At 41.9% G+C, this 61108-nt stretch overlaps 1 protein-coding gene and 1 pseudogene across 1 annotated transcript; one reads left to right on the top strand and one right to left on the bottom strand.

Annotated features, from left to right (window-relative positions):
- Positions 1-8094: 8094 nt before the first annotated feature.
- On the bottom strand, positions 8095-26691 carry LOC111954444 (proton-coupled zinc antiporter SLC30A2-like). The gene is made up of 8 exons (XM_023974195.3): positions 25872-26691; positions 17049-17257; positions 15739-15885; positions 15402-15555; positions 14931-15174; positions 14022-14127; positions 13701-13835; positions 8095-13505 (listed from the first exon to the last, which is right to left on the bottom strand). The coding sequence occupies exons 1-8, from the start codon at positions 25955-25957 to the stop codon at positions 13360-13362; spliced, it is 1227 nt and encodes a 408-aa protein (XP_023829963.1). The 5' UTR covers positions 25958-26691; the 3' UTR covers positions 8095-13359.
- A 2960-nt stretch (positions 26692-29651) lies between these two features.
- On the top strand, positions 29652-58682 carry LOC111954100 (uridine-cytidine kinase-like 1; annotated as a pseudogene).
- Positions 58683-61108: the final 2426 nt, after the last annotated feature.

Raw genomic sequence — 61108 nt, forward strand, 5'->3', positions numbered from 1 at the left:
TAGTGAATGCAGCTAGCTAGTTTAGCCTACTCAAACACCCGGCTCAAACAGAAAGGGATGCTATGTTAGCTAGGTGGCTATGGCTATCCAACACTGGCACTCTTACAAGTTAAGCTTTTTGTTTCATTCATTTATTGCCATGGGAGCCCGCCGGTGTAACTGCTAAACTGCTTGCTTACAGATTACTCAAATGTTACTCTCTACCTGTGCAGCTACTTTGTAATCTTTCATTCATAGGCTAGGTTGTAGCAACCTCATGATGGGTATAGGGAAAATTTGAGTATCACGTAGTAGCCTAAACCTAGCAATGTTATATTGAGCTGGGTGAATGGCAAATGAATAACAGAAGTACTACCTCCACTAACACGACATTGACATGGTGGGACAGAGTTAGAACAGAGGGAGTAAGGGATGGGAAAGGGGGATACCTAGTCAGTTGTACAACTGAATGCCTTCAACTGAAATGTGTCGGGGATTCTATCCAGCAATGCTCTAACCACTAGGCTATCTGCAGTTAATGAAAATACTTTCTATAGGGGGGAACACTCATCGCCTGTCTTAATCTCACTCTCACAGCTGCTTTGGATCTGCTATGGTGAGTATGCATGCTTGTGTCTGTGTGTGTGTGTGGGGGGGGGGGGGGGTACTCCACTCAATTACTTTTAGGGAGCAAAATTTGGAGAGCACAGATGAGATCAGTGAGTGACTGACTGAGGTAGAGTAGCAGTGAGCGGACAGTATTTTTGCCATGCTTATTGTTAACCTTTGACCCTCTCACTTTGTGATGTCTCAGCTGTCTGTCGCTTTTTTGCATATATCTGCACACAACTGCCTAAACTCTGCATTGTAGGGAATTGTATGTGTGTTTTTATGTGTGTCAGGACCAGCCTGCAGTCCCTGAGCAACCGATGCCACACACCAATTGTATACGCAGCGTGGCTTGCTAGGCCGACAGATTTATTAGATTAGTCTCAGACACACCTGAATGAACTGGAGGGTCCAGGGAGCATCTGCAAACGCTCTCCCTGCTCACAATGGTGGTGTTGGTTTCCACGACAACTCAGCAGTGCACCCAGCAGTGGCCCCTAGTGACAGCAGACTCCCGGGTTAGTACTTTGTGTTGCACCCTTCATTCATTCATTTAAAAACCATCCTTCCCCTTTTCCCTCTCCAGCCCTCCTCTCTCTAGTGCTCCTCAATCTGTTACCCTGCCTTCCGCTCCACCGACCCTGTCACTGCCCCGCACACACACACACTCACACACACACACCACTCAAGAGTCTCCCAATGCAGCATAGCCAGGGGCCCATGGCCTTCTAAGCACAACCATTACCCACGACTCACCTGGCCAGGGCCCCCTTACCTCTGGTGTGTCACCTCACTGGGACGGTAAGGGATTAATTCCCTCTTTATTCCTGCTAATTTAAAGCTCCTCTCACTCAACCCTTGAGAGAACTACCCTAGCCACAATCTGTCTCCCCTGCTGTCCAGTGTGGGAAACATGCTAGGGTAAGGTTCACTATTTCACAAAGTTCAGAGGTATAGGCCAGGAAAGATGAGGCGTATTCATGCTGAGAGAGAAGAAAATTCATCTTACTTTTAGTTGATGATACAGTAGTATATAATAGCTTTTTTTATTTTGTGATGTTTTAGCTCGTAATCAGACTCGATTGAACTCTTTCTCTTCCAGAGGACGTTTAAGAATGTCCAGAACCGAGCTCCTTTTGAAACACATGCAGACTGCAGAGACCACATGGGGACTAAGCCTGGACCTGATGCCTTTGGCTTCACTAACCAAGGTGAGTCTAATACTGCCTAATATCACAAAACCGAAAGACTCTTCCATAGTAATGTTCTTCATTGCTGGAGCTGTGTGAATGTGATCTATGTGACTCAGAAGACCATCAGAAGACCCCCCCCCCCCCCGGTCTGCATTAGGCTCAGCTGGGATATAGGGAGGAGAGGAGGAGATACTCTCAGATGGCCAGGCAGCGATAAAGATAGACACAAAGTAATGAGCTGTAAAATGAGGAAAATGTCACCCCGAGCCTCAGTGGAGAGATGGGAGGGATGAGAGGACAATAGAGTGCTATAGTCATGATGCGTGGTGTCTGGGTCGTGACAGAGTGATGGAGATGGGCGGGGCTCTCCCAAGTGACACAGGGCAGGGGGTGGGGACGCTAGTCATCAAGGCACAGTCATATCTTCAACTAGCTCGTACCACTGAGCCTTTTGTCTTAGTTTAAATACAGTAATTGTCATGTGTGCTCCCTCTCCGGCCTCTAGGTCACCAGGCTGCTCGTTATGGCGCACACCTGTCACCCTCGTTACGCTTGCATCAGCGCATAATGACACTCACCTGGACTCCATCACCTCCTTGATTACCTGCTCTATACATGTCACTCCCTTTGGTTCCTTCCCCAGGCGTCATTGCTTCTGTTTCAGTTTCCTGTCTGTACGTTGTTCGTGTTTCTTGTTTTGTATTATGTTTCATTTATTTAATGATTCACTACCTGAACTTGCTTCCCGACTCCCAGCGCACACGATACAATAATGTAGGCCTAGTGCTATAACAGTAATAGCAACCCATAGATTGGTCATGGAGCCAGTCACTCTAGCTTAGTGTTAGATCTTGACCATGTAGGGAAGCAGAGACTGTGGATTAAGTAAATATTCTGATTGTAATCGATCGGCTGGATAAAGAGTTGCACTGGAGCGCAACACTGTCAGGATGTATTAGCCCTCTGGCTGAACTCTGACAGTCATGCCTTCAGAGACCATGCCTTCAGAGACCATGCCTTCAGAGACCATGCCTTCAGAGACCATGCCTTCAGAGACCATGCCTTCAGAGACCATGCCTTCAGAGAGCACAGCTGGCAATTTGGTCGCATTAACGGGATAGACTCAATCTCTACTGTCTCTCAAGCACTACACTGTTCTTCATTGGTACTGTATAGAGCAGTTGGATTCAGCTGCGGGACAATTTGTTTTCTTGAGCTGATGGTCGGGGGCCAAAACAACATAATTACAAATCATTTGTAGACTGCATATTGACTGCAAGAAGCCCAAACATATATCATATTTGACTAAAACATAATAATTTACAACCTTGCTTACATTTGTATACGATCACGTGTCTCTCTTATGTGTGGGAATACTTGGGTACAGATTTCTTAAATTAAAATCACTTGAAGCTGATTTTCTGGTGTTGTTACAGTATTTTATGTCCAACAATGATTAAAAAAACAAATGTTTAACTTAGAGGGCCAAATAAAACCACCGCCAGTTGGGGAAGCCTGGTATAGTTTGAGTTACAGGAAGGGATATCAAGGTAGGATCCAGCCCCCAAGGAATGTGATTGGCTGCTTTGTTTGGAAAGTAACCCCACAATAATTTATAATAGTATATGCCATTTAGAAGATTATTTTATCCAAAGCGACTTAGTCATGCGTGCATGCATTTTACGTATGGGTGGTCCCGGGAATTGAACCCATTACCCTGACGTTATAAGCACCATGCTCTTCCAACTGAGCTACAGAGGACCACAATTGTTTTATTTTAACTTTTTTCGAGAAGGAAAAATAAATGCTATTTTACTAGAACTTGTAAATATGTTTTTTTTATTTGTATTTGTGTCACGGCTTTCTAATTCCTCCTCCTCGGACGAGGAGAGGCGAGAAGGATCGGACCAATACGCGGAGTGGTTAGTGTCCATAATTTATTAGCATCGAACTGAACACTATAATGAAACAAAATAACAAATAGAAAACCGACAAACAGTCCCGTGTGGCACAACGACTACACGGAAGACACTTTAACAAACTACAAAACAAATAAACGATGTAGACAGACCTGACTTGAGAACTTACAAACTACGAAGAACGCACGGACAGGAACAGACTACATACACGAACGACAAACGAAACACGAAAACACAAGTGAAACCCAGGCTGCCTAAGTATGATTCTCAATCAGGGACAACGATTGACAGCTGTCTCTGATTGAGAAACATACCCGGCCGGACACAAACATCCCAACATAGAAAATACCACATAGACAAACCCACCCAACTCACGCCCTGACCAACTAAATAAATACAAGAAAAAGGAAAACAGGTCAGGAACGTGACAATATGATACATTGTAAACTGAGGACTCACTTGAAGGTTCTTATAGAACCCATACACTGCGTCATTGCAATGCTATAGCACTTTAGTTTTTTTCTGGTCATTAATTCTCCTGATCTTCTGCCTTTCTTGCCACTTTTCCTTTTCTATCTCACACTTTCAGGTGCACCGTTTCTGTATATCAGGTATACACCATGTTTTATATTTGTCTCTGAGCCAATGAGTTTATACTTTGTCTGAGGGTTTGGCTGTCAATCTAATTTTATTTCAAAAATATTTTCTGTCCTTTCTAAATCTCTGAGCTCTTTTTCCTCCTATTCCCATTTTCCCTCTAGTGTAGTACCAGGGACCTAGGTCAAGGCCTCCGAGAGTTAGTGATTGTAATGAAAGTCTGTAGTTAAGCCTGTAGTTACCTTTGTAGTGAGTACCTGTAATGAACGCCTAATGTGTGTAATCATGGGCTATCTGCAGTGATCCTTCCCTGTCTGATTTGAATGTAGCCACTATTTGACTTCTACCCCATTTGAGAGTTGTTGATGGTGGGAAAGGGTCCAGGGAGGAATGGACTTTGAGGTAATAAAGCAGCAGTAAAAGACTATCAGCAGCACTGCCTTATATCAACCTGGACTCAGGGGTAGACGATTTCTACATTGGCCTCTTGACCCGATTTCCACTAGATAACACAGCCACAAAGTCAAAACAGCTTTCCCATTTTGACAACAAATGCTGCTCCGGCGGGAGAAATCAATAGGCGAATATCACAGCTGAACACAACACTGGAGAGTGAGTAATACTGTGAAACACTATCATTCCACTATTAATACAGATATATTATGGACATTTTCACAAATTGCAATGCATTTTTTGATATAATCATGTGTAGCACCTTTAAGTAACCTTCTGTCTAATGCAACCATACCTAACATATCCTACTAATTGAGCGTCTCAGGTTTACCTTTACTATGTTACGTCTAGCATATGAGACCAGCCTGCATGTATATGCTGCTGCATATCAGTGGTGAAGCATGATCTTTTCTCAGCAGATTGAATTGAAACTCAATGTTCTACTTTATGTCCATTATTCAGCACGGAAGACAAAAACACTGACACTGATCAACCAAATGGACATTGGTGATCGGGGTGAGAAATAGGGTTGGAAACAGGTTTATTTCAACATTACAAAGAAATACTCTTATAAACAATGACAACACTGCCATGTGGTTTTCAAACAGCAAGGCTCAGTGCAACATCAGTTTCGTAGATGCACTTTCTCGACTTCACTTCCGTCTGCAGTCGGTTGCTTCAGTCTTACCACTCGAACAAGCCCAATGACATGCCTACTCTTAAAATGGCAGTTTCTACACTGTTGGATTACCTCATGGAGCAAACATTTATTTCATTTAGGGCTCTATTCAATCTGTAATCCTGAAGCGTTACAGATTACGCGATAGAAATGTAAGGGTCATTTTCGATTAATCCGAAGTAGCTTTTACCTTGAATGCAGTCTCCGCTAAAGCAGGAACATTGCCTTTAAATTTCAACCACACTGTGAAGCTGAACTTCCGCGATGCGGATTGAATAGAGCCCTTAGTGACAGTTCCACCTGAAACTAGTGATGGGAGTTGAGAAGACAATGGTAACTTCCAAGTTGAGAATTAAGGAAGTATCACCCAAAACATTTTAGTTGAAAAATTGCTGCCGGCGCTTTACACTAGCTAAGGTGTAATGATAGTATGAAAGGATTCACATCAGTGGAGGCTCCTCAGAGGAGGACCATCCTCATTGAATTTAATATAACCCTAAATAGTGAAACATTAAAGTTATCCTTTTTAGATAAAACTATACTAAATATATTCACATCATCAAATAATTGATTAAAACATTGTTTTGCAATGAAGATCTACAGTAGCCACAGAAGCACTCTGTCGGGTAGCACCATGGTGTAGTTAGCTTCTGTCCTCCTCTGGGTACATTGACTTCAATACAAAAGAGGCTCATGGTTACTGGTTACAATACTAAGAGGCTCATGGTTCTCACTGCCTGCCATATATGTACACAGTAATTATAACTTCCATACGTCCTCCAACCTATCAGAGCTCTTTCAGCATGAACTGACATGTTGTCCACCCAATCAAGGATCAGAGAATGAATCTAGTACTGAAAGCATAGGCTACAGCTAGCTAGTACTGTAGGGCATAAAATGTGGTGAGTTATTGACTCAAAGAGAGAGAGAAAGACAATAGTTGAACAAATTAATTCCTTCTGAATTTAAGGAGAAGCATGAGGGATAGAGCTAGCTATATTTGGTTGTATTATTATTTACTTTCACTTAGCTAACAAACACAGCTAGCTAGTTTAGTCTACTGAAACACCCAGCTCAAACAGAGAGGGATGCTATATTAGCTAGCTGGCTATAGCTAGGTAAGCTTTTGGTTTTATTCATTTATTGCCACTGGGGCCTGCTAAACTGCTTTCTGACTGTACACTGTACTGCATGATTGTAGCGGGTTTACTAATGTGTTAGTTATAGTAGTTCTGGTTGACTATGACATGACAATGATGTGTAGCGGTTAGCGGTCATGATATGAAGTTTGGCTTGGAAAAGTTTTTTCGCCTGGTCACGGACAGCTGATGTGTTGTGCACTGAAGTCCACAAACGAAGAGGTGAGAGCAGGAGAGCACGTAGATCGTCGCAAGGAATTATATATACAATAAGCAAAGTGATCATGCTGCTTTTATGTGGCTACTATGAAAGTCAACTGTTTGCGTGTGATCAGGGGTGTATTCATTCCACCGACATGGTTAAAAAACATTTCTTAAACGGAAGCAAACGGCCATAAACATTGTCCAATAGATACTCTAATTTTCAACTGATGGACTAATGATTACACCCTAGAGAGGCTAGATGCAGGCCAGAGTGTTCAAGGCGGTATTGAATGTGTAACTGTCTGTCACCTTGATTAAATCAAATCAAATTGTATTTGTCACATGCGCCGAATACAACCGGTATATAGACCTTAAAGTGAAATGCTTATTTACAAGCCCTTAACCAACAATGAAACATAAGTGATAAGTAAAAAAATAGATACTTTTTTTAATTTTTATAAAAGTAACAAATAATTAAACAGCAGAAGTAAAATAACAATAGCGAGGCTATATTACAGGGGGTACCGGTACAGATTACTCAAAATTCCCTCGACCTGTGCACATACTTTGTAAACTTTCATTCATAGGCTAGGTTTTAGCAACCTCATGATGGATATAGGGAAAATTTGAGAATTATGTAGTAACCTAAACCTATCGATGTTACATTGAGCTGGGTGAATGGAATATGAATGACAGTCATCCAATATGCTATAATAGAACTAAGGCCATGCTCATCATTTTTTTAAATCAACCTCCCTCATCTTAAACGGCACCGAATGCCACTGAGTCACATATCACCATTACTACGGCCATGTTCGAGAGGATCAAAACCACAATGTATCATGAGTAAATTCTGACTTACTGATCTACAAATAATGAGTCGCTATTTATGATGCAAGGTGATTTGTATATCAGTCAGTCGGCAGTCGCCTGCAGTTGCTTTGATGCTCTCGAACACGGCCAAAGTGTAGGTAGGTGAGGAAGTGATAGCCTACTCTGGGCTTGTTCGACATTGCAACCGATAGTGCAGGCGACTGACAATAACGACTCATTACTATTTGCAGATCAGTCAGTCAGTCACAATTTACCCATGATACATCACTGATTCGATGCTCTCAAACAAAGCCGTAGTAATGGTGACATGTGAATATTTCCTGCTGCTGCTCTGTACGGTAAACTACAATAATCTCAGGATGTAATTAGTTGTCCTGATTGTGACTGGAGATTTATGACTGCATTATCTGGAATCACAATAATGAAGAATATTATTGTTCTGTAAATTTTACAGCTCTGAAAATAATGAAATAATTCATAGCCACCAGTTATCTGCACACTTTTATTTAAGTTTTACAAAAATCTCACCAAACATAAATAAAATATCAAACAGCGACCAGTCGTTTTAATATAATTTCACCAAACATTTACACACAGGACTTCAGACTGATTTTATACTATAAATCAAATATATTTACACTTTTACACAAAATCGTACACAGGAAATACTGATATTTGGCATATTTGCAATTTTCATACAATACAAGACAGCATTCTGAAACATTACACTTAGTTGGTGAACAAATAATAACGTTATATTTTTTGAATTTGAGTAGACTTGCCTGGGTGAAAGATGCTTTGTAACCACTTTCTGGTCCAAAAGTAATACATTGGCAGTTGGTTCCTGTTGTTTTGACTGCGTCTTTACAGTTGGAGCTTTCTTTGTTCCATTTCCATATGGTTTACAAATGAAAATAAATATTTACATTTTATTTTATATTTTCCTTTTATCAAAAGTGATCAAAATAGATTTGCGGATAGTTCAGTGACATTTAGAAGCGTAATCCCTACCAAATAGTCATATGGGCAGTCGTATGAAGATATCCTTATTACACAATCTGAATGAAAAAACACTCATGCAATTGTTCAGTGAAGAATGTGTGTCCATTTGTTAATTTTCAGTGCATGTTACAATATTGACACTTAGCTGCAGGCATCGAAGTACAACAAGAATGGTGAGTGCCTTTTATATTTCATAGTGTCAGCGTGTCACAGGTTGGACTTTTTTGTACATTTTCTGAAGAGATGCATCATTACTTATTTGCTGGTTTGTTTTTATGAAGCTGACAGGTGTGCGCGCATGCATGTGGTGGGAGTGTATAGGTATGGAGTAGAAAGCTGACTGACTGACCCTCTTTGGAATGTAGGAAGGTTGTTGAGGCAGTGTGGAGGCACTGGAACTATAAACAAAAACCCTGTGCAAAGCTCCATGGCATGTAGGCCTATGACAGCGTGGGAGTGGGTGAGGACTGTGTATGGGTACACTTTTTGAGAATGTGGATAGTTGAGAGTATAGAGGTGGGATTCGTTCATTTGACCTCTCTCTTGTGTCATCCCAAAACAGTGCAAGAAAATGTCCAGGCTATGATGTCAACGAAACTGCATAACTGGAGGGGTAATTTAACGACACGGTTTCAACACATTCCAATGTAGCCTACCTCCAGTGAGTTTCAAATGAGGAATATAGCACGGTCTGAGTATCAGCCAGTCTATTTGCTATATCTGCTTAGGGCATATCCTGGAGCGTAGATGAACACAGCCCACAATGCTAAAACTAAATCGACCAACTCCTTTTGTAAATTGGTCTGTCTTAAGGATTCCTCCTCTGAGTGAGATGAGTGAGCTTGTAGGATGCTTTCTCACACTGACATAATCAATTTTGTAATTTGAACCAAAACTCTTTTCCATTGTAAACAATATAAATGCTACCATTTGGCAGACACCCTCAACTGAAGCACAGATAAAGGCCTGGGAAAGACAGAAATCTCATTGGTTTCAGGGTTCTTACGTCAATATCAATGTACTACTCCAAAGAACTGAGACAAGCTATTACACTGTGCTGTTGCCCTAATATACCATGCCAATGAGGGATTGCTAAAGCCAAATGGCTAAGTCTAAAAATGCATGACATCAGCACAGACTGGTGAAGTAATGGCATACAGTACTAGAAATATGTGCTGATACATTCATAATATTTTCCTATTTAACATGTCTCCCTCCCTGAGATGCAGTTTCTTGGTATGAAATCCATTTTCTGGAATATCAATAGCTCCTGAATGGATGGTATTTATATTGAAATATTTGGCATGATATGGTGCACATGCACACAGTATGTCCTGTAAGCCTGATGATGGATCAGAAAATGTTTTTTTGGTCTCATGGTGATGGTGCACAGTGTTTACATTCCTAGCTTACATTGACAATTAGTGCCTTCAAAAAGTATTCACACCCCTTGACTTTTTCCAGATTTTGTTGTTACAGCCTGGATTTCAAATGGATGTCACGACTTTCTTTTTCCATTTGTTATGTCTTGATTGTACACACCTGGTTCCCATTATGTTATTATTATTTCCCTATTTAACCCTCTGGTTCTCATTATGTTTTGTGCGTGATTGTTCCTTGTCTAGTGTTATCAGTCTTCTGTGTCATCTTCTTATGGCTGCAGGGGCAGTATCGAGTAGCTTGGATGAAAGGTGCCCAGAGGTGCCCATAGTAAACTGCCTGCTCCTCAGTCCCAGTTGCTAATATATGCATAGTAATATTCATATTGGATAGAAAACACTCTGAAGTTTCTAAAACTGTTTGAATGATGTCTGAGTATAACAGAACTCATATGGCAGGCAAAAACCTGAGAAGAAATCTAAAACAGGAAGTGGGAATTCTGAGGTTGGTGGATTTTCAACCAAGACCCTATTGAATACACAGTGGAATATGGATGAGTTTGCACTTCCTTACGGCTTCCACTAGATGTCAACAGTCTGTAGAACCTTGTCTGATGCCTCTACTGTGAAGTGGGGCCGAAGGAGACAGGAATTAGTACGGTCTATCATGACTTGACTATGCTCTGACCATGCACGTTCACATGAGAGGGAGCTCTGTTCCATCGCACATCTGAAGTCAATGGTATTCTCCGGTTGGAACGTTATTCAAGATTTATGTTAAAAACATCCTAAAGATTGATTCAATACATCGTTTGACATGTTTCTACTGACTGTTACGGAAGTTTTTGACATTTCGTCTGCTTTTAGTGAACGCGCTTCCTGACTTTGGATTTGTTTACCAAACACGCTAACAAAAATAGCTATTTGGACATAAATTATGGACATTACCGAACAAAACAAACATTTCTTGTGGAAGTGGGAGTCCTGGGAGTGCATTCCGACGAAGATCAGCAAAGATAAGGGAAGATTTATAATGCTTTTTATGAGTTTTGTTGACTGCACAATTTGGCGGGTAACTGTATGGCTTCCTTTTGTGACTGAACGCTGTTGTCAGATTATTAAATATTGTGCTTTTGCCGTAAAGCTTTTTGAAATCTGACACAGCGGTTGCATTAAGAACAAGTGTATCTTTAATTCTGTAAAATATGTATCCTTCATCAAAGTTTATGATGAGTATTTATGTTATTTGACGTGGCTCTGCAATTTCTCCGGATGTTTTGGAGGCATTTCTGAACATGGCGCCAATGTAAACTGAGGTTTTTGGATATAAATATGAACTTTATCGAACAAAACATATATTGTGTAACATGAAGTCCTATGAGTGTCATCTGATGAAGATCATCAAAGGTTAGTGATTAATTTTATCTCTATTTCTGCTTTTTGTGACTTCGGTCTTTGGCTGGAAAAATGGCTGAATTTCTGTGACTTGGCGGTGACCTAACATAATCGTTTGTGGTGCTTTCGCTGTAAAGCCTATTTGAAATCGGACACTTTGGTGGGATTAACAACAAGATTACCTTTAAAATTGTATAAAATACATGTATGTTTGAGGAATTTTAATTATGAGATTTGTTGTTTGAATTTGGCGCCCTGCACTTTCACTGGCTGTTGTCATATCATCCCGTTAACGGGATTGCAGCCATAAGAAGATTTATGGTGCGTTTTCCCTGCGTGGAATTTATGGTTGATTATTTTCTGAGTAAAGTACGTTATTTTACTCAGTTCTGTGTCCTGCGCCTGACTCCGTACTCACCTCGGCATACTGATACATGACAATGGATTAAATTAAGATTTTGTTACTGGCCTACACAATACCCCATGTCAAAGTGGAATTATGTTTTTTGAATTTTTTACAAATACATAAATAATTTGGCACAAGTTGCATGGACTCACTATGTGCAATAAGTGTTTAACATTATTTTTTAATGACTCTCTCATCTCTTTCCCACACATACAGATAATTGTAAGGCCCCTCAGTCAATCAGTGAATTTTAAACACAGATTCAACCACAAAGACCAGGTAGGTTTTCCAATGCCAAAAAAAGACAGACATCCCTTTGAGCATGGTGAAGTCATTCATTACACTTTGGATGGTGTATCAATACACCGAGTCACTACAAAGATACAGGCGTCCTTCCTAACTCACTTGCCGGAGAGGAAGGAAACCGCTCAGGGATTTCACCATGAGGCGAATGGTGACTTAAAACAGTTTTAGATAGGAGAAACTGAGGATGGATCAACAACATTGTAGTAACTCCACAATACTAACCTAATTCACAGAGAGAAAARGAAGCCTGTACAAAATAAAAAATATTTCCAAACATGCATTCTGTTCGCAACAAGGCATTAAAGTAATACTGCAAAAAAATGTGGCAAAGCAATTACTAACTTTTTGTCCTGAATACAAGGTGTTACGTTTGGGGCAAATCCAATACAACACATTACTGAGCACCACTCTACATATTTTCAAGCATAGTGGTGGCTATGGGTATGCTTGTAATCGTTAGGGACTGGGGGGGTTTTCAGAATAAAACGGAATGGAGCTAAATACAGGCAAAATCCTAGAACCCTGGTTCAGTCTGCTTTTCACCCGACACTGGGAGATAAATTCACCTTTCAACAGGACAAAACCCTAAAACACAAGGCCAAATCTACAACGGAGTTGCTTACCAAGAACACACTGAATGTTCCTGAGTGGCCAAGTTAGATTTAAGTCAAAACTACGACAAGCCTTAAATGGTTGGGTAGCAATGATAAACAAACATTTTGACAGAGCTTGGAATAAATGGACAAATGTTGCACAATCCAGGTCTGCTGTAATCTTTGTCAAAGGTGCTTCTACAAAGTATTGACTCAGTGGTGTGAATACTTATGTAAATGAGATTTCTGTATTTAATTTAATACATTTGCAACAATTTCTAAAAACATGTTTTCACTTTGTCATTATGGGGTATTGTGTAAATGGGAGAGATATTTATTCCATATTGAATTCAGAATGTGACAACAATGTGGAATAATTCAAGGGGTATGAATACTTTCTGAAGGCACTGTATGCTTTTGTATGTATACAGTACCCACTTCCTTTCAAAATGACAGCTCTCTCCTGTCGCCATGGTAGTTGTGAGTCTGTTAGTCACAGGAGGTTGGTGGCACCTTAATTGGGGAGGACGGGCTCATGGTAATGGCTAGAGCTGAATAAGTGGACTGGTATCAAATACATCAAACATGGTTTCCATGTGTTTGATGCCATGCCATTTGCTCCGTTCCAGACATTATTATGAGCCGTCCTCCCCTCAGCAGCCTCCACTGCTGTTAGTCCATAGGATCCTGGCAGTGTGTGCAGTAGGCCATGTCATCAGAGTAGGGCTCCACCTGGATGGTGGTTCTGTAGAAACCAAACTTGGTTTGGAGGATCTCTGTAGCCTCTTTAAGGACACTCTGGGGATCGGCATTCTCCTCTGGGAAACAACAATGGCCATAACAGATGTCAACAATCGTGCTTTTTGGGCTGTAATGTCTAATAGTTTAGTTGCTTGTGTCAACTGGTTTCTGTTGGCCACTACTGGCAACGTGTGAATCAACATGGTTGATTGTGCACGCACAATCTAAATGAAGTGATGTCATGTGTCAGACTAAGGGAGGCTGGATCTCACCGATGGCTACATGGACGGAGACCAGGGTCTGTCCCGCGGTCAAGGCCCACAGGCGCAGGTTGTGCATAGCCTTCACCATCTTCAGAGACAGCAACACCTCCTTCACTGAGTTGAACTCTATTCCCTTAGGAGCCCCTGTAGAATGAGAAGAGGGTTAGCCCATTAATAGTCCATTCAAAAAAGCTAATGCTTTATTGTGCATTTTTCTATAAATAAATGAATTTACAAACTGAGGAAAATGTATGGATAAACAATTTTATTGTTTGAATTCACCTTGGCTCACTTCAGAGCAGGAGAAACAGAAAAGGCTGTCGAGTTTACCTTCCATGAGTATCCTGAAAACATCCCTGAGTATGGTGATGGTGGTCCCAAGGACAAACACAGAGAAGAGGAAGGTACAAATGGGATCTGCTACTTTGTATTCAGGCTGCAACAGGAGGTCCACAGGAGAGAGAATGACACGAGCAGAAGACAGCGGCATCAGAGGATGATGGGGTGCTGCTCTACTGATGCCATAACACATTAGGCCACTTAGATCACAGGGAGGGTTTCTAACAGAAGAGCAACATCTTGCAGGGTGATGACATATTAACCCCGTCCTACTGAGTGAGTGACATCAATAGCACAACAGTTGTATCTCTCCCAATGGTATATTGTTAGAAGTCAATTTATGACATTTTCAGTGAAAATGAATATGTTGCACTGTAAATAAATATAGTATGGGCCTCCCAAGTGGTGCAGTGCTACCTGTGCCACTACAGACCCTGGTTCGAGTCCAGGCTCTGTCGCTGCCGGCCTCGACAGGGAGACGGCGCACAATTGGCCCAGCATCGTCTGGGTTAGGAGAGGGTTTGGCCGGCAGGGATGTTCTTGTCCCATCGAATACTAGCGATTCCTGTGGCAGAACGGGCGCAATGCACGCTGACACGGTTGCCAGGTGTACGGCGTTTCCACCGACACATTGGTGCGGCTGGCTTCCGGGTTAAGCGGGCGTTGTGTCGAGAAGCAGTGCGGCTTGGCTGGGTTGTGTTTCGGAGGACGCACAGCTCTCGACCTTCGCCTATCCCGAGTCCGTACGGGAGTTACAGCGATGGGACAATTGGATACCATGAAAATGGGGAGTAAAACGGGTAATTTTTTTTATGTTATACTGTAAAATAAATACAGTATAACATGAGCCATAATGTAAATGTGTACTGTAATGTGTAAACACTAGTATTTGTTACTGACCCTGTAGAAGATGACGATGGCAGCCACTAGGACCCCAACACTCTGTAGGAGATCTCCCAACACGTGAATGAAGGCTGCTCTCACACTGGTGTTGCCATGGCCATGACCCAGCAGGGCGTGGGAGTGGCCGTGACCCACATGGGAGTGGCTGTGACCCAAAGGGCTCTGCCCGTTCTCGTCTATTTGCTGGTAGCCTGAGCTCTGGGCATGGAAGGTGGTGGAGTGGTGGAGGATGTACGCCATGCTAAAGGAGGAAGGGAATAGAGGATGATGCATGTCCATAGTCTAAAGTTCCTTTATCTTTATCCTTCAGTTTATGTGCTGATAAAAAAATAAGAAAACGTTAAAAAAGACAACATAGCTGAATGCCTGACCCCAGCTAAGGTATTTACTTCACTATGTGTATTTTGTTCCCCAATCAAGTGCAGATGATTATAACTAAGCTATAAGCCGTAATAATGAACCACTCACACGATGTTTACTAAGACGGCACAACCGGAGGTGATGAGCATCGCTTGACTGTTGATCTCAAAGTCGTTCTTGACTATCCTCTCAATGGCCAGGTAAACCAGCACCCCAGTCACTATCCAGATTGACATCACTGACACCAGCGCTCCTAGGATCTCTGTGGGGGTTGGAGACAGTGACAATCAGTACCACGCATCTGTTGACCCATGGAAAGGTCCTTTTAGAGAATTGAGACCCTGGCTATTACTATTCAGCTATGACAACATTCACCATGTGTTCTGGTGGCTAAATGGGAAAGTATCTTCAAAGATGTTTTAAGCTGGTACGTCATGGGCCTAACCTGAGCGGTGCCATCCAAAGGTCATGGTTTTGGTGGGTGGTCTAGAGGAGATCCACAGGGAGAACAGGCTGACCATCATGCTGCCAAAGTCAGTCAGGAGGTGAGCTGCATCTGTCATAATAGCCAAACTGTGGGCCAGGTAGCCACCTGTAGATAGACACAATGGAGATGTCTCAGAGAGACATAATATTCATGTTTTTGTCAGGCTTTGACCCCTGGTATCATATAAACACATAAAATGTGTAAAATTGCAAGAAAATAGCTTTAAAACGGCAAAACAAATCTCATCCCCATAAAACGTGTAGAATTGGGCAATTTTTTTGTTGTTGTCCGTCAACAAGAGGGGTGTGAACAGTTTAGGGTCACATGGGTTACGAGGTGGGGGTTTATTACTACGCCGATAAATGACAATATCTAGCCGGACCTTTGCCACCTAGGAAAAGTGTAACCGGACCTTCTCAAATAGTACTTGAATACCCCTGTTTTAGATGCTATTGATGATGGAGTCTCAGGAATTTAAAGTCAAGGCTGTGTTTAAAAAAAAAACTAAGACCAAGTTTTGTTTCCCATTACAGCTAAATAAAAATGTACTGATAACATAATGCAAAAACTACAACGCTTGAATGGATCTGAGTCATCAGCTAAACTCTGAAATTGCCTCTTGAAATGAAATTGAGACGTACTGTACATTAGACAGCATGGTTTCAGTCACTTTCATTCCAAATGTCAAGGGAGTTTCAGTTTCTCCCACAGTAATAGTCGCTGACTAGGAGATATCAAACGTTGAATATCTTTTTACAACAGTCACAGTGTGAAGAAAGTGGATGACTCCAAGCCCCGGCAGGAAGTCTAGACATTAAATATAAAATATACAATGTCACCGTCATGCTTTCATCACTTTTACCTCCTCTTCATTATGCTTTGGGCTGACAGGACATTTGTCTTTTTTCCAGGGGAGGATTTCGACATGAAAGGCTGGACGCATTTCAAATAGCCTCAAACATCATTACAGAGAACTGACCATGGTGCTACTGTGACTCAGATGGCCTTAAACCCAGTTTTCACTAGCAGTGACCGCCATAACTTCACCTTGACTTCAAAATTTAAGGAACCTACTCATAGTTTGTATAGATTACAGTTCACGGCCAATAGTTTTTCCTATATGTGACCAGAAATTAAAAAACATTACTCTGATCTCAGTAGTCAATAGCTTCTAATAAGGGGCCATAGTTTTTTCTGGTTAGGAAAAGCTCCTGGCCCTAGGTATGAAAGAGCATTTTACACTGAGGAATATTATCACCCAGCCTTACCTATGATCTCTCCGATCATGAAGATGAGGCACACAATGGAGGCGATGTACAGCTTCTTCTTAGCCAGCAGCGTGTCATGGTTCTCCTCACTCACTGCTTTGTTATCGTGGCAATGGGCTCCAACAGGCTGCTTCAGCTCAATGGCACCAGCCACATCTCCGTTCTCAAATGGGAAGTTGGGATAGTCTTCTTTGGAGTCTGGAAAGGAACTGGGATGGGAAAGGAAATGACAACGTAATGTATAAAACATACATACAGTAGGTCTGCCCTGTCTTATGATCTTCTTTTCATAAAAGATGATACTGCATAACAACCTAAGTATATAGAATGGACTTGGATCTATTCATATGTATGGATTGTACAAATACACATGGTTTTGTTGGGGTTGATGTTCAGCCCCTGTCTGCTTGTATCATCTGAGAATGTAGCGCACCCACATCACACACAGAGATCTGATTACATCTCAATCAGCAAATCACTCTCAATTCAATAAATGCTTTATTGGCATGAATGGATGGTTGCCACTGTTGCCAAAGCAATGTATATCAAGTATTACATAAATGAACAATATGTTTGAGTATCTGTAATAATATATATATATACCTGTCTCTTATACACATCTAGATGTGTATAAGAGACAGCCCACATCACACACAGAGATCTGATTACATCTCAATCAGCAAATCACTCTCAATTCAATAAATGCTTTATTGGCATGAATGGATGGTTGCCACTGTTGCCAAAGCAATGTATATCAAGTATTACATAAATGAACAATATGTTTGAGTATCTGTAATAATATATATATATACCTGTCTCTTATACACATCTAGATGTGTATAAGAGACAGCCCACATCACACACAGAGATCTGATTACATCTCAATCAGCAAATCACTCTCAATTCAATAAATGCTTTATTGGCATGAATGGATGGTTGCCACTGTTGCCAAAGCAATGTATATCAAGTATTACATAAATGAACAATATGTTTGAGTATCTGTAATAATATATATATATATAAAAACAAAAATAATTATACATGGAAAATAATACACAAAAAAGAAAACAAATCACAACTATTCTCTCTCCATGTGCAATGAGGATGATGAGACTAAATGAGGTGGAACAACTCAATTTTGGCTTCCAGGAGATAACCCAGCCCTGGGCCCCGACTCCATCAGTCCAGCGCCCAGGGACACGCAGGCTAAAAGGAGCCGGCCGAGTGGAAAACAGCTTCTGTTTAATCACACCATGGGGACATGAGAACAAATACACCCCCTCACATCCTAACCCAACGCATGGAGGCTATTCAAATGTCCGCCTGTCATACGTGGCAATGGCTGGAGCGGAATAAGTTGAATGGTATCAAACACATGGTTTGATGCCACTCCATTCCAGTCATTATATTGCGCCGTCCTCCCCTCAGCAGCCTCCACTGGTTCATCAAAAATCTAAGATGGATAATTGACAACGCCGCAACATAGGCTCATTACAGTTTTACATAGGGTTGTCTTACCCACAGTAAATATTTTACATCTTGTCCAATCTGGATGAATTCTAGAGCATAGATCTAGAATCAAACATGAATGCAAATTAGTTCAATGTTCTACAGTGGTTCTGCAGCAGTGTCTTGTACACTATTGGTCTCTCTTCTCCCTCCCAAACTAACTCTCGCACTGCATTAAGTTATTTCCTTCAACTGTCTTGCTACTGTATATTTAAAACGAAAAATAAAATTGTTTTTTAAACATGTAAAGATACACGTATAATGTATTTGGTGTAGACTATGATTGAGCAAATGTATTTCCAGGTTTCTGTGCTCAAGACAAGCAGACTAAAGAGCCTGAGGAGAGACTCGGCGTATTCACACCTCAACTTTTTCCACATTCTGTTGTGTTACAGCCTGCATTTACTCCACAATACTAACCTAATTTACAGAGTGAAAAGGAAGTCTATACAGAATATAAATATTCCAAAACATGCATCCTGTTTGCAATAAGGTACTAAAGTAATAATGCAAAAAACGTGGCAAAGAAATACAATTTTGTCCTGAATATAAAGCATTATGTTTGGGGCAAATCCAACACATTAATAAGTACTGTCGTGTCTTTGGCTATGCCAGATTAATTGCTATGACATGCTATTCTATAAAATAATTTCTCCGTAATTAATATTACCTGATTGAACTAATCAGGTAAATGTAATTAACTAGAGAGGGACACCACGAAAMAATATTTATAGAGCTGTTATCTTCCGAATAAACRTTTAAAGATTTAGTAATATTTTACATCCATAGCAGTCACATTAATCGTCATTTTATTCAGTCTCATCTGAAAGTGGTAAATCCTTGGTTATCTGCAAGAATCCTGGCTAACAAGTTGAATCAGCAATACAAAATTAGGTATTTAGTAAATAAATAATTAAACCCAACTAATCACACATACACAATTAAATCATAACTTGATTACAAAGTGCCGTCATAAATAAAAACGTCCCTAGCGGGCGGAATAGATATGACAGCTTGTTACACAAAGGGAAGGGGCTGAGTTTTAGTGAAAGAGCGGGAGACTGGAACAGGGCCGAAGCTGTGCTATCGTAAATACAGTATCTTATGCATTCTAAATTACCGCCCAAACCTGGTTCAGTCTGCTTTCCATCTGACACAGAGACCAATTCACATTTCAGCAGGACAATAACCTAAAACACAAGGCCAAATATACACTGGAGTTGCTTACCAAAACGACATAATGTTCCTGAGTGGCCTGCTTAAAGTTGACTTAAATCGGCATGAAAATCTATGGCAGCACTTGATAATGGCTGTCTAGCAATGATCAAAAACCAACTCGACAGAGCTTGAAGAGTAACATTTAAAAAAATAAAAAATGTAAAGAGGCAAATATTGTACAATCCAGGTGTGCAAAGCTCTTCGAGAAAGTCAAGGGGTGTGAATACTTTCTGAAGGCATTGTATGGTTTTAAACACCGGAAAATCACATGACTGCGCTAGGCCTTTAAGAAATACATTTGAAAAGACAGCCTGAAGACACTTAGTTTTTATTTGTTTAGGCCTGCTGTTTAAATGACTAGTCAGCAAACGATTAATTAGCTGGAAAATTAAATTCTGTTTGATTTGCTCATCCTGTAGAGCCATTGGCACTGTAGATACGTTGGCATAGGCCTATCACATGCCATGTTGGATCATTTAGGGACATTTGGGGAAATGTAATAAATGATGGTGCTGTGTTGTTCAAAGGGCTGGTCAAAATATGATGAATCCACTGAAGTCGGATGAACTACTGTTTGTGGCCCATTTTACTATCATCTTCAATAATAGAGACGGGCGGGAGCGGGGAATCTTGAGGTAATTTGGTACAAAAGATCTTGACAGCAATCTGAAATGTGACGCCAGAGCACTATTACCTTGGTGCCTTTTATTGAGTGGGACGTCTGGAAATAGGTCTGTCATAAGGCCAATAGCCATTAATGTTCGCCAGACTGACGAGACCCCAAATTCAAGCATGATTAATCAAAGAGTTTCCGATTTTCAGACACAAGGGAACTGGCCTGCTCAGCCTGTCAACAGAACCTGACACTGATGCTGGACAGCAGCCAGTAGACCTTGCACTACTGTCTGCAATTAAGATCTTAGAAGCTTTGCAGTTGCATCCAAATTGTAGCCTATAACATTTTCTCTCCTAATTCAATTCTTAAATCTGTCATTTCATCTTTATTCCATCCATTTAAAAAGATCCAATGCAGATGTTTTTATCTCAATATTAAATCATTTCTGGGTAACAATTAGGCTAAGTACCTTGCTTTCAATTAAAATMGTCAAAAATAATCAAAAATAGCTTCTTAGCAAAAAGCAATTTCTCAAGCAAGAATTTTGCTAGGACTGTCTGGGAGTGGTCTGAGTGGGGAGGGGAAAACTTTGAATTAGCTGTTATTGGCAAAGTGGTTTGGAACTCACTTTCTTATTGGTCTATTAACTAATTTACTGCCTGATGATGTCACCAGGCAGGCCAAGACTCCATCCCACCAAAACAGGCAGAAATTGGTGCTTTTTCCCCAACAGCTCTTACACTAAAAGGGCATTATGATAACTTTCACAGTATTATTCTAACCTCAGTGGAAATATACACTACATGACAAAAAGTATATGTGGACACCTGCTCGTCGAACATCTCATTCCAAAATCATGGGCATTAATATGGAGTTGGTCCCCCCTTCGCTGCTACAACAGCCTCCACTCTTCTGGGCAGGCTTTTCACTAGTTGTTGGAACATTGCTAATGAAACTTGCTTCCATTCAGTCACAAGAGCATTAGTGAAGCCGGGCAATGATGTTTGGCGATTAGGCCTGGCTCGCAGTCGGCATTCCAATTCATCCCTAAGGTGTTRGACGAGGTTGAGGTCAGGGCTCTGTGCAGGCCAGTCAAGTTCTTCCACACAGATCTCGACAAACCATTTCTGTATGGACCTCGCTTTGTGCACCGGGGCATCATCATTCTGAATCAGGAAAGTGCCTTCCCCAAGCTGTTGCCACAAAGTTGGAGGCACAGAATCATCTAGAATGGCATTGTATGCTGTAGCGTTAAGATCTCCCTTCACTGGAACTATTCCTTCTCCACCAAACATTACAGTTGACACTATGCATTGAGGCAGGTAGCGTTCTCCTGGCATCTGCCAAACCCAGATCCGCCATCGAACTGCCAGATGGTGAAGCATGATTCATCACTCCAGAGAACGCGTTTCCACTACTCCAGAGTCCAATTACGGCGAGCTTTACACCACTCCAGCCGACACTTGGCATTGTGCATAGTGATCTTAAGCTTGTGTGCAYCTGCTCGGCCATGGAAACCCATTTTATGAAGCTCCCGACGTACAGTTCTTGTGCTGGCATTGCTTCCAGAGGCAGTTTTGAACTCGGTAGTGAGTGTTGCAACCAAGAACAGACGTGTTACATGCTTCAGCACTCGGTGGTCCCATTCTGTGAGCTTGTGTGGCCTACCACTTCACGTCTGAGCTGTTGTTGCTCCTAGATGTTTCCACTTCACAATAACAGCACTTACAGTTGACCGTGGCAGCTCTAGGAGGGCAGAAATTGTACGAACTGACTTGTAGGAAAGGTGGCATCCTATGACGGTACCACATTGAAAGTCTCTGAGCTCTTCAGTAAGGCCATTCTACTGTTAATGTTTGTCTATGGAGATTGCATGGCGGTGTGCTCGATTTTATACAACTGTCAGCAACGGCGTGGCTGAAATAGCCTAATCCATTAATTTGAAGAGGTGTCCACATACTTTTGTCTATATAGTGTTTATAAAACACAGGGAATTCATGTTTTTGACTGCACTGGGCCTTTAAAAACACAGGCTATATTAATCCATCCTCTCCCAAATGGTCATCTTGTTTTCAAGAATACATGCAAAGATTTCTCAAGCATGGGTGACTGACTGTAAAGCCCATCCTGATTTGCTGATCTGAAGACACAGGGACACTGCAACACCCTCATCCCCACACACTGTGTGCACACTTAAATAAACATGCCATAAACATTCCCCATTTCATGCTGCAATACTTCCAGGTTTGGTGTTACCTGCTGCAACATCAGTCTCGCTCTCATAATTATTGTCCCAGACTTGGAATGCATGGGGCTGTCAAGCAACCTATTTAATTTCTTCTTCTGTTTTACAATATCAAAGCTCAGATTGTATCAAAGTCCTATTGTCATTGTTGAATGCACACTGCTCTCTGGCACCTTTTACATAATAGGACCCAATTGGCCTATCTGTACATTTTTTATCGCTTTGGTTTAGTAAGGGTAAGCAGAATGGCAAATAGCGTTAAAAAATAACTATATTGTGTTGGTGTTTATGGAGGGTCAAAATCCGTGACTGAGAGTTATCAAAAGGTCATGAACAGTCAAAATCATATTTTTCATTCAATTGGATGATATTTCGATGAAACCAGATCAAAGTATGATGACCAAAGTATAAACAATGACTGTTGCTTTCACACTGATAAAGTTTGATCATAAAGTTACTGGTCCCATCCCCCATGTCAAACACTTGGATTCAGAATTATTATGGGGATAGGCTGACATCATAACTCTCATTTTAATAAACCAATTCTATTAGTATATTCTTTTACCTAATTTAAATAAGTACCTACTTGTAACCAACATTGTATAGTGTGTTTGCAGAGGGGAGGAGTATAGCTAGATCGCTACACTACTGGTGCCAAAACTTGACTGTAGGGTGTCAACAAATAAAAATTTGCGCCATTCATCTATGGCAAAGATACTTATGTTTCTGGTGTTATCTAGGTACTGGCTAGCTAGGTCTTCAGCCAGCATGGAACAAAAGGAGTTATCATGTCAACACATCCTTCAGTGCTGCTGTGAAGTGTATCACAAGAGGCAAACGGGAGATAAAAATAATTGACATCGATGCAATTTCAATGTTTTTTGAGTTGCATTGATTATCACCAAATTAGCTTGAGATGATTTTACTGCAACCCTGCTCACTATATCCAAGTTTCTTGACATTGGCATTTCAAAGAGTTGTCAGTCAAGGCGAGCTCATGAATATAAGCTCCCCGCCCACTTAGCCTGGTAGTTAGACGTGGGAGAATATWTWTWTTTTTTTTTTATGTGAGCATTTCTACCACAAAAAAAAATATTATGGGAATCAGAATAACTGTGCGGGATCTTTAACTAAAAATCTAATAGCATTTTCGGGTCATTTCATTTGATTAAAGACATTAKAACCGTTCTTAGGCTCTATACAAATGTCTGTATACATAAAACACACATCTCATATAGCACGTGTTTCCTGATGCTAATATATACAATTKGTTTACCAATTATTCAATTTATTTGTGGGGAAATTATATGGTGGGGTTGACTAAGCAAATCATACTGCAATTTAAATACAAAGGACACATATGTGAGTTCACTTAAACCCAACACAAGGCAAATAGATAAATACATAGAAAATATCGTGGGGCATTTCCTATATGCCTATTAATGCCACTTTTGGCTTCCTACTGGACACAGACATCAGTTCAACGTCTAGTTTTGATTTACATTTGGTTCAGTTGACAACTAAGGTGAAATCAACAAAACATGTCACCATTTCATTGGTTTTAGGTTGCAAACTGGGTGGAAAAAACAAACAAAGCCCTTACATTAATGACTTTTTGCAATTCCAAACAGTTTTCCACGTTGATTCAACGTCATCATACATTTTATTATTTTTTATCTGTTGAAATGACGTGGAAACAATGTTTATTTAACTAGTTTTTACCGAGTGGGTTTTGACATTTCCTTGGAGATAGCCAGGTCTCGACAGCACTCTGAATCCAGTGTAGGCCCAATTCCCATATGATGATCCACACGTACTTCCCTAAGGATAAGCTATTAGCTATTCATATTTCAATACATTCCCAAAATCAATAAAACATCAAGGATTCTATAGTTTATTTGTTGCAATATAAGTTAATTATTTTTATTCACGTCAATAACCAAAAAAACGAGCATTTGTCAAATGTTTTTTTATTATTATTTATTTAGCCTTTAACTAGTAAAGTCAGTTAAGGACAAATTATTATTTAGAGTCTTTAAACGCGACTGCTGTCCATGGTGCTGAAATCAAATCATCATCATTCAACCTTTTGTGTTTTTGCGGTTACAATTGCTATACCATTGGGAATAAAGTATTAAACCCAATAGGCTACTAAAATAGACTAATAGTTTTCGTTTAGGTTAGACTGTATTTAGCATTTTTTACACAAATAGGTAGACCTAATAATCTATTTAGCTTTGTTATTTTTTATAAACATAACTTTTTCCCCCTACGCACATTTTAAATAGATAACTATTTCAAGGATTCTCTTAAAAATCTATAGGCAGCACATTGTAATTTTACAAAAAATATAGCTCACTAAATAAAATGGCCTACAATTTTGTATCTGAACATTTTAAAAGTGACGGATAAAAATCTACAAACCCCCAGTAAAAAAACAACAACTATTACTTCAAATTGAGTTAATAGAATTGCTAAGGTCTCAGGGTGTTTCGCCATTCTCCCATCAGATCTCGTAATGAGAGATGATGAGTTTTTACCAGTGATCATGGAACTTCCCTCGGGGCCATCCGTCAAATACTGTCCAAAACGAAGCCAAGCATGGAAATAATTTGTTCATTCAAACAAAACATTTCACACACTGCCTGCTTATTGGCAGCACCCGGACAGGTTAAGATTAAGAATAGACTCACCGTGAATAAAGCTAAATTAGGCCACTACCGTTCTATAACACTGGATCCTTGGAAATTATAGGCTACAAATGTGAATGTCTTCTATGTGCAGCGTGAGCTATCCCGGCATGGGATGTGTAGCCTACTTCATGGTAACATGCATTTTCGTTGCATTACCGCATGTTTTTAAGAAACTGGACTATCAGTTTGGTTTTGGTTGCCTACGTCTCCAACAATTATAATAAGCTACACTAACTACAGTTTAAAACAATCACAGCACAAGATAAATAGTGTACACCTACAGTACTGCCCTGCACCTTAGCCTAAATAGTTTGAGTTTAATAAACCCTTAAAATTACTGCATAAAAAAAATTGACRGGTCTACTGTATGTCTGTATAATTGTACAAATTATAAATATATTCTCCCTCTTCGTAGGCTAATGCGCAACCTAAAATATCAGAATATGGCATGTGGAATGAACCAAATATCATAACATCTACATTATTTTGGCTTCATATGAGATAATCACAGCTCAAACATGAAGGAAAAACAATGTCATTACCTTTTCGGTGAATACATTTTGGCATTCATCTCGTGCACGAGGTGAGATTTCTCGGAATTTCTTCCTGAATTCACAGTGGTATCCATGGTCGTGTCTCGTCACCCGTTGTATCTAACAAAATACGCAGAATCTGAAGATTTGGCGTTTCACGGCGATCAGTCCCGACTGTATCTTAAATGGCACTGAGAAAAGTCGTCCAAGCCATTCCAACTGTGCTAATAAAACGAATTAAATCCTTCATTGCAATAAGTATCACCAGTTGCAAATATCGGACCCGACACAAACTAGTAGCCTACTCTCAATTCCACTGCTGCAGTAGCCTATAGCCCAAGTGGTAAAATTGGCTGTGAATGTGCAGGCGTTTGCTTTGGTGCAGCTACAGGTCACAGCTGACTGGAAACAGCCAAGCCCATAAAAGGTATCGACAGCGTTTGTGTCGACGTCAAAAAAGTGCAAGATATTTCGGCGGCTAACCTAGCTAATTGAGAGGAATAGCAAGTTTAGAATTGTGATTGTGTCCTTCGTTACTGTGCAAAAGCCTGTATCTACAAGTAGGCTGCTACCTATTATTGAAAGCTCAATTAACGTCGTGGACATTGACCATAGCCTATAGTTTTTTCAATGACCATTTCCAAATGAAACGACATTGTCATGACATGCAAATAGCATCAGACATTCAGAGGTAAAATAAACTTTTCAGCATTTTCAAATTCAATATCTGGTTGCACCTATGCCAATGACTAGAGTAGAACCAGCCAGGATTTTCTTCGAATGCTGTGTCCAGAAAAAAAATCTGACTCAAATTCGCGGAATACCTTTGGCACACGTCAAGCAGTAAGGATGGAGCAGAGAGATAGATTGAGGACTTGAGTGCCCAAAATCCTTTTTTAGCATGGGCAGCGCCATTGAGGACTTTCACCATTTGGTAGTAGTCAACTGGGTGGAACTTCCTATGGGGATTTAAGGAAGGATCACATGATTCCATCTGGGTCATCAGAAGAGATCAGACAATGAATTATACTCCTGAGAAAACCTTGCATAACTACAGGTGGCAGTATGCACCCTTTTCAGTTTATTTGCCAACTCTGTAGTAGTAGAAGAAGAAAATGGACAACTTCAAAATGTAGATGGCTTCAATGGCGCTGCCACAGATAAAACAATGAGCCAGGGCCTCATTTCCCAGTTGCGATGTAACTTAAGCATTATGATGATCATACCAGATGCATCGTTATTAATGAGCTTTTTTTAAAGTGTTTTCTAACAAACAGGTAGTGAACCTGTAAGAGCGACAGCTAAGAGTGTCGTTTGGGGCGTGTTCGGTTTTTCACATGATCCTGTTAGGGGAGCTGTCCAGTTCACTGGTGCTGAAATCGATGTAGCTTGCACATTAGGAACACCTCTTTCCATGACATAGACTAACCAGGTGAATCCAGGTGAAAGCTATGATCGCTTATTGACGTCACTTGTTAAATCCACTTCTATCAGTGTAGATGAAGGGGAGGAGACAGGTTAAATAAGGATTTTTAAGCCTGGAGATAATTAGACATGGATTGTGTATGTGTGCCAATCAGAGGGTGAATGGGCAAGACAAAATATTTAAGTGCCTTTCAACGGGTTATGGTAGTAGGTGACAGGCACAGCAGTTTTAAGTGTGTCAACATGGGCCAGCATCTTTGTATTCCATCTTATTTTTGGGAAGATTTAGGCATTTTGATAATGATTAAAAAAAACATCGATTTAACCCCCCCTAATTACTTTGCCCTTAAAAGGGATTATAAGAAGACACAAATTATCCATTAAACGCATTTGGTGTGTGTCATCATAGAGGTCTCTGATTTGTGGTCACACTTGCAGGTGGAACAAATTCAAACTTGTGCCTTTTTTCAATACTGAATTGAATGTCAGAGAAAACAGAAAGATGACATGTATTTTTTCTCAAACCTTCTTTCTGAATTTAAAAGTAATCCAAAAAGTAATCTCTAGTTGTTGTTTTTAAGTACCTGTAATCTGATTACAATAGTTTTGCTGGTAACGTAACTGATTACAGTTAGTTTGTTTTTGTAATCAGATTACATGCAGTTACTCCCCAACCCTGATTATTGTTGTTCTGCTGAACTCTGACAATGGCTTGGCGTTTATAGTGTTGCAGGTATTTCCAATTTGTACTGGATAAGATTCAGCTTTGGATAAATCTAAGCTTGACAAAATGCATTTTTCAAATATTACATTAGATCCTATACATTACCTAAATGAAACAATATTGTATGATCATGCCCATTCACACAAAACGCTTATAAATTGTTTTAGAATTATATATTGTGAGCTGTGACATGTATCCATGGTTGCCAAGGGAAGCCAGGCGTCCCCAAATATTTGACTAATAAAAAGATCTCTCGCTTGTGTTTTCGTAATATTCAATTAATTCGCAAGTGGCTGAATCTCACCAGAGAAATCATCTGAGCGAGGGACACGTGCCCCTGTGTCTCAGTATGTGTAGCCCATGTATCTGGTGCTGTCTGGACCAAAATAGTATGACATGTTGCGGTCGTAACATTTGGTTGATTGATGCCTGCAAGCATTTGGCCTCCATTGATAAAACAATTATAAAATAATTAGCCAATCAGCGTTCAGCTGAGCTCAACTGTGGGTTGTCCTGGTGCAGCAAAACACAGCCCAAGGGAGGCCAGTTTGGATTTGGCTTCAATCAAATCACATCCTAAGCAAAACCTAATTTTCATTTCTGGTCTGCTTGTGTTGAAGTCCTGCAATAGCTTGCTTTCTAAAATCGTCCCTTTCCTAAGCCATGGATGGAGATGGGGATTTGGACTTGTGGTCTTGACTTAATTCTCTTTACAGGCAAATGATTATGGCAGCGATTCTGATCTAACCATAAATTATTTTTTTTGCCACTGGCCTGAGATGAATGAAGTTCTAGATGTAGACTTGCCCTTTTAGGCTCACGTTAACTAGGTAGCTAACTTYGCTGGTGAATTGTTGCCCATGCGAGGAAGTTAGGCTAGCAAGCATTTTAGCTAGGTAGCATATGACAACAAAAACTAAAAGCATACTCTATGATGGAGAGGAGGATGGCATAGGCGTTCAACTAGTCTAATACAAGTAGGGTGAGTCAAAAAAATGGTTTTGCCTGCATGCACACACACAGAGAGAAATCAGTACCATAAACCGCAACATGATATTCAGCAACATTGATTGGACTAAATTGTTTTTGGTATCTTTAAGTTTTTTTCTGTGTGTTAAACTAAGCATATATAGCCTTGTTGATTTGAAGATGTTTCAATTTTAAAGTTAAAATGGTGCTGAAATAACGGCAGGGCTCCAGTTGTCTTTGTGCTGACTTGTGGTAACTCCGTGGTTCTAAATCAGTAGTTGTCGAAAACATTAACTTGCTTGACCATGTTTGTTAGATGCAATATTTGCTTTGCGGACTTTACCAGACAGATGTTGCTCTCCGGTTTTGTGATGAAACAAAAAATGTGTAGTTGAGTTTATTCCCGCCACTGTGACTGTTGTCTTTTTGTTGTCACGGCCTTATTGTATATCATGCTGGCAAATGAACTAATGGGTTATAGATCAAAGAGCAAACAATGCAATTATCACAACAGGTTTTAACATGAATTTTTTACTAACCTGGCTTGGCTTCCTCTGTGATTTTACCCATGCACTGCTACTGCTTGTGGGGTATGGCAGAAGTCTAACGATGCACTGCTGCTCTACGAGTGGTCAGGATCACGAGTAGATGTGCGAATGTTTTTAAGAGCCATGAAGGCTCTGGGAAACACTGCGGTTACTAAAGATGCATCGTAAGATGGTTCTAACGACGATCTTAACGCTACGAKGGCTCTGGGTAACTAGGCCCAGATCTCATTGGATTTATAAATCTAAGCATCGGTTTAGAATTTCTCACCACCAAATATGGGGGGAAATGGGAGAGGCTGGAGCTAGGTGAAACTGGGCACATTCTGCTAATTTTGAAACATTTGATCTCAATACAGTTTTCTGTTCCCAAAACTACAATCTGTTACGAACAGATTGGACTAAGTTTTGTAGACGTGCATTTTAAATGGCATTGTTTAGAAGGAGTGCAAGGGCGAATTTAGGGGTTCCCTAACGGAAATATGCATATACATGCTAGAAATCAGCAATGGGATCTCGCTAGCTCGTTCTGCCCTCTGTCATTGGCTCCCATTAGAAACCGCGGCTGTGCTTCATTGGCTCCCATTGGAAACCGCAGCTWTGCTTCATTSGCTCCCATTGGAAACAGCAGCTATGCTTCATTTGCTCCCATTGGAAACAGCAGCTGTGCTTCATTGGCTCCCATTGGAAACAGCAGCTGTGCTTCATTGGCTCCCATTGGAAACAGCAGCTATGCTTCATTTGCTCCCATTGGAAACAGCATTGGTGGTGTATCTTGGGTTAGTTACTGTATACATATATTTTTTTGCTGCTGGCCATGTTCTCATAGACGTCATAATGGGACAGATCCAATGACGTGAGGTCTATCTAATGCTTTTTTCCCTTAACAACAAATCAATACAGAGAGTATATGACGTCTATCTAATGCTGCGTTTACATCGTATGAGGTAGACGGCAAATCGAATGTCATTGTTTTCAATGAAAGCATGACAGTAAATGCTGTTGAGGCTGGCGGTGAATGCCTTCAGCTGCAACTGTAGACGGGACTCCAATATTTCAACTTTTGCGTCTGCTGTAGTGTTGTTTTCTACTGGATGCACTGTTTGTTTACTGAAATTACCATAGCAACGCATACCTTCGTGCTGGCTTACTTTTGATGTCCACATTCTTGGTGTCTTGTCCCACTAACTATGCGGACTTTCTTTGAAATAAGTACATTTATGTAAGCCTGTACTCAATATCCCAGCTTGAACGTTGGACGCCAGATAAGTAGGTTGCCAAGTTATGTTGAATGTAGTAAATTAATTAGCTGGCCACATTTAGCTAGCGAATGCACCATCACAAACTCGTGGCAGTGACTGGGTGCAGTGATTCAGATGCCTAGTTGCATTGTAGCAGAGCAGCAACAATATGAACGTCCAGGTGTTAAGTTCAATACTTAGCTTAATCTCTTCGTCGCCTCTCCTACACTACACTAAGTGAACTTATCAAGTGAAAATGTGTACCTGAGGCTTTGAATGACCAAATTTGCTTTCACTTGTCCTATCATGTCTTCTTCAGGTCAGGACAAATGAAGAGGAAAAGTAGGTAAGGAAACCACTTAGACATGATACAGCCCAGCTMTTGTCACACATTTCTATTTTCTACACTATTTGACCAAATGATGACATCCTTATTCATGCAAGTGCCTGCCCAATGCCCCCAGGCAGCAGTGTGATTTCCTGGAGAGGGTGGTCAAGTTTTCATCCTTCTCCCTCACCCCAACAGACAGTGAAACTAGTGTGTTTCAGTCAACACAGTTTCAGATTATTGATGTACATGTTTTTACTTAGACAACTCCTTTATAAACAACACTATCACAGCTTATTGTGAAATACACACATTACTTATTTGAAATTTGTGACAGGCACACAAGTCCACTTTTTCGTGTGTATTACACGATTTGTCACAATGCATTTTGTGTGTATTACACAATTTTCTTAACTAATTCGTGTAGATTACACAAATTCCAATTTGTTGTGGCTAACGTTAGCTAGGCTAGGAGTTAAGATTAGGGTTAGTTAACATGCTAGCTAAGTAGTTAAAGGATTACGTTTAGGAGTTAGGTTAGGGGAAGGGTTATCTAATATGCAAAGTAGCTAAGAAGTAGTAAGTATACTTAGAAAAAATATATCCATACACACAAAAAYCTTATTTCACTCAAATTCTGTTCACAGATTTGTTTACATTCCTGTTAGTGAGCATTTCTCCTTTGTCAAGATAATCCATCCACCTGACAGGTGTGGCATGATCATTACACTGGTGCACTTTGTGCTGGGGACACAACACAATGCAACAGATTTTTGTTTTGAGGGAGCGTGCAATTGGCATGCTGACTGCAGGAATGTCCACCAGAACTGTTGCCAGAGAATTTAATGTTAATTTCTCAACCATAAGCCGCCTCCAACTTAATTTTAGATAATTTGGCAGTACGTCCAACTGGCCTCACAACCGCATACCAGTTGTAAACACGCCAGCTATGGACCTCCACATCCTGCTTCTTCAACTGCGGGATCGTCTGAGACCAGCCACCCAGACAGCTGCTGAAACTGAGGAGTATTGCTGTCTGTAATAAAGCCCTTTTGTGGGGGGAAAAAACATGTTTTGATTGGCTGGGCCTGGCTCCCAAGGGCCTAATTAGGGCCTAATTCATTTATTTCAGTTGACTGATTTCCTTTATATGAACTGTAACTAAGTATGTTGTGTTTTATATTTTTGTCCAGTATAGTTGCAAAGTAGCTAATTAACGAAAAATGCTAAAGCTATCCGTGATGAGATTCAAACACACAACCTTTGTGTTGCTAGACTTTTGCGTTGTACATACACTACTTGACCAAAAGTATGTGGACAGCTGCTCCTTGAACATCTCATTCCAAAATCATGGACATTAATATGGAGTTAATGGTACAATAGTACAATAGTAAACCATTTCTATAGGTACCTTGCTTTGTGCACGGGGGCGTTGTCATGCTGAAACAAGAAAGGGCCTTCCCCAAACTGTTGCGACAAAGTTGGAAGCACAGAATTGTCTAAAATGTAATTGTATGCTGTACTGTTAACATTTCCCTTCACTGGAACTAAGGGGCCCAAACCATGAAAAACAACCCCAGACCATTATTCKTCCTCCACCAACCTTTACAGTTGTCACTAGGAATTCGGGCCAGTAGCGTTGTGCTGGTATCCACCAAACCAATATTCGTCCGTCGGACTGACAGATTGTGAAACGTGATTCATCACTCCAGAGAACACGTTTCCGCTGCTCCAGTCCAATGGCGGCAAGCTTTACACCACTCTAGCCGACGCTTGYCATTGGGCGTGGTGATCTTAAGCTCGTGTGCGGCTGCTCGGCCATGGAAACCCATTTCATGAAGCTCCAGACGAACAGTTCTTGTGCTGCCGTTGCTTCCAGAGGCAGTTTTGAACTCGGTGGTGAATGTGGCAACCGAGGACAGACAATTTTTACACCCTTCAGCACTCGGCGGTCCCACTTGTTGGAAAGGTGACATCATATGACGATGCCACTTTGAAAGTCACTGAGCTCTTCAGTACGGCCATTCTACTGCCAATGTTTGTCTATGGAGATTGCATGGCGGTGTGCTCAATTTTATACACCTGTCAGCAACGGGTGTGGCTGACGTCGCTGAATCCACTAATTATAAGGGGTGTTCACATACTTTTGGCCATATAGTGTAACTGTGGAGAACTACTGATGAGGGCTTCTGAAATGTATGAACATTCTTCTCTCCACAGGCCATAGGGCTTAGGCGTTGTAATCAAATTGTCCAGATCTTCATGGGCAGGTGTGCGCTCAAATGCCATCTCTAATGCTAGATATGGATATGATGGCTTTTGTGAGTGGATGTTTGAAATGATTCGCCTCACAGATAAATCATAGCTGTAATACAATCCTCTTCAATGGAGAATCTCTACAATAATAAAAGGGTATCTAGTGAAGAGGGCTAAATTATTATGTTGAGGCTGAATTTGAGAGAAACTAACCTTTTTGTCCCTTGTGTTGTTTTCGTACCCCAGTGGCAGTGGAGATGATTTTCTGGACAGTCTTCGTAACCACCGCCGCTGCCCTCTGACACCCTCGCTCTCTCCACGGAACCTGACCACCAGCCAGAGCAAGACTGAGCCACCTCTACTGAGGACCAACAAAAGGACCATCTACACTGAAGGACGGCCCCCATGGTACAATGTCACTGGGACCACCTTCAAGGAGGCTTTCGTCATTGGTAAGCGAGCTGACATTGTAATGAGTCATTACCTGTAAACTTGGGGTAGAAGCTGTTCAGGATCATGTTGGTTCCAGGCTGTTTGGTACCACTTGCTGTGCAGTAGCAGAGAGAACAGTTTATGACTTGGGTAGCTGGAGTCTTTGACAATATTTAGGGCTTTCCTTTGACACCGCCTGGTATAGAGGTCCTCGATGGCAGGGAGCTCGGCTCCAGTGATGTACTGGGCCGTAACCATTACCCTCTGTAGCGCCTTGCGATCGGATGCCAAGCAGTTGCCATACCAAGCAGTGATACAGCCAGTCAAGATGCTCTCAATGGTGCAGCTGTAGAACCTTTTGAGGATCTGGGGGCACATGCCAAATCTTTTCTGCCTCCTCAGGGGTAAGAGGCATTGTCAAGCCTTCACTACTGCCTCTTGACCACACTGCCACTCGTTGTCGGTGATCTGGCCTACCACCGTTGAGTTGTCGGAAAACTTAATGATGGTGTTGGAGTTGTCTGCAACCACGCAGTTGTGGGTGAACAGGGAGTACAGGAGGAGACTAAGCACGCACCCTTGAGGGGCCCCGTGTTAAGGGTAAGCCTACCCTTACCACCTGGGGGCGTCCCGTCAGGAAGTCCAGGATCCAGTTGCAGAGGGTGGTGTTCAGTCTAGGTCCTTAGCTTAGTGATGCGCTTGGAGGCACTATGGTGTTGAATGCTGAGCTGTAGTGAATGAACAGCATTCTCACGTAGGTGTTCCTTTTGTCCAAATGGGAAAGGGCAGTGTGGAGTGCAATAGCGATTGCGTCAACTGTGGATCTGTTGGGGCGGTATGCAAATTGGAGTGGGTCCAGGGTGTCTGGGATGATGGTGTTGATGTGCGCCATGACCAGCCTTTCAAAGCTTTTCATGGCTACAGATGTGAGTGCTACGGGGCCTTAGTCATTAAGATGGTTTACCTATGGTGTTCTTGGGCACAGGGACTATGGTGGTCTGCTTGAAACATGTAGGTATTACAGTCTGGGTCAGGGAGAGGTTGAAAATGTCAGTGAAGACCCTTGCCAGCTGGTCAGTGCATGCTCTGAGTATGCATCGTGGTAATCCATCTGGCCGTGTGGCCTTGTGAATGTTAACCTGTTGAAAGGTCTTACTCACATCGGCTACAGAGAGCATGATCACACAGTCATCTGGAACTACTGGTGCTCTCACTCATGGTTCAGTGTTGCTTGCCTCAAAGCGAGCGTAGAAGGCATATAGAGTTCATCTAGTAGGCTTGCGTCACTGGGCAGCTCGCGCTTGGGTTTCTCTTTGTAATCCGTGATAGTTTGCAATTAAGATGGGCGATATATCGAATGAATTTGATTAATTTGAATGTGTTTTTACGCGATATTCCAAATGCCTGTATTGCAGAATCCATTTTTTGTTGTATTTTTCATTTTTGAGCATTTATGTCCGCATGTTCTCATGTTGTCTATTTGGTCTCGTCTCATTTGCTCTCTTTGTACTGTGCACCTTCCCATTTACACCAGAGATCTGTATATAATGACGAGATGCTAATGTCTCCTCCCTAACAATGGGAGTCGTTGTCCCAAAGGCGGGATGGCAAGCTTAGGTTCAAAATAAGTGCATAGAAACGCATTGGGATTATTTTGGACAGAGTTTGGTGAGATTGAAACCTCTCGCTTCGCCTCTTTCTCACAAGCCCCTCCCCCTACCATTCACAACAACAAAGATGAGAGATCACTTCTTCCTCTCTGTCAAACGGTTTCAACTCGCTATTTGCATTTGAGGTTTGGTCTTAGAGAATCGGTTAAATGGACATAAACACATTATTTTACTGAAATAGAGAAGTTAACCTTTTGACCCATACCATGTTTATGTTTCAACTCTTCAAATTTCAAGCAGAGCAGACACTACTAAAACAGATGTACCAATGACCATTCATTCTAGCCTTAAGTTCACTGTATGTGTTGCTTGTAATCCATGGCTTCTGGTTGGGATATGTGCGTACGGTCACTTCCGCATTGAGCGACTCACTGGTACTTCCCGTTTGAGTTTTTCTTTGTAAGCAGGAATCAGGAGGATAGAGTTATGCAGTGGTGGAAAAAGTACCCAATTGTCATACTTGAGTAAAAGTAAAGATGCTTTAATAGAAAATGAATCAAGTAAAAGTCACCCAGTAAAATACTACTTGAGTAAAATTCTAAAAGTATGTGGTTTTAAATAAACTTAAGTACCAAAAGTAAATGTAATCGCTTAAATATACTTAAGTATCAAAGTACATGTATAAATCACTTCAAATTCCTTAAGCAAACCATATGGTGCCATTTTTRTTATTTTTTTTTATTCACAGATATCCAGGAGCACACTCCAACACTCAGACATCATTTACAAACTAAGCATGTGTTTAGTGAGTCTGCCAGATCAGAGGCAGGGATGACCAGGGATGTTCTCTTGATAAGTATGTGAATGAGACCACATGAACCTGCCCTGCGAAGCATTCAAAATGTAACAAGTTCTTTTGGGTGTCAGGGAAAATGTATGGAGTAAAAAGTACATTTTCTTTTCTTTAGGAATATAGTGAAGTAAAAGTTGTCCAATATAAATAGTAAAGTACAGATACCCCCAAAAATTACTTATGTAGTACTTTAAAGTATTTTTACTAAAGTACTTTACACCACTGGAGTTATGGTCAGATTTGCCAAATGGAGGGCGAGCTTTATATGCGTCTCTTCGTGTGGAGTTATGGTGATCTCAAGGTTTTTTGCCTCTAGTTGCACAGGTGACATTCTGGTAGAAATTAGATAAAATGTATTTCAGTTTTTTTACTGGATTAAAATCACTGACCACTAAGAGCACCGCCACTGGATGAACATTTTCTTGTTTGCTTATGGCCCTATACAGCTCTTAGTGCCAGCATCTGTTTGTGGTGGTAAATAGACTGCTTTGAAAAATATAGATAAACTCTCTTGGTAAATAGTATGGTTTACAGCTTATCATGTGGTATTCTAACTCGGGCGAACAGAACCTCGAGACTTCCTTAATATTAGAGATTGCGCACCAGCTGTTGTTAAGTAAGAAATAATCACRACCCCCCTTGAGCTTACCCTACGCTGCCGTTCTGTCCTAGAAAGAACTGCTAGAATATTATCCATGTCCTTGTATAGCCAAGTTTCCGGAAAAAAATATTACAGTTCTTCAGCCTCTAGGTCGCCGTGTCTTTCTCTTCCGAGTGTCTGMGATTAGGGCCTGGTCAGGGTTGAGCAATGTGTCCTTTGCTGCCGACTCGTTGAAGTAGAAATCTTCATCCAAATCGAGGTTAGTGATCACTGTTCTGATGTCCAGAAGCTCTTTTCGGTCATAGGAAACGATGGTAGAAACGTGTAAAAACCAAAGTTAAGACCAGCGCTAAAAAAATGCTATACATTCCAGCGCCATTCTTCTGAAGATGCCCTGGTCGACGATTCCCGTAAAAAAAAACACCCTGCTGGTCTGATCTGGCCAGCACTCTGCTACTGACGGAAATAGTAGGAAGTCCACTGGGGTGGAATAATCAACCTYCCTCAGAGGTCAAAGAGGAGAAAGAAAGAGGGCACATAAAAGGAGTTTGACATTTTCTCTGGTTAATCATTTCAGACAGATGTAATGCAATTTACAGGATAGGTTGCTTCATGGTCTATCAGTCAGTCTGATGGCTGGGTTTCATTGTGACAACATAGCTAAATTCGAAGTGAAATCCATTTTATTTTGACTATTTTGAAAAACAGCTTATCCAGGCAGTTTTCAGTTCCATTTTGTTATCTTGAATATTCTTTCTGTGCAAGTTTGTAACCTAACTCAGCAGTTTTGAACTTCACCCTGTGTTATCTGAATCATTGCACCTCTCTGGTTTATGTATTCACTACTTAATAGGGGTTCCACTGCCTGTGCAGCAGCAGACACTACAACCACTGCATCCTGTTTTTCACAACCACTGCATCCTGTTTTTCACAACCACTGCATCCTGTTTTTCACAACCACTGCATCCTGTTTTTCACAACACTGCATGTATTGGTTGTTTTACTCCCGCTGTTGTTGTTTTAGATTCCTAGTGTGCGTTTGTGGGAGCCCCGCCTTAACCCTGTTTCTTCCTGCAGGCCCTGTGTGGAGGAAGTGCCTCTGGGAAACTACGGTGACCAATAAGATAATTGAGGCTCTGGATGTTCCCTGGGTGGTCCTCCTCTCCGACTCTTTCTATAAGGTAAACCACAGGACTCTTTCTATAAGGTAAACCACAGGACTCTTTCTATAAGGTAAACTTAGTTTTCAAGAATCTTTCTACTAAAAGAGTATCATGTAAATGCTATGAGGACACCAAGGTAAACTCTAAGAAGATATGCTTAGCCCCAGGACTTTATCCTTGGTAAGATCCTGCCTTTATTTATAAGGAAGGCTCTAAGGTAAACTCGCCAAACTAGTCCCCTGTGATTTAGTATAGGAGTAGCACAGAACTATCAATACCCTCTGCAGCAGAGATGGGCAACTACCGGCCGGCCCGCAGCCCCTCTTTTGTGGTGGGGGAGCTCAGTCCAGGTCTCAACTTACTTTTGACAGTTAGAATACACAAGGTGCCATTTTTAAATGTGGTTGTGCATCCTCAGTTTTTCTCTTATGTCAGTCACTGACAGTCACTCAATTAGCCCATGTCAGCTAACATTTTTTAGATTGGTAAGTTAGTCTAGCCAGATATCTAAACTTCTAATTTCACTTAGGGCCTCCAAAATGCTAGGCCCTGCAATGTATTGGTGTGGGTACGCAGACTCGCGAGCCACTGCGGCCCCTCATGAGAAGTTCAGATTTGTTTTGTTTTTGTGACCCCCATCAAAGTTGCCCATCCCTGCTCTAGAGGCATGCTCATCCTACCCAGGCAGACCCACTAATCTCAATAGCATTCTGAGACTGCTGCTTGCATTGTTTCCCTGTTGTTAAAGAAAGTTTAACAGAACCTGGTTGTGGTGTGTTTACCCTGCTCTGTCCTCTACCCTCCAAACGGTCTTCCATTTTAATCCTGATTTGAGCTTTTTAATTGCATAAACCTCTAACTGAATAATTCATATCAATTTACTGTTCTCATTTGAGGTGACAAGGGAATGGCTTTAACAACTCATACTTTGTTGCCCCAATAGGCTCCGTAGCACCCGCCCTACCTGCTTGTGTATCTTACAATAGCATGGATAGATATACTCAATATTGTATTAGCTCCATCTTGCCCTTTGTTAGGCTAAATGGAATGTTTGCCAAATTGTACCTATCCAATCCTCTCAGATCTAGACAATTACCTACCTGGGGTTCAGGGGAAGGGCCCAGGTTAGTTTGAGATTGGGCAAGATTGTTATTGAATTCCTGAGTCTTGACTTTGTTTTCTGCCCCCAGGTTTTGACCAAAGATGAGAAGGAGCTGGCAGCTAAGAACGATTATAACTTTGACCACCCAGAAGCCTTTGAACTGTTGGTGACTGTTCTGAGGAAGCTGAAGGAGGGCAAGAGCATCAAAGTACCCGTCTACGACTTCACTTCTCACTGCCGCCGCAAGGAAGGATCAGGAAGACGCGTTACCAATGATAATCTTTTGTCTCAGCAATCTTAATGAAAAAATAAACTGCTTGTTTGAATTTAAAACATCTCTATATATTGACTATCACAAAGAGCATTTCGTTATTGTAATTCCATTCTTTGCTTAATGTATGGCTGTCCATGACAAAAATAAAATCTTGATCGACCTAGAGACGTCTGTTCTTTCGACCAATCGATAGGTGGACATTTAAAAACGTGTATTTTTCCCTATATAGACACCCGTTGCTACTGAGCTTGTCTGATGCTTTAAGCACACTGTGTTTGAATAATGAAMACACAAATGATTTAGCCRAACCAGAAGAAAAAAAAATTGTTCCTGACCCACTTCCTCACGCTGCTGCTGGCCTTCGCAGATTCTGCTGCTACACCAGGGGTCCAGGGGCAACCTTTTCCATTTGTAGTGCCAATTTATCTTACCATTTCAACTGATCTGCGTGCCAGTTATGATTTTAAATGCACATTTTCATGGAACAGTTGCATTTAATTTATAATAGTCTTCGAATCTCAAAATCWGTGGTTAATCAAAATTCTAAAAGTAACTTCTATTGGCATTGCCAACTATGTAAAAATAGTCTACTTAAAGCCAACAAATYAAAACATTACAGCCTTAAGGTAGAAAATATCCGGATTTAAAAACAGATATCCTATAAATTACATTGGCTACGCATGGCCTGTTTGCAAGGAACTTCAAATATTTGATAAACTATCTTGGGTCCGGGCTGAAACTCGCACTAGCAAACCTACAACATTGTATAAAATATTCTGGGCCCTCAGTTTCCCGCGGTGAAATAACACATATGGAATCATGTAGTAACCAAACAAMTGACAGCTTTGCACACTCTTGGCATTCTCTCAACCAGCTTCACCTGGAAAGCTTTTCCAAAAGTCTTGAAGGAGTTCCCACATATGCTGAGCTCTTGTTGGCTGCTTTTCCTTCKCTCTGCTGTCCGACTCATCCCAAACATCTCAATTTGGTTGAGGTCGGGAGGCCAGGTCATCTGATGCAGCACTCATCACTCTCCTTCTTGGTAAAATAGCCCTTACACAGCCTGGACGTGTGTTGGGTCATTGTCCTGTTAAAAGACAAATGATAGTCCCACTAAGCGCAAACCAGATAGGATGGCGTATCGCTGCAGAATGCCGTGGTAGCTATTCCAGTTAAGTGTGCCTTGAATTCTAAATAAATCAGTGTCACCAGCAACTAACTCCACACCATAACACCACCTCCTCCATGCTTTACGGTGGGAAATACACATGTGGAGATCATCCGTTCAACCACACCGCGTCTCACAAAGACACGGCAGTTGGAACCAAAAATCCTCCATTTGGACTCCAGACCAAAGGACATATTTCCACCTGTCTAATGTCCATTGCTCGTGTTTCTTGGCCCAAGTAAGTCTCTTCTTATTATTGGTGTCCTTGATTCCATATGTTTTTTCATAGGTTTGATGTCTTCACTATTATTCTACAATGTAGAAAATAGTACAAATACAATAAAACCCTTGAATGAGTAGGTTTGTCCAAACTTTTGAATGGTACTGTGTGTGTATGTTTGTGTATGTGTGTATATATATATATATACACACACACAGTTGAAGTCAGAAGTTTACATACACTTAGGTTTGAGTCATTAAATCTCGTTTTTCAACCACTCCACAAATTTCTTGTTAACAAACTATAGTTTTGGCAAGTCGGTTAGGACATCTACTTTGTGCATGACACAAGTCATTTTTCCAACAATTGTTTACAGACAGATTATTTCACTTATAATTCACTGTATCACAATTCCAGTGGGCCAGAAGTTGACATACACTAAGTTGACTGTGCCTTTAAACAGCTTGGAAAATTCCAGAAAATTATGTCATGGCTATAGAAGCTTCTGATAGGCAATTAACATCATTTGAGTCAATTGAGTTAGGCCTTGAAATACATCCACAGATACAATCTTGAAACTCAGTGCCTCTTTGCTTGACATTATGGGAATAATCAAAAGAAATAAGCCAAGACCTCAGAAAAATGGATGTAGCACCTCCACAAGTCTGGTTCATCCTTGAGCAATTTCCAAACGCCTAAAGGTACACGTTCATCTGTACAAACAATATACCCAAGTATAAACACCATGGGACCACGCAAAGCCGTCTTACCGTCCAGGAAGGAGACGCCTTCTGTCTCCTAGAATGAACGTACTTTGTGCGAAAAGTGCAAATCAATCCAGAACAACAGCACAGGACCTTGTGAAGATGCTGGAGGAAACAGGTACAAAAGATGCTATATCCACAGTAAAACGAGTCCTATGTCGACATAATTGAAACGCTCAGCAATGGAAGAAGCCACTGCTCCAAAAACTGCCAAAAAAGCCAGACTACTTTTGGCAACTGCAACTGCTTTTTGTGAGAAAATGTCCTCTGGTCTGATGAAACAACAATAGAACTGTTTGGCCAAATGACCATTGTATGTTTTGGAGGAAAAGGCGGGAGCTACAAAGCCGAAGAAACCACTCCAAACGTGAAGCATGGGGGTGGCAGCATCATGTTGTGGGGTGCTTTGCTGCAGGAGGGACTGGCACACTTCACAAAATAGATGGCATCATGAGTAGAAAATTATGTGGATATATAGCAAACATCTCAGAATCAGTCAGCAGGAATTAAGCTTGGTCCAAATGGGTCTTCCAAATGGACAATGACCCCAAGCATATCCATCCATAAGTTGTGGCAAAATGGCTTAAGGACAACAAAGTCAAGTATTGGGTGGCCATCACAAACCCTGACCTCAATCCTATAGAAAATGTGTGGGCAGAACTGAAAAAGCGTGTGCGAGCAAAGAGGCTTTACAAACATGACACAGTTAAACCAACCTTTCTGTCAGGAGGAATGCCAGAAATTCACCCAACTTATGTGGGAAGCTTTGGAAGACTACCAGAAAAAGGTTTGACCCAAGTGAAACAATTAAAGGCAATGCTACCAAAATACTAATTGAGTGTATGTAAACTTCTGACCCACTCAAAATGGTTGATGAAAGAAATAAAAGCTGAAATAATCATTCTCTCACTATATTCTGACATTCACATTCTAAAAATAAAGTGGTGATCTATACTGACCTAAGACAGGGAATTTTTGCTAGGAATAAATGGCAGGAATTGTGAAAAACCGAGTTTAAATGTATTGTCTAGGTGTATGTAAACCTCCGACTTCAACTGTGTGTGTGTGTATAGATAGATATATAGATAGATATATCTAAGCTAATAATTCTATCTTCTTTTTTGGACTGACCAAAAAAATCTTTGATCGACCAAACAATCGACCAGTCGATATAAGTCAACCCTAGTTTAAAATGCGTCCTTCTATGTCCTCAAGGGACGCAATCACAATTTCATGACTTGAAAGATAGCGACAGCTATCAGAGAGAAACATATGAATTACTGTAAACTCAAAAACTTTTTTATAAGGGAGTGTAATGTCAATTAACTCATAGAACCCTATGGGAAGCACGAGTCTGTATCAACAGTGGTGAAGAACAAGGTATTTGTACAACTGGCCTGATTTGCAGGTTTTCTCCCTACTACAAAAGCAATGTAGAGGTCTGTCATTTTTATCAAGGTACACTTCAACTGTGAGAGATGGAAAGTCTAAAACAAATAATCCATGGAAATCACATTGTGATTTTCAAGTAATCATTTGCTTTTTATTGGACATGACATTAAGTATTGGAACATCACGAAAGCAGAAACTTAATTATTCGGTACAGAATACCTGTTGTTCAATTGACAGAGATCATACTTCCTAGTTCTTGACCAGGTGCACACACGCAAGAATTTTGCCACTCCTCCAGTACAGACCTCTCCAGATCCTTCCGGCTTCGGGGCGTCGCTGGCAAACGGACTTTCAGCTCCCTCCCAAAGATCTTCTATAGGTCCGGTCTACTGGCTAGGCCCCTCCAGAACCTAGATGCTTCTTCGAGCCACTCCTAGCTTGCTGCTGTGTGTTTCTGGTCGTGGTCTATCTGGAAGACCAGGCCAACGACCCATCCTATCAAATGCTCTTACAGAGGGAAGAGGTGCTTGGGCCAGATCCTCCGCAACACTGCCCCATCCCATCCCCCCTCAATATGTGCAATTCATCTTCCTCCCTTTGCAGAAAAGTGCATCCCCAAAAATGATGTTTCCACCTCCATGCTTCACGGTTGGGATGGTGTTCTTGGGGTTGTACTCATCCTTCTTCTTCCTCCAAACACGGCGAGTGGAGTTTAGACCAAAAAGCTATATTTTTGTCTCATCAGACCACATGACCTTCTCCCATTCCTCCTCTGGATCATCCAGATGGTCATTGGCAAACTTCAGACAAGCCTGGACATGCGCTGGCTTGAGCAGGGGGACCCTGCGTGCGCTGCAGGATTTTAATCCATGACGGCGTAGTGTGTTACTAATGGTTTTCTTTGCMACTYTTGTCCCAGCTCTCTTCAGGTCATTGACCAGGTCCTGCTGTGTAGTTCTGGGCTGATCCCTCACCTTCCTCATGATCATTGATGCCCCACGAGGTGAGATCTTGCATGGAGCCCCAGACCGAGGGTGATTGATCGTCATCTTCAACTTCTTCCATTTTCTAATAATTGCGCCAACAGCTGTTGCCTTCTCACCAAGCTGCTTGCCTATTGTCCTGTAGCCCATCCCAGCCTTGTGCAGGTCTACAATTTTATCCCTGATGTCCTTACACAGCTCTCTGGTTTTGGCCATTGTGGAGAGGTTGGAGTCTGTTTGATTGAGTGTGTGGACAGGTGTCTTTTATACAGGTAACGAGTTCAAACAGGTGCAGTTAATACAGGTAATGAGTGGAGAACAGGAGAGCTTCTTAAAGAAAACAGGTCTGTGAGAGCCGGAATTCTTACTGGTTGGTAGGTGATCAAATACTTATGTCATGCAATAAAATACAAATTAATTACTTGAAAATCATACAATGTGATTTTCTGGATTTTTGTTTTAGATTCCGTCTCTCGCAGTTGAAGTGTACCTATGATAAAAATTACAGACCTCTACATGCTTTGTTAGTAGGAAAACCTGCAAAATCGGCAGTGTATCAAATACTTGTTCTCCCCACTGTATAGCCAGCATTTGTGATGAACTTTATAACACATTATCAATGAAGAATAACTATTTTGCCTGACTACTAGGGAACTTAGAGGTCACTTTGCTCCCTCCCTCTGAGCTGCTGCCTCTATTATTTTAAAGCCATTTTAAATCACCACGGGGTAGTAATATGGTAAATTAATGAAACCATGAATGCTTTTTCTCTGTGTGAGATCCACTCCCCTCTTTCTGATCAGTACGAGTTATCCTGGTCATTCACTGCAGCTCTGTAATGGGGTCGTGACACTCCAAAGCTCTGATCACGTCTGATCCTAACAATCTGGCTTGCACTGTTCTGCTCAGCCACCTCTGGCATTACTTCCAAAGGTWAAAAAAAATCACATTACCCATTATCGGAGCTGCAGTGGGAGGTAATTACAGCAAACAAACTGGGGTGGCAGGTAGCCTAGTGGTTAGAGCGTTGGGCCAGTAACTGAAAGGTTGCTGGATCAATCACCGAGCTGACGTGGTAAAAATGTCATTCTGCCCCTGAACAAGGCAGTTAACCTGCTGTTCCTTGGTAGGCCGTCATTGTAAATAAGAATTTGTTCTTAACTGACTTACCTAGTTGTTAAATAAAGGTTACATTTAAAAATATATATTTTTGAAAAACGACTTCGATTAGGGCCGTAAATAAGAGAGGATAAGCCGGAGAAATCTGGGGTAGAGAGCAAGGGAGGAGAGGGTATAGGCCAGAGGAAGAGAGGGAAGAGGGGGGATTTGGAGCGTCTCTTAACCATCTGGTTTAACTGTAAACATGGAGACAGGACTGCAGATGGGTGCTGCCAGGCGCTGTGTCCTTTGGACTTCGCCAACCCACCTGTCTCCCTCTTCCAGCCACACGCCCACGCTCTTACCTGGCACACCTGTTGGGCACATCCTTCATAATGCTTGAGAAACCTGGTCCAGTCCCTGTTCTGCCATATGCTGTCTGCCTAATTATGTACATTCAGTGTACACCATTTGCTTTGTGTGGTAATAATCTATCTTTATGGTGTTTGCTCTTTTTTGCAGAAAACTGTGTATGGTGCCAATGTTGTCATATTTGAAGGGATTCTGGCGTTTGCCAACAAGGAACTTTTGAAGGTAAGGTTGTTTATCCCTTTGAATAAAGTTAAAGTCTGAGATTTTGGCAATTAAGTCCTTTTTCTACTAATGCTAGCTGTTTTTATAGCTATACTTTTAGTCATTGCGCTAACACTAGAAACTACCTTCAACTTCACGCAGGCACATAAAAAAATGGTGTGTTCATCTGACTCTGGGTAAGTGTCACGCCCTGACCGTAGATTGCTTTGTATGTTTCTATTTTTAGTTTGGTCAGGGTGTGATGTGGGTGGGTATTCTATGTTGTAGGTCTAGGTTTTCTATTTCTATGTGTTTGGCCTAGTATGGTTCTTAATCAGAGGCAGCTGTCTATCGTTGTCTCTGATTGAGAGCCATACTTAGGTAGCCTGTTTTCCCACTTTTATTTGTGGGTGGTAGTGGTAGTGTTTGTTGCAGCTGTCAGAACTGTTCGTTGGTCGTTTTGTTGTTTTTGTTCGTGTATTCATCTTGATTAAAAGTATTATGGATACGTACCACGCTGCACTTTGGTCCTCCTCTCCGTCTCCCGACGACAATCGTTACAGTAAGTCAAATGATCTTAATTTACAATATTGCTCTATCCCTTTAAGGTGTGTGTAATAAGATGAGAAGTTCCCTTTTCTTTTCTACTTTAATTCCTTGCTCCTCCCTGGTCTCCAGTCACCCTTGCTCTCCCTCTCACCCCGCCCAGCAGACCTGAGTTAATCACTCTGCAGAGACGCAAGTCAGGCTGATTAACCAAATAATAAAATCAAATGTTATTTGTCAGATGCTTCGTAAACAACAGGTGTAGACTAACAGTGAAATGCTTACTTATGGGTCCTTTTCCAACAATGCAAAGTTAAAGATAAAAAATATGTAAATAGTGACATGAGGAATAAATATAGTTAATAATAAAAAATATAAAAAATAAATGGCTATATACAGGGAGTACCGCGTCGATGTGCAGGGGGGGTTCGAGGTAATTGACGTAGCTATACACATATAGGTCAGGTGACTAGGCAACAAGATAGATAATTGACCTGAGCAGTAGCAGCAGCGTATGTGGTAAGTGTGCGTGTGTGGAGTCTGTGTGCATGTAGTGGAAAAAGTATCCAGTTGTCATACTTAAGTATATTTAAGACCAAATACTTTTAGACATTTACTCAAGTAGTATTTTACTGGGTGACTTTAACTTAATAGAAAATGTCTCAAGTAAAGAGTAAAGTATCAAGTAAATTAAATTGCTAAAATTACTTTATCAAACGTAAAATATGAATAATTTCAAATTCCTTATTAATAACTTCTTCTTAATAGGGGGCGCTGTTTTCACTTTGGGAGAAAATCGTGCCCAAATTAAACGGCCTCGTACTCTGTTCTAGATCATACGATATGCATATTATTATTACTATTGGATAGAAAACACTCAAGTTTCTAAAACTGTTTGAATTATATCTGTGAGTAAAACAGAACTCATTTGGCAGCAAACTTCCAAACAGGAAGTGAAAATTCAGAAAATGGGTCTCTGTAAGGCCTTACCTATTCAATTGCCTTTTATTTATGGATCTGTATGCACTTCATACGCCTTCCACTAGATGTGGTCCCGTGTGGCTCAGTTGGTAGAGCATGGCGCTTGCAACGCCAGGGTTGTGGGTTCAATTCCCACGGGGGGACCAGGATGAATATGTATGAACTTTCCAATTTGTAAGTCGCTCTGGATAAGAGCGTCTGCTAAATGACTTAAATGTAAAATGTAAAAAAATGTAAAATGTAAATGTCAACAGGCAGTAGAATGTTGAATGGGGTGTCTAGCTTGATGTGAGACCAAATGAGAGCTTTTGGAGTGACAGGTCCGCCATATTGGCAGTATTTTGCTGCGCACCAGAGAGCACCATATTGTTTTCTACAATGCATTAGGTAGACACAACGAAATGCTCCGTCTTGGACGTTATTGGATACATATGAGAAAAACATCATAAAGATGGATTTAACTGAGTTTGACCAGTTTATTCGACTTTTATTATGACTTTTGGAATTTTTCGTTCATGCGTAAAATCTTCATGGACACGTGAGCTACACCATGCTAGCCAAAGTTGTTAATTCGATAGAAGAAATGGACATTCTAAAACAAAACAACGATTTATTGTGGAACTAGGATTCCTGGCACTGCATTCTGATGAAAGTTCATCAAAGGTAAGGGAATATTTATGATGTTATTTCATATTTGTGTAGACTTTTTGGACTCCAACATGGCGGAGAATGGCTGAGCGCTGTCTCAGATTATTGCATGCTGTGCTTTTTACTAAAGTTATTTTTTTAAATCTAACACAGCGGTTGCATTAAGAACCAGTGTATCTTTAATTATATGTGCAACATGTATTTTTCAGCAAAGTTTATGATGAGTTTTTCTGTTAGATTACGTGGCTGTCTAAAATTTCTCCGGACATTTTGGTGCCATTTGTGACCATGGCTGCAATGTAAAACCACGATTTGTTGTAAATATGCACATTTTCGAACAAAACATAAATGTATTGTATAACATGATGTCATAAGACTGTCATCTGATGAAGTTGTTCAAAGGTTAGTGATTAATTTTATCTCTATTTGTGGGTTTTGTGAAAGCTATCTTTGCGGTGAAAAAATGGCGTTGTGTGTTGGGCTATTGTGGTGAGCTAACATAAATATATGTTGTGTTTTCGCTGTAAAACATTTTAAAAATCGGACACGTTGGCTGGATTCACAAGATGTTTATCTTTCATTTGCTGTATTGGACTTGTGATTTCATGAAATTATATGATATCCCTGTGGCGCTAGGCTAGGCTATGCTAGTCAGCGTTTCTGATGAGAATGATCCCGGATCCGGGATGGGTGGTCCGTTTAACAGACACACACCCTTCCTCCCTTTGTCTTGCCCGAGTCTGCTGCCATGTCCTCGTTCAGCCACGACTCTGAGAAACATAGGATATCACAGTTTTTCAGGTCCCGTTGATAGGATAGTCTCGAACGGAGTTCATCCAGTTTGTTTTCCAGTGACTAAACGTTCGCCAATAGAACAGAGGGCAATGGCGGTCTATTTGCTCACCGACCTAGTCTCGTCAGGGTGCCGGCTCGCTTGCCCCTCTTTCGAGCCCTGGGGATTAAGACCTGGTTCAGAGTAAGCAGAACGTCCAGGGCTGCTGACTCGTTTAAGTAGTCATTTCCATCCAAATTGAGCTTAGTGATTGAGCTTAGTGATCCGGTCATAAGAAATGATGGCGGAGACATTATGTACAAAACAAGTTAAGATCAGCATCATCATCGATTTAATGGAGAGCCGCTGCCATCCTCAAGCAGATTCAAGGAAATAGGAGGGATTCTCTCTCTGTATTCACTGTTCTACCTTTCTCCTGCTCACTGCTCTCTGCCTGGGCCTGCTTGGGTTGCAGGCTGGGGCTGGCCCTGAGTGACTGGGCTGGGGACTGGCTGATAGAAATGGAGGAGCTCTGGGTAGGGTGACGTGTGGTGCTGTGTGTCTTGTTGGGAAACCATTCCTGCAGCAGGCTTGGCTAAAGTTACACTTGCTAACACAAAGCCCAGTTCTCTTCAAGGAAGAAATGCATGAAAAATGTCCCTTAAGATTAAAACAAAGCAATGTGTAAACTAATACTAGTACTCTTTTAGTACAATTGATGGCAGTTCTTCAGGCAGCCTTTGCCAGCTATGATTATCTTGGTCCTCTTTATTTCAACAGAGCAGCAACTTTTCACAAAGACTACATTGGCTCATCTAAATCCATGAAGTAGAGTCTAGACTTGTAGCCTGCCTAGGACTCTCCTTCCCTTCATTATATCTAGAGGTTGTGTTTGGCCAGTGTGTAAGTGAATGGACTAGACTGTGTTTTTTTGATGGTGCTGTTGATGGGTCCCTTAGTTCTCTTCGATCCGCCAGTGCTGTGTGTACAGAAATCCACACAAATTAAACTCTGAGCACATGGGGTTGCATTGGCAAAGCACTTCTGTTCCTGGTGATTTATCAGTTCAGCCATTGTAGAGTGAGGTTGGGCTACGCTTGGCAAGGATGATAAGCCAAACAATGCAGATAATTGGATGTACTTTCATTTACATGTTTTCTGTAGAAGTGTTGTTGTTTTTCTTTTAAGATGTATGACTTTAAATCACTGTAATTGTGGCTCACTTAGTACTAAACATTTCTAATCAACCGGTTTATTTACTTCCCTATAAATTGGTTCCCTCTCAACCCTTTGCCATGACTCCAACAGGCCTTACCCTGCTGGCTGAGCCAAGCGTCCGGTCCGTTCTGGCCCGACAATGAGCAGCCATCTTTAATGCTGTAAAATGTTCCTAAACTGCCCTGCTCATTTCCCCAAATGACAGAGGTCCCTGAGAGAGATGCTGAGCCTCAGCCCAGAGAGATGGAGAGGCCAGGTTGATCTACTGCCAAGCCCCTTCTCCCTGTCCTATCATGGCCCGTCATGTGGAGAAGCTGGAGCCCTTCTCCTCATACCCTCCTATACATTGACAGCTCTACTGGCGTGGCGCTTTGGGCTCGCCCGGTTGGTCAGGAAGCAGATTTACTGCCCAATGACTGACCGTCTCATTGGCTGTCTGAGTTACGCTCCAACACTCAATGGCCAAAGAGTCATCAATAGCTCGTTTTTAGGTTGTTGCCTCTTTTAGCGTCTCCATCGCATACAGTGGTGCTGCTGGACCATTACTCCTCCTAACTTTTGTTTTGCTGAGGTTAGAGCTTTGAGCACTGCATTTAGTTACCCCTGACTGGCTGATGATGGCTGTTTCAATTGATGTGTGTTCAGGAAAAGAGCATTAAAGACCCAATAGGCTATCTTTACAGTAGATCCCATTTAACTTCTTTCGACCCTGGGACATTGATTTCACAACCATCATGTATGTGGGGTGCCCCACCCCCACCCCTGAAGGAATTTAGTTTTTACCCAGCAGCCCGCCATGAAATTATATATTGGGTAAACACTGCCCTATGAATTGATTATATACTGTACATGACCTCTCTTAACTCTCTCTTTCTCTCCGTCTCGCTCTCCCCCAGCTGCTGGACATGAAAGTGTTTGTGGACACAGACTCAGACATCCGTCTGCTCAGGCGTCTGAAGAGGGACATATCGGAGCGCGGCCGTGACATCAGCGGAGTCATCAAGCAGTACAACAAGTTTGTCAAGCCTAGCTTTGAGCAGTACATCGAGCCCACTGTACATGTGGCTGATATTGTGGTCCCCAGGGGTGAGTGGTTTGTAGATAGCTACTACCACAGTAGTTTCTTTAGGTTCAATTCAGAATAATACAAGTATTGTACAAATACTTCTGAAAACTATAGCGATTCTGCTATAAAAGAGCAATGTGTGTATGTATTGGCCATTTCAGGGGGTGAGAACTTTGTTGCCTTGGATCTGATTGTTCAGCATGTTCACAGTCAGCTTGAAAAGGTATGTGTGAATCTCCAATACCTCTTCCCATAGACCCTAACGTGAAAGCATGGAGGAGTCCCTCCTATCTCTGTACATGTTGTCATCTCTCTGGCTCACACCATGCCCAGAGTTTGTGCATGCCAGCCTGACATGACCCCTATCCCATGGTTCATGACTAGGACAAGGAGTTTTTCCTGACGACCTTTCCTATCAAGAAAAACTATTGGTGCTACCCATGACCTCTGAACCCTGTCCTATCCCTCAACATGGGTGCATCATTTCTGGATTAATGAAATGATTGATGATGAGTCTCATTCTCTAGGAGTGCTCAAGACTACGTCCTATTGTACTATGTCCTACTAGGTCCTATTGAAACCAGCCGACTCAAACTCAGTTGTCTTGTATATGCACTGTTTCAATCTGGTATCCAAAAGTAATCCTGAATTCTCAGAGGCTAGTCTCCAAGTAGAAGTTGACCCAACCAGTTGCCCATTCCACTTCTGCCCTCTAGTGGTCAGGATTCACCAACACACGTTATGAATTTGTCATGTAGATTGTCTGTCTGGTATCAGGCTGAACTAAACTCAACGCTTTCTCTTCACCAAGGGCCTCCTAACGAGTGGATTTATAACCGAGGGGCTATTCCTCATACTTTACATGCGTGCGTGTCAAGGGCATCCCATTTATCTGTCAGCGCCATGACCCATATGCTCCGACTTCCATCTTTAATACTTTGCTCTCTGCTGGTAGGCCCCTTTTATGGTCCCTACAAACCATGATCTACACTGAGTGTACAAAACATTCGGAACACCTGCTCCTTCCATGACAGACTGACCAAGTGAATCCAGGTGAAAGCTATGATCCCTTATTTATGTCAAATCAATAAGTTAGATCAGTGTAGATGAAGGAGACAGGTTAAAGAAGGATTTTTAAGCCTTCAGACAATTGTGACATGGATTGTGTAAGTGGGCCATTCAGAGGGTGAATGCCTTTGAACGGGGTATGGTAGTAGGTGCCAGGTGCACCAATTTTAGTGTACCAAGAACTACAACGTTGCTGGGTTTTTCACGCTGAACAGTTTCCCTGTGTATCAAGAATGTCCACCTCCCAAAAGACATCCAGCCAGCTTGACAAACCTGTGGGAAGCATTGGAGTCAACATCCCTGTGGAACGCTTTTGACACCTTGTAGAGTCCATGCCCCAACGAATTGAGGCTGTTCTGTAGGCCAAAGGGGGTGCAACTCAATATTTTTGGTTACTGTACCACCAACTGAATTTTTCTCTGCCCGGAGTACCTCCTTGTGCATTTTACCAGTAGGCCTATGGTCTCGGGAGTCCTCTCTTTTACCCACCCGTCGGCGTGTGGGTAAAAGAGCAAGATATCAAGAGACAGCATGTGCTAAAGAGAAAGCAAAAAGTGTGTGTGCACGTGCCTGCGTTTGTGAGGATTTGTCGATTACGGGATCTCTGTAATAAAATACCATTGTGTCTGGTGTGGATCAAATAATGAATGGTGTCCAGTGGAGAGAGACGGCSGCCGCTCGTCCTCCATACATCACTGTGAGTGTCTGATGATGATGAGGACAGGGCCTGTTGTAGCCTAATGAACCAGAACACCCTCCACTAAGAGACATCATATAGCAAGACTGCTGAGCCCACTATAGTACTTCTCTTCAGGAAAGCCCCAGGTTTGGGGGCATTCTGTATGACATGTACTGGATGTTAGGTAGGAACCATTTTGGTTTCCGACTATAAAACAAGTAAAGCAAATATGATGCCCCTATATGGGATTTTCATATGGAAAAGGAGCTGAAAACCGTATTGCAAAAAAAATGTATTGCCCAGATAATGTACATTTCAAATTAAATTCACTCGGCTGTTCACTGGGCCTTGCTGTGAGATCAGCGCACCAGAACGTAACCTGATCTGATGCATGATTATACCTTCATGTAGAAAGCTACCGGTTCATTTGAAATGATGGAAATACAAGCTGCATTACATGGAAATGGGAAACCAGTAAAGGTACCCAGAGCTTATCAGATGAAACGCTGTCTGTCTGTGTGATTCATGGAAAAATGGAGGGGAATGTAATATCATTGCATGTCATCAACGGGAAGGATGTTTGTGTTGATTTAAAAGGGTGGTGGGGACTGGGGACATTTGGCTTTGTTTGGAAGGTTGGAATGGCTTGTCTCATTTCATTTCARGAGTTATGTTTTGTTTTTATTTCTCTCCTCCCTGTGTCTGTGCGTGTGTGTAATGAAATACTTGCTAAACCCTGGCCGAATGCACTCTAACCATCTCAGCGTGAAATCACAGAGGTATGACTGCCACGCCCCCCACCCCATCTATCTACCCCCCCCCCCTTCCTTGTGGTACCTGTCTTTTATTCTGTTTCCTGTCAGCTCAGAGAGCACATCAAAGAAAAAAGATGTGCCCAGTCTGAAGGATTACTGACTTAGACCAAACAACTTATCGTACCAAATATTGTTGACATGCTCAATTAATGAAAATGCCAAGAGAAATGTTTGTGTAAACTAAATGAAAGGCTGTCCATCTCCTTTCTTCCACACTGTCAGTCATGAAAACTATCGCTAACTCCATGAGGATGACATCTGTATGGTTCCACTGAGCTCTGGTTAAATTGGAAGATGTCATGGATTGATCACTTTGCGGTAGCTGCAAGTAGATGTAATGAATTCCTTGTTATCGAAAGATCAGAAGCTAACATCTAACATCACATTAACCAAGGACCGAGTATAACATCACATTAACCAAGGACCGAGTATAACATCACATTAACCAAGGACCGAGTATAACAATCACATTAACAAGGACCGAGTATAACATCACATTAACCAAGGACCGAGTATAACATCACATTAACCAAGGACCGAGTATAACATCACATTAACCAAGGACCGAGTATAACCTTGAGTTATTCCTCCATGTTTATCAGGTGACCTCACACTAAGGCCATTGAAAATATTTTCAAACAACTCCTCCCAGTCAGACTTGTAACCATTGAAATGTCGTCTGGTCCTGAAGCCGCCCCCTTGCTGAACAGGGGCCCTAACCCCCCCTAGCCCCCCCACCCAGGGCCCCTTCTCAGCCTGCCCTCACACCACCTCCCTGCCCTATCAGCTTCTCCACAGAGATCATAGGGCATCTACTCTGTCCTGCTGCCGTCTAATTGTTGTATTTTCTTTCTTCTCTTTGTCATCTCTCTTGTTCTTGCAAAATGAATATTTGTCACCTTCTGCAGAGGAAACTCCGCTGGGATATGTGAGGATAAACTCTTGCGTCTTCATCTCTTTGGGGGGGGGGGGGATCCTCTCCACCTCATTTCCATGTATTTAATGATCTGTTAACATTTCATCCAGAACCAAAGCCAAACCTTTGTTTGCTGTCATTGCTGTTTTCCCAAGATATCGTTTTTCATATATCTCTTAACCAACTGCTTGATTCTTTTTCTTTCTGATTTGTACACTCTTAACTGGCCTGTATTTTGGTAACAGATACATAAATTTAAAAAAATACAGTACTAAAGTATTTAGAGGGAGTTGTCTTGGCTTCTTGTATTGGCAACAACATTGCAGAACATATAGCAAAGTGCTCAATTGCTTTATGGCATTTCTATTTCTAAATAGAACCACTGTTTAGTACTGTACAACGCAAGTTATTTTCTAGATTCTAAATGGTCCTAGTGTTCCATTGTCTGCCAGTAAAGCACCATATACTCCAGACTGTCCCAGAGAAGCCTGTTCAAGCATTGCTGTTGCCAGGATCTGCGCACAAATACCCCTCTCCTCACTTTGCCTGGCTGTGCAGCCGTGAGCTCCAAACATGTTCACGAGGAGGAAAATAAAATATCCCAGTGGTATCTTACTTTTGTCTCCCTGGCTTGACTGCTGTCTCTGTGTGTTGTTGTAGTACTATGAACTCCCCAGCAGTGGTCTGTCGGTGTTGTAGTACTGTGAACTCCCCAACAGAGGGCAGTGGTCTGACTGTCTCTGTGTTGTGTAGGTCTGCTCTGGCCTTGGCCCACCAGGGACAGCCCCTACCCAAGACCCTCAGCGTTACGGAGGGCACCCCACAGGTCCACGGCATGCACACCATCATCAGGTAAGACCATAGAGGTTTGGAAGAGCGCTGGGGCCCGGTTTCTCACCCTGTCAACACTGTTTCTGCACTGCCACGAGTTTATAATGAATATACACCCAGTGMCCAGGTTATTAGGTTCTCGAATGTTTTGCTCCCTCAGACAGTGAGTCACATGGCTGTGGCTTGCTATATATAGCAGGCATTGAGGCATTGTTACTGTTCTGAACGTTAGAATGGGCAAAACGAGTGACCTAAGCAACTTTGAGCGGGGTATGATCATCAGTGCCAGGCACGCCGGTTCCAGTATCTCAGAAATGTCCGGCCTCCTGGGCTTTTCACGCACGATAGTGTCTATGATTTACCGAGAATGGTGCGACAAACAAAAAACATGCAGTCCAGTGGGTGAAAACTGCTTGTTAATGAGAGGTCAAATGAGAATGGCAAGAATCGTGCACGCTAAAACTGGCAAATAACAACTGTGGTTTGCAGAACGGCAACTCGGAATTCACAACTCGTCGGTCCTTGTTGCGGATGGGATATTGCAGCAGACGACCAAACGTTTTCACTCCTATCAACTAAAAACAAGAAGAAGCGGCTCCAGTGGGCACGCGATCACCAACACTGGACAATTGAGTAGTGGAAAAAGATCACCTGGTCCGACGAATCCCGGTTCCTGTTGCGTCTTGCTGAAAGCGGAGTCAGGATTTGACGTTAACAGCATGAGTCCATGGCCCCATCCTGCCTGGTGTCAACGGTACAGGCTGCTGGTCTAATGGTGTGGGGGATGTTTTCCTGGCTCACGGTAGGTCCCTTGATATCAATTGAGATACGTTTGTACGCTACACCTTGTAGAATCAATGCCCCAAAGAATTCAGGTTGTTCTGGAGGCAAAGTTGGGTCCGACCCCATACTAGATGGGTCTACCTAATTAACTGGCCACTGAGTGTACATGCTCACACCCTCACTCCAAGGCCTTGTCCCCTAACCGTGTGTGTGTGTGTGTGCAGGAATAAGGACACTAATCGTGACCAGTTCATCTTCTACTCCAAGAGATTAATGAGGCTCCTGATAGAACATGCCCTCTCCTTCCTGCACCTCAAGGTGAGTGGCCCTGCAAATGCATGGCCAATTCTATATCGCCCCCTGTGCACAACCATACACTAATATTGGTCTCTACTCTCTTCTTTTCCTCTCATCCTCTCTAGCCTGTGCAAGTGGAGACTCCCCAAGGTTCCATCTATGAAGGGAAGAGACTCTGTGGTAAAAGGGTAAGGCTCTATGCTGATACCTCTCCACTTTCACACAGGGTTTTGGGCCCTAAACTGCAATAAAGTATCAATGTACTCCCTGATACTACATTACAGCAAAATTGTCACAATCATACTGATTGCTAATTGTCATTCTTGGCCAGAGATTTTGCAGTGGTTAAACTAGTGTTTTCTCTCTCCAGTCCTTGTCTTCATCACCATTGAATCTGCTTTGTTAACGTGTGTTTTTACTAGACGCCTGCATTGAAAATGTCTTGTCACAAAATGTGTGGCAGTGTGAATGGGCCAGAGAAAATCATTAATTTCACTCAAGTTATGGGAATGTGTTTGCGTGGCTCTCAGTGGTAGCAGCTCTGTTAGACAGCAGGGTTATTATGACTATATTACTCTACTGCAGATGTCTATCTCCTACCATCAGGTTCTGTAACATTGAACTCACCATGCTGATCCTTCAGGCTGCTCAATGGATGTTTACTTGCAAACTAAACTGTGAGGGAGTGTAAAGCCTGGAATGCAATTTAATTGTGTGTGTGTAGATCACAGGCGTGGCCATACTGAGAGCAGGGGAGACCATGGAGCAGGCTCTGATGTTTGTGTGTAAAGACATTCGCCTGGGGAAGATCCTCATCCAGACCAACCATGACACTGGAGAGCCAGAGGTAGCACACAAATAAATCAGTCCTGTAGTTCACCAAGGCTTCTGTGTGTTTTGTGTGGCCCTCTGTCTGTGTTGCAAGGCTTCACGCACACCCAGACATTAACCTTTCAACTCTGAGACCCTAAAGCAGGAGTGTATGGTTGTATCGGTCATCTGTTTTGTCTGTGGCTTCATTCAAGGCTAGGTGTCAGTCTCATGGCTAACTAGCCTCATTGACCTCAGGTTCACTTCCTCATCAGGGTCACAGACTATCCATATCTATGAGATAATACTGTATGATGTCAGTCTTCACGCTTTGGCCGTTTCTTCTTCAGCTGTACTGGTTTCGTTCACAACAGATGCTCAAATCGTGACATTTTAAGTTAATAAAATCCACAAATMAAGACCTTGTATAAAATGTTATTTGACCACTGCTGTCCTATGTTCCCTGTCCAGCTCCACTACCTGCGTCTGCCTAAGGACATCAGTGAGGACTATGTCATCTTGATGGACAGCACTGTGTCCACTGGGGCTGCTGCTCTAATGGCCGTCCGAGTGCTGCTGGTCAGTTCTACTTTATTCTTTCTCATTCTACTCCTCTGGTCTAGTCGAATATTCTCGTGTTAGTCTGGATGACCACAGCAGCAGGATATGGAGGAGAGATTGGGATGCTTGTTTGCTGTCATGAAACATGTTTTAGTTCAGTAAGTTTGAGGCTCTGTCTCATTGTGATAAGGCTGCAGAGCTAAAAGGTACAGCTCTTGTGCTTTAGCCTTCTCCCCCTTGTGAAATGGAAACATCTGGGGTCAATAATTGCCGTCCACTATGGTGGCCAAAGTCCATGGTTCTGTTTGCCCTCAGAGAGCAAACTTCACCTCCAGGTCAATCCAATACTTTTCTCCCATGACAATCTCTGCAAAAGATATTCATGGTCGTGTGTGTTTGTCACTAGAAGCATTGGTTGTAGTATGCATGTTATATTTGACAATAAGGTGCAGAAGACATCAGACTAACCCAATTAAGGAGCACGTTTTGACAGGTAGTGGGAACTGGGAAGAACTTGAGATCTCTCCAAGTCTGGCTATGGTTGCCACCCATGTGTATGTCTGACACCCTGTAGGACCATGAAGTCCAGGAGGATAAGATCTTCCTGCTGTCTCTACTGATGGCAGAGATGGGCGTCCACTCTGTGGCCTACGCCTTCCCCAAGGTCCGCATCATCACCACCGCCGTCGACAAGAATGTCAACGACGAGTTCCACATAATCCCTGGCATTGGTGGGTGTCTCTCACACTCTCTCACACACACACAAATATCCACATTTTCCTTCATAACTGTGGCCTCATGCTAATCCAGTGAGTAAGCTGTTTGACTGATCTTAAGTGATATGGCATTGTGTGATGACCTAATCACAAATTGAAAACATCCAGATTGTCAGATGTAGCTGGTTCCACAGCTCTGTTGTGAATCAACCCAGACTCCGACCCACGTGTTTCATCAGCAGGGCCACTGATCACACACCCCTCATTGTCACTAGTCCAAGTCAACACGACTGACTCTCCTCTCTCTTCAGCCAGGTAATTTCGAGGATCGTTATTTTGGGACGGACGCTCCCTCGGACTGGTATGAGAGTGATGAAGGTATGGATTACTGAACTGTTTTGGAAGAGGAGGGAGGGGCGGTCAGCACACGAGCACATGCATGCCCTTGACCAGCTCCTAAGAGCTCTGGACCCCCCCTCAGCTGCCCATCTTGGGCACCGCCCTGTGCCAACTCCTCCCCTCTGAGTGAGGTGAAAGGTCATGAGGTGGAAATGTGATATTAACTTAGCTAGTGACACCCAGAGCCATGTATTTTTAGAGCTGGGCCATTATGGTTTCTGCATTATGACTCATTTTTATATGACACTACAACATTTTTATTTTTTTATTTTTTTGTCCCCAATTTTGTGATATCCAATTGGTAGCTATGACCTTGTCTCATCGCTGCAACTCCCCAATGGGCGGGAGAGGCGAAAGTCGAGACATGCGTCCTCCGAAATATGACCCGCCGAGTTARGCTGCCTCTTAACACACTGCTCGCTTAACCCGGAGGTCAGCCACACCAATGTCGGAGGGAACACTGCTTGCAGGCGCCCAGACACAAGGAGTTTTTATGGAAAGGAAAGCTCCCCGGCCAAACCCTCCCCTAACCCGGATGGCACCTGCCATGACCGGGAGCCCCATAGGATCAAACCCCAGGCTGTAGTGGCGCATCAGCACTGTGAAGCAGTGCCTTAGACCACTTTGTCACTCGGAAGGCCCAACATTACAGCATTCTATAGCAGCCATGTTAGTGCCCCATTAACATTACATGAGGAATATGTAAGGAATAATCGAGGGGCTATGCATTCTATGGAAAATAATAAACGGCGTGGAAGGTGTGTTCCAAGAACGGCGTGGAAGGTGTGTTCCAAGTGGCACTAACCTTCCATGGAGTTGCATTATTTTACAGTGAACGCATAGAGCCCCAAATTGATTGTCCCTTTTATACCATGGCTATAATTTAACACATTTGCCACTAGAAATGTGCATTTGCAGATAGAAATATGTTTATCCACTTAAGTAGCTAGCAAGTTTACTAGATAGCTACAGTAGTTGCATTGGTAACCAAACCAGCAGACTTGCTAGTTTAGCTAACCAAACCATCAATGCTAGCTTGCTATTATGAAAATCAAATTCAACAATACCAATAATGTTTTCAACTTGACTTTTTCTTTCAAAAGCAGCTCAAACATAGAACATGTAAGAATGAACTATAGCCATTGAATTATACCGTGCTGATATACCGTGCGTTATAGGGAAATAATGCACACTCTAGAATGACCTTCAAGCCAATCAGAAACAAGTATTCAACAGTGCCATGGTATAAAATGTCTAGAATGAGCATTATGAAGCATTTACATGACACTTTCCAATTACATATGTAAATAATGCTATGTAACCGAATGTCTGAAATTAGAACAATATTCAACATTCTAAAATTTGGCKCAACTCTCTATATACATGGCTCTGGTGATACCTATAAGCCCATACACATCTATTCACTGATAAGAATACTTGATTTGTGATTATGCTTGTTTGACGACGGCGCAAGACCTGTGAAGTAGGAGAAGAGTCGCGAGAAATGAAAAAGCCTCTGTTGGGTTAAAGGATTACAATTTTTTTGGTACTTTTGATGTTTACCTATTGAGGGGACCCTTAGTCATTGAGTGACACATAGAAATAGTTCAGATGACAAATGACACCACACTATGACATCAGGGAGGAGGAGAAAACCGTATGTATCTGTTAGTGCCATATCTTAACTGTGCTTCAATAACATGAAGATGAAATATATATGGTGATGGCTGTTGTTACTTATAGGGGAGACTTTGTCTTACATTTACATTTACATTTAGTCATTTAGCAGACGCTCTTATCCAGAGCGACTTACAATTGGGCATTTCACCTATGATATCCAGGGAGACAACCACTTTACACTAGTGCATCTAACTCTTTTTAAGGGGGGGGGGTTAGAAGGATTACTTATCCTATACTATGGTATCCTTAACGAGGTGGGGTTTCAGGTGTCTCCGGAAGTGGTGACTTGACTCCGCTGACCTGGCGTCGGTGAGGGAAGTTTGTTCCACCATTGGGGTGCCAAGCAGCGAACAGGTTTGGACCTGGGCTGGCGGGAAACCTGTAACTTCCTCAGAGGTAGGGGGCGAAGCAGGCCAGAGGTGGATGAACGCAGTGCACCTTGTTTGGTGTAGGGCCTGTCAGACCTGAAAGGTACGGAGGTGCCGTTCCCACTCACCAGCTTCGTTCTAACATCAGCTGTCAACGAGCAGCCCCATCTGTAAATAGCAACCCAACTCCTCACCCATATTGTATTTTATTTTTTTGCTCTTTTTGCACCCCAGTTTCTTATCACCCAGTGTTAATGCTAAAATTGTAATATTATCGCCTCTATAGCCCTATTTGATTGCCTTATCTCCCTTAATCTTACACATTTGCACCACGCTACAAATTTTTCTATTGTGTTATTGCTGAAACTGAA

Source organism: Salvelinus sp. IW2-2015, linkage group LG28 (genome assembly GCF_002910315.2).
Source record: "Salvelinus sp. IW2-2015 linkage group LG28, ASM291031v2, whole genome shotgun sequence".
In the NCBI taxonomy this organism is placed as follows: Eukaryota; Metazoa; Chordata; class Actinopteri; order Salmoniformes; family Salmonidae; genus Salvelinus; species Salvelinus sp. IW2-2015.

Coding starts and splice junctions, on each gene's coding strand:
- LOC111954444 (XM_023974195.3), bottom strand. CDS start 25,957: ATGGATACCACTGTGAATTCAGGAAGAAATTCCGAGAAATCTCACCTC. Junction 15,886..17,048: donor CATGATCGGAGAGATCATAG/GTAAGGCTGGGT, acceptor GTCTATCTACAG/GTGGCTACCTGGCCCACAGT. Junction 15,175..15,401: donor GCCGTCTTAGTAAACATCGT/GTGAGTGGTTCA, acceptor TTCCTCCTTTAG/CATGGCGTACATCCTCCACC.